Genomic DNA, 72,089 nt, shown 5'->3' on the forward strand with positions numbered 1-72,089 from the left:
TTTGCGGATGAAATTGTTTCAATTGCAACTAAAATTTCATGATATACTATGGTCCTAAACTAATTAATAAGCATTCTTGAAATGTTATTTTCACAGAATTTCAGCCAAAATTGACAGCTTTCCTGTATGGAAAAAATTGTACCAAAAGGGCAAGTTGAAGACTAATTTGTAACATAGTACACTAGATTACTAGTCCATAAAAAGTTGCTATTATTTATTTTGGTGCAAGAAAAAATCATTTGTTTAATTCTTTCTCTTTGGAAATAGGAGCACGTAGAAGTTCTGTATTGCCTATTTTTTTCTTAGAATGAATATTTATATCGAATCTTGTTCAATACGTTGACATATACATGTAAAAAGGAAGCTCTAGTTTAAATAAAATAGTGATTATATAGCTAGATTTGTTTTCACATAAAAGTCTCTCTATATTACTGACGACTTATTACAATTCTTTCACAAACCTCAATGGTAATAATTAGTATACTATATCTCTGCTCCTCATTGAGTAGACCTTGTTGACTTTTACAGTTCTCAAATTAGGGGTGTCAATGGTACCTTTTTTGCCGTTTACCCGACCCGTATCGTATTCGATAAGGCGGGTATGGGTAAGTTTTTTTTTTCGTTAGCTTATTGGGTATGGGTATGGGTAAGAATTTTTTTTCGTTAAATAAATGGGTAAGGGTATGGGTAATGACTATTTCATACCCGTTACCCTATAGGGTAATTATAAAATCCAAATATATATTCAATTCAATTTCCAACCCACTTAAATGTATACTCAATTCAATTTTCAACCCACTTAAATGTATATTCGTGTTTTTAAATTTTTATTCTTTATAAAAAATAATTTAGTTGGAATTGATTGCACATTTATTTTATTTTTTATTAGAAATGCAATTATATATGTGTTAAAATGAATGAGTTTTTGATGTTTAATTTGTAAAATATAATAAAACTAATTATTATACTAGTATTATCCGTTATACCCGCTACCGTTTCGTTACCCGATAATATTAACGGGTAAGGGTAGGGTAGGGTAAGATCAATTTTTAATGGGTATGGGTAGGGTATGGGTAGTGTCAATTTTAATGGGTATGGGTATGAAAATGTCTCCACCCGACCCGTACCGTACCCATTGACACCCCTATCTCAAATCCACAATAACATTTCTCACCTTAATTTTCAATCTACCTGGGTTCAATATCAGTAATTGAAACCTCATTTTGTGACATCGGGACAGACTTGCTTGAGGACCTGTCAGTGTTGCCAGCAATGTTATTAAACCCACATGAGAATGAACCAGCACATATACTGCTCTCTGTAATGTAAAATGTGGGCAAAGACGGAGTCTCGAGAGACATCGTTTTGCTACTAAGCATCACGACCGCATTTGACATAGCTGGTCTCTCAGCTGGGTTGTCCTGGACACACAACAATGCGATCAGTGTGCATCTCAACAATTCACTCCTCGGATATCGCTGACCTAAAGACGGATCTGCTACTTCTATAATGGTGCCATTGGTCCAGTGCTGCCATACCTATGTTATGGTAATTTCAATTTTTTTAGCATACAGTTTCTGTAGATTATAGAATAATAGATACAAAGGATCAGTGCTGCTACTTACAAAGCTCAAGAGACCTTTGGTCTCATTATTCTGAAAGGTATCACTGTTCTTCCTTCCAGTTATAATCTCTAAAACTAAAACACCATAACTGAAAACGTCTGATTTGATCGAGAAGTTGCCTCGCGTTGCATACTCTAGAACCATATATCCACTACAAGAAATTAAGTATGTATATCAACATCAGTTTATATATTTTGGTAGTTTTGGGAGATCATAATAAAGTTTAATGTCAAACTCAACAATTATCGGGGATGGTCACCAAACATCCATATGCATCAAATCAAAAGGATTCTTACGTTTATTTGAACTGCTATAATAAATTGTTCTATGACTCTTAAATTTGATACAAGTTTCACAAACAAAATCTTTTGAATCGGAATTCAAAAATAGCGCTTGAATGAATAATACCCTCGATCATGTCAACAGGTTGAGGTATGACTCTTGGGATTCAGCAATAATGGTCGACTCTTAGGTTTCAGCTTCTGACATTGTTCTACCAAGTATGGATAGCTCCTTAGAGTAGTATCTTCTTTATTCTTCAACTTCCTTCGTATCTCCTTAGAGCAGTATCTTCTGCACATATTCAACTTCCTTCGTATCTTCTTTAATTCCTTCTTTGAATTGATATGGATTCCAGCATATTTTGTTTGATTTCCAAATCTTCAGCTGCCAGGTGTGTTATCAACAATTGTTAATAGAGATATGGACTAATTATTTTGAACGCTGTAGTTCTTATATGGACAGAGGTACAAAAAATATACATCAGCGTACGAAAATCAAAATATATCACAAAGATGTATTATCTAGTTTTCTTCATGTATATGTCACATAAAATGAAAACAAATTATAGTAATACAATACTTATATTATTTTTATAGAGAATTAATTATGCTAATAATTCCTATATCCGATCGTTAGAACTAATTTTGTTCTTATACCAGTTCAATAAAAATTACACCATATATTTAGAACTTTTATGACAGTATTCACCATCAACTTAATCTTTTATAGATGCATCTTATAAACATCTAATTCATTCTTATGTTCTGTAGTGGATAGTTATTAGTGGTAGTTATTTTAGAGAACGTGTGGTACTAATTTAAATACTGTAGAACTTTGTAATTGAGTAAGAGTATGAAATAGGTTTGCTTCTATTCTGACAAACAACTCTCTGTTTCTAGAAATACTGGCACATCAGCACATAATTTTGTTTTTATCTGTTTTGGTTGATTGAACTGTCAATTAGTGCTATGTCCCAAGTTCATCCAAGATACTACACATAGAATTGGGATTCTGACAGCTCAATTTCAAAGGCAGCAGCTTGACATTGAGATGCTCAATTTGGTTAATTGGATTAAAAAGAGAGTAGAGAGAAAAGATACAGGGAAGTTGGAAGGAGAAGACAGAAAAGAAGGATAAGAGAAAAAAGAAAGCTAATGAATTTCTGATTAATCGCATAACTATTCTTTACAATTATGAGCCTATTAATAGCTGATTAGAAATAATAAAGAAATTACAAAACTGCCATTAGCCTAACCAGTAACAAAAACCTTTGTTATTTTACATCTGTTTGCTTCTATCAAAACCCAACACAGCATACAAGATTTGGCATCTCCTCAAATCAAGTTTATTTTGTTTACTAAAAAAAATCAAGTTTATTTTGTGGTCATTTTAAAAAATTCTCTAATGTAACTACACATACCCTTTGACATGCACTATTATTTAGAATCCAAAAGTGAGAAACAAAATGCTCATCCCTTGTTTCCATATATTGTCCTGATTAGTCGACACTCTTGCTGTAGAAGTACCTGACTCAGTAAACAATCCTTCCTAGTATCATTCCAGCCAAAACTATTGCTCCAAACCATTTGGTTGTTCTAAATCTGCAAAAAAATTGAAACACAAATTAACCTGCAGCTTAACATTGAATTTTATGGTAACTGAGACTGTTCAAAGTTTTGACAGTTTTGCACTCTGTAATGAGTGGTGATTTGTTTACTTATAAGATGGTTTGAAATAAAAAAAATGTTCTGCCTATTACTGTTTTTTCCCTTCTCCCTTTATTGGTGTCATTAATCTGAGATCTTAGTTTGATGATATTCAATTTTCAACACTTGCAGAGTGTTGAATTAATCTAAGACCTTGGAAAATTCCAAATTGTTATGATGCATTCTAAGTTAATCATTATAATTAAAATGGTTTGGTTCAGCCCTTTGATGAATATAAAAAGTTCTTCTGAAAGTGTTTTGAAGTAATATTTTTGGCCTAAACCCCAGAAAACAGGCAAAGGAACTTGTCATATTTTATAAGAATAAAGAAAAAATAGCTGATAATTTGGTACTTCATAAAACAATCAAAACCATCTGACAAGTCAACTGAGTATGTCTGCCATAATAGGTGTCCAAATGCAGGAATCATAGATAAGTAGAAGGGCCAACCTAACAAAAAGAAAAATAAAATGAGTTGAATTAAATTTGACAACAAAAGTTAACAAATTCAGTATGTACATGCACCACTCACTAAATTGATTGATTTTAAGAGATTCAATTTAACATTTTAAGCCAATGTTATATATCTTGCAATTAAGCTCACAAATATACCCATATGAGCATTGTAGCCAGCAAACATCAAGCTTCCAATGCAAATGGTTGCAAATCCAAGCAGCCAAGTTCTTGTCGAATCTCCAAACAACAATGCTATGGATTTAACTCCGGCTTCCGCGTCTTCATTTTTATCCTGTTTTTAATGAAAAAATAAAAGTAGCACTAGAATTATGATAGGAAATTTACCAATATTGTTATAGACATGTGTGAAATTAATTAGTAATTAATAAGTACTAGGTTTATCTATCATCTTGTTGACACAAGAATCCTAGTAAAATTATCGTAAATTAAGCTTGAAAATTCAACTTGTGGAGTGTGATATTCAAAAGTTAAATAAATAATTATACCTGATGTGCATATATTGTCTCATATACCATTGTCCAGCATATACCAGCAATGTGTACGGGGAGGAAAATGCGAACATCATTCAAATTTCCTTTTACGGCTGCCCAGCCGAGTGTAGCACCCCAGCTCTGGACTAGACCAAGAAAAGCTGGAGTCTGTAATATTTAACCCATCAAGTCATTAACAAAATCAGTTAATTGAAGTGATTCTATATATATTTTTATTAAGTTTGAAAAATTGAAAGAAACCAAATAATTGCACTAGTTCAAAACATACCCAGTATGTAACTCTCTTCATAAGAGGATAAGCAAGCCACAATACTTGTTCCACTGCTGCTAGCGCAATACTATTTTACCAATAGTAAAAAGATTTCAAAATAATTACTACGGGAAAGGAACAATTTGATGTGTCATTTAATATGATAAAATAATGTTACAATATTCCTTTCTTTATCATACCATAATTTGTTGAGTTGTAGAACAAGCGGTACAAGCAACGAGATAATGAATGCCCAAAACAACCACCCTTGAACTGGTGTGATCTCACCAGATACCAGTGGTCTAGTCTTGCAACGCTCTACCTGAGATATAGATTGAGAGAGACAATTATATCAATTGAAGGCTAATAACTATATACAAAACATAGTTGACCAGTAAACCTAGGAGTGTACTGCAATATCACAAATTGTGAAGAAAAGCACTGTGTTGCTATGTTTAGTGGATGACTTCTTCCTCAGGAGTCAGGAGTCAAGATAGCTAGGTTGAATTCCAGTGACTTTTATAAGGAAAAAATGAACAGGAGATTGGTTGTTGGGTTTTTATTATTTTAAAAAAATAATAAGTTGGTAATCTATACAACAGTAATGACAACTAAATACAACAATATGTTTTACGGAAAATGTACACTAGATAAATAAAACATACAGTTTTTTAAGATATATTAAACTTACCTTTCTGTCGTAGTTTATATCAGCGAGGTCATTTGAAACGCAACCGGAGGCAAATATAAGGAAAGACATCAAGTAATAGAGTCCGAATAATTTGAAATCAGGAAGCGTTCCAGGTTTTGTTGCCAGCATAATTGACCTGTCATTGGTAGTATATATGCACATTTTTATCAATAGAAAAGTACATAAATATAGATGCCACAGAAGATCAAAACTGATCATAAGAAAACTTTCAACAAAAGAAACAAAGAAGGGAACCAAAAAGAAAAGTCTTGACGTCTAAATAGTTTACATGTTGCAACTTTGCAAATACATAAATTTGCATTAATTTTCTAGCAATTCATATACTTATAATGTTCCTTAAATCATACATAACACCTAACCATCCATAATATTATCTTGCAATACAAATGTTTCATAAAATTAATGTATATAGCATAGTTGTAATTTTTATATCTACCAAAAAGCAGGCCAGGAATGCAGCCGAACCGCTAGCCCGTAAGTGTCTATGCGACCTAGTTTAACATATGGCCTGAGCATCTTCAGTACATTCCCATCCACCCATGATATTTCAGCACTGGCCTTGCAGACAAACGATTTGTCTCTTAGCAACGACGGAGACAAAGATAGACCCGGCTTAAGCACAGGAAGAAACTTTTGATGCAATGGCTTTGCATGCGTCCTACGAAGACTCGCATGGTTTTCAAAGTAGGCACGGTTAAAGTTACCACGTTGTCGTGTGTATGGAATGGTGACTGAGGTACTCAAGACTTGCATTTTTGAGATATAGAGAGAGAGATACAGAGACAGAGAGAGGCTACTGGTTGTAGTTTGAGATGGTAATTAACATGACAGTTGTACTTATAGATGCTGAAGAATTTTCTTTTTGGTTGTACTCTTTTTGAAAAATAATGGAAAACGCTGTTGGAGTTTGTAATTCCTTTTGATGTGACATATTCAAATTAAGCTGCGTGTAATGACACGGAAGAAGTAATAAATATTTGACCCTACCATGCGTTTTGTAAGCTAGGAAATTATAAAATTGACAACTCAACAAGTATATATCATAATTTACTAGTTAAACTATTTATTAATCTATAATTAATTGTAATCACTGCTACAGAACTGCAGTCTTCTATCGAATAAAAACTGAATCTGCTAACAAATTCCTCAGTACCGCTAGAGACCAACACGATAAAAAAAAACAAGAATTTTTGTAGCATTTCCATACCAATATTAACTAATCATCTTCTATTGGTATAAAACACATTACCGATAGAAAAATTATTCTTCGTCTAGGTAGTAATTTATGTACCGATAGAAGAAATTCGTTTCTCCTATTCATGTACCGATACAAGTTGATATTTTTTTTGGGAATTTTATTTTTAAATTAGCTAGCTCCCAATTTGCTAGCCATATTAATTATAAACAAGATTAGATATATAAAACAACATAAGAAAATTCAACAAGTAAATTTTACTATTTAACTATTTTACTATCAGAAAACATGCATACCCATCTTCATAAACAAAAGAAAAAGACATACACATCTCCATAAACAAAAGAAGAAGACTTACACATCTACATAAACAAAAACCAAGCATAAGGCTTATTTCTCATATTGGGACGGAGTTTGGATGTTGCTTCAATACTAGAGGATTGAGAGAGGCAAATTTGGCAAAAATCTACCTTCGTCAGCAACAGTAATTGAATTGCTAGTTGGTTTGGTATCGGTCAGTGGTGGATTTATGTAAATTTAATTGGACTTAATTGATCTTTATTTTTTTTTCAGTTTTTTTTTTTATTGATGCTGGATTTTCTATATAATTTGTAGTAAAATGCTGCGGCATACAGGTTATAAAAATTGAGTTTTATTCTTAGCTGGAATTTTGTTTATATAATTGATTATCACATTGTGTTTGACTTTCATAATTTGAAAATCTTGATTCATCTCTGTGATATCAGTTACAAAGTAGAACAGTAATAAGTTGATTCTAAAAATTATATTATTTTTTCTTTTATAATCCTTTTCTATTTTTTTTTAATTCTCTTGAATTTGAGACTTTGACTTCAACGTTTTATTTTTCAAAAAAATTAAACACCCACTTTAGCAAGCCGAATTTGACTTGACATGTTATTTTCACTTTGACTTTCTTTTTTTAGAATGTGAGACTTAGACGTCACATGTTATTTTCACTTTGACTTTCTTTTTTTAGAATGTGAGACTTAGACCTCACATATTATTTTCACTTTGACTTCTAATTTCTCGTGGGACCCACCGAGACTAACACCTTTCAATGTTTTGGACAAGTTCCTGTACCAAATCCTACCTCCAAAATCTGAATAATTAATAATAGCGCAAACATGAACCAATTTAGGACTTTCTTTGGACAAAAAAAAATAGCGAAATAGATTTAATAGTTAATAGAATAAAAAATTATTAATTAATTTAGTATTAGATAAAAATAAAATTTTGTTTAACTTATAATTACTAATACTCTGACTTATAATTTTCAATTCTTTAACTTTTAATTCTAATTATCAATATGAATTTAAGGATTTATTCTAATTTTAAACTGAAATTTAATCCTAATTAATTACAAATTAGAATTCTATAGAGATCAATAAAATTCTAAGAAGGAGCTAAGTTAGTCCGGACCTATAAATTTTCATAAAATTTCAAAATTCAAGAGCAATGTAACAAATTTATTTCTGAAAAAATTAGTTTCACGCATTCGTTCCGGTTCATGCCAACGTTAATACAACAGAAGAAATCCACTACAATTATTTTAGTCTTAAATTGACATAAAAAATAAGTTTCTAGCTTTTTTATGTTGAACCTTACATATATGCAATTACAAGGTATTTACATTTTATTTATATAACAAAAAGGCTAGTTAGGTATGATTTTTCCTAATGTATCTCTTCATCAGTCAACTTTTATTATTCGATTGTAAATGAATGTCTTTACATTGATCTTTTTTCATGGTCAACTATTGTGTGCAATTTTATACCGATGTGTTTACATTGAAATATGGTTTGACTGAAGAAAATAAGTGTTACTTCAAAATCATTTTGACTAGAAAACAATTCAAACAGATTGACCATTTTTTTGTGCTACGCTTAGCTAATATGCATGTGACTAGCAAGCAATTTAAACAGTGCTATGCTTTGCTAATCATTTTTTAGTAGAAAACAATTCAAATAACGTGAAGCTAATTAATATTGACAGATGCAATCCAATTGACTATTTGGCTTGAAAGCTCAAATAATTCAAATTACTCAAAATAGCTCAGAGAAACTAAATTTGACGAATTTAAAATCCATTATAACTAGAACTTGAGATCATCTAGAGATCCAAGAACAATCCGAAATTAATAAATGTTCTTGATTGTGACTAGGGGTGTTCATTGGGTCCTGTTTAATCGGCTTTAAACCGAACCAAATTAGATTGGACTATACGGTTCGGTTTTTTTTATTTAATAGATCGGTTCAGTTCATTTTCTAAAATCAATTTAATACTTCGGTTTGATTCGGTTTAAATATTTTTAAAACCAAATATACTGAACCGAACTGATTAACCCAAACACCAGTTGCGAATTCAAAATTTTCAAACCCAGCGGCTATGCGAACCCAGTCTTCTCTTTTCTCCCACTCTTTAGATCTTTTGATTTTTTTAATTCCAGTTGGGTCCCACCCTAGATCCCCACTTCCACTTTTGCTGTCTCTCCCTTCCCTTCTCCCCACTTCGTTTTCTTTTTTTGGTAAAAAGGTTTTTCCCCACTTCGTTTCTCTTTTAATTTATTACTTCTTCAAATCTCCTAAGAGCACAAATCGGCAAGTACCTTCTCATATACGATCGAATACAGAATCAACTGTTGTAATATATAGTTAAGTCAAAAATCTAGTACAGAAGCGCTGTGCTGCGTGGCCCAGTTGATTTGGGGATAACCGTTGAATTGTTGGAGTTTGAAAAGAGAAAAGAGAAAGGAGAAAGGGTCAGACGCAAAGGGCAGCCCGTATTAATTGAACCACCCTCTGACGATGGGCCCATCAACTTGGAGAACAGCGTGAAAAACAGCGTGAAAGCTTTAGTTCACAGTGAGGATGACAAAGGGGCCCAAGACAACAGAAACAGAGGGGACGATACGAGCATAACTGGAGAGGTCGATTCTGATCACAGTGTCAGGTTGTTTAAGGTTTGTTTCGCCATAACCGCTTCTTGAAGATTCGCTTTGCTGAGATGGAGGCCGTACAGTGATTAGAGCTTAATAAAGACTGTTTTTAGCTTAATCTTTATTGTTATAGCATTGCCTATGTAAGGCCTTTACTTCTGTTGATAATAGCTCATGAAAAACTTTACAGAAATTGGCAATTTTCTCATAGGAATTTTGTATCTCTTGTGAACTCAGTTCACTGTTATCAGTAAAATTGATTCTCGGTTCAATTGTGATTGCTTCGATTGTGTATTTCTGATTGATTGAGAGAGGGAGGTCACTGCACGCTGGGATGGGATCAGCACAGCTCTAACAAGCTAGGTAATCCATGGATGATTGTTTTTGAGTTCTTGACTTCTTGCTTGAGTAGTTGGAGTATTGGACGGAATCTAGATTGTGGTTTCTGTTAATTGAATTTTTATGTTCGGTATCAACAATGTATGCTTGAATCTTTACAATTTGATTTTGATTTGTAATCTTTTAATATACTTCGGTTTGAACCGAACAAACCGAAATAAAACTTTGGTTCTATTCGGTTCGGTTGATAGGCTAAAACGGTTCAGTTTGGTTCTATTTTTGAAACCGAAATAAAACCTTGGTTTGTCTAGTTTGGTTCGATTTCGACCGAACCGATCCGATGAACATATCTAATTGTGGCTTTTGAGCTTCGTTGCATGAATACGAGTACGGGTATCGTATCGGATATGATATGGATATAGCGATACAGTAATTTTCAAAAATGTAGGATATGATACGTCTTTTATATATATTATTTTTTTATTATTTAATCGTGATATTTAGATTAATCATAATCATACATAGTGACAAATGAATAGTTCCGGTTCGGTTCAGAGGGATAAAAAATTCGTGATTTAGGTATAATTCAGAAATGATTCGGTACAATAAACAAAAAAAGCCCCCAAAAAAAAATGAAAACGCTTAATGAATTATTTTTATGTATCTGACACAAATGTCTACATTGTTTGTTTATGAAGAATCTCTGTAGAGACTTGACTCAAACAAACAAAAATAAAAGAAAAATAACATTTTCATCTGACTCAGTGCAGACTCCCAGGCACGCACATGGGTAATTGAAAAGGCAGTGGCATTTGTTGTAATATTTGTTAAACGAAAAGGTTAGTTTTTCAAAAGAAAAAAGTGCGAGGGCGACGAATCTTTCGAATAAAACGCGATTTATACGGCGAATTCGTATAATTCACAAATAATTTGCGAATAAATCATTAAATAATGAAATCACTGTTTTATATCTCGTTGATTCGTAGGGTGCTCAGTTCCAAATTATTCGCGAATAACTCACGAATGTTGTTACTGTATAATCATAACTTGAACATAAAAATCTAAGGCTTAACCTCAAGTATATATTATATATGATAGATACTAGCATTTATCATATAAAATCATGTAGTACAGTGGCAAAGTCTTTTGGCATTCAACCAAGTAACGGGTGATCGAATAACGGGTGATCGAATCACGCTGAAGCCAAATTTAATAAGGTAACCATTGAGTCAAAGATAATTGAATATGCTTACATAAAATCTCTGGGCCTAAATAGAAGGGAATGGGCCGCACTCCTTAAATAATATCAAAATGCACGTATCCTGCTGTATCTTATGGTATGACGCACGTATCTCATTGTATTATGTCACCTAAGCCGATACGTATTGTAGCCGTATCCGATGCGTGTCGATTTCCGATATGTGTGCGTCATACCATGAGATATAGCAGGATACGTGCGTTTTGCTTCTGTCCGACACGCATATTTAATATTATTTAAGAGGTGCGGCCCATTCCCTTCTATTTAGGCCTAGAGATTTTATGTAAGCATATTCAATTATCTTTGACTCATCAGTGTCCGATACGGGTTCGAAGTCCACATAAGAGTATTGGAGTAACATAGCTGGAGACTAAACACCTCGTATCGTGGTCGTATCGGATGCGTGTCAGTGTCCAATACAGTACGAAGTCCACATTAGAGTATTGAGCTAACATAGCCGGAGACTAAACACCTCGGATATTTCCGTTGTTTCTTTTTGAGACACCCTAAAAGTTGATTTTGGTGAAACGAATCATTTAGTTCTTCCAACAAAACTCCTTTCACAAACTCAAAATATATTCGCACCACAAAAGAACTATATTTCGTTTAATGCGGAGCCGGAGGAAGCAAATGCGCGTGCCAGAACCTGGTCGAAACGAGCCCACCACGTGCTTATCCATATGCTTAGGCATTCGCCATTTGATGATAAACCCAAGTATTTTTGGGCCAAGCAAAAATGATACTTATCGGGTTTTAAAAGAGAATTTGATTTGGGTCTTTACGAATCTGGTATTTATTGTTGGAATTTTCTGGAAGAACAAAAACAGAGACAAAGAATTTCTGCTGAAATTCACTACTACATTACTTCTTTTCTGCATAACGTGATTACAAGATTTCAGAATTTAAAGTATTACAACATCTAAATTTAGAACCAACTACTCCCACTACAGACAGCTATATTTAGAACCCACTAATCCCAAAATAACGCTACTATAACTAGCCTATAACCAACCCACTACATGACAAACTAAATATAGAAACTACCCTTTCCTGCACACGTCTAAACAGAGAACGTGGCTGACTATAATTAACAACCTGGTTACAACTAATTCTTAACAGAAATAGACCTACAACTAAAAATGTAGCTTCTAGAAACTGCAGCTCTTATGCGCCTTGCTGACTTGGCTGCTGACTTGGATTACATTCAACATTTATTGGTATATGATGAGGTGCATTCTCGCCTTTCATATTTGCATGAAATAATGGGCTACATTTGGATTGAGTTGCTGACAAATTCTTCATAAATTATATCTCATTATCTTTTTCTCTAAATTCAGTCGTTGCTGGCAGTGACAAGTTATTTTTTAAAATTATTTCTCGGATGAAATTGTTTCAATCGCAACCAAGTTCATGAAAATAATCAAATATTAATATTTTTCATAAACTAATAAGCAGTATTAAAATGTTATTTTGACAGAATTTTTGTTAAAACGGACAGCTTACGTATATAAAAAGGTTACACCGTAATGGCAACTTGAAACTATTTTGTATTGAGTAGTGTAAATCTTGAAACCTATCATTAACATGGTACAAAAAACTTGTCTATTTACTATTTACAGGTTTAAAATATTAATTTTCGAACTGTGGGAGCCTATTGAAGTTTTGTACACATGTATAATCTATTTTTTCAGAGTTAAATTATACATAATTTAGTTTACAAACAAAATATTTCTTTGGTCTAGAAATTATAATTTAGAATCATATAAAATTTTGTTGATTATTTATTACAATTGAATTTAAAAAATTATAACAGAAATAACAGTTTACATCTTATCCTTATAAATGTTTCTAAAAAAACTAAATAACTCGGTTCAAATAATTGGTTTACATTTAATTGGATCCATTAAATTTATAATCCAATTTTGATAATATTGTTGCTCTTAAATATCTGAAAATTAAAATGATTGCTTAGTAAATTATATTTTCAATATGAATGTCTACTAAAAAAATAAAATATCAAAATTTAGTCGATTTGACAATTTAATAATTTAGATAATCTAAGATTTTGACAGTATTATTCTTGAATAGCTTTCTCCTCATTTTTCTGTTTAATGTCTGCCTACTATATATTTTAGTTGGTTAATATAAACTTGTAAATATTTCAAAGTCCACTTCTATTTTTTTTTTCTTCTTCTTAGTTTTGGTGTAAGTAGAAAAAGAATTGCAACTTCAGATATATAGAGGGTTGGGTGGGTGGAGGAGATTTGATAAGATCTATTGAGCATCAAATAACGATAATCGGAGTTAGTCTGATTGAATAGCAGTTTTTGCATCAAGAAATTTCTCAAATTCTTTCATTTTTTTGTAATTTATATATATATATATTCTTATTAATTTACTTGTTAAATTAAGAAAAGATTACTTTGTAAATTATTGATTTTCTCTTATATTTTACGGTGTATTGCTAACTCAAGAGTTATTGTGTTTTAAAAATCAAAAGTGTTTTAGAATTACTTGATAAATTTGACTATGTTGATAGATATAAAGAAAGCTTTACTAGTAATCTTCATTTTATAGATCAATCTGCTTTCACATAAAAACTTTCTTCTCTACTATTTACATGCAATTTACATTCCCGATTCATGCAACTAATGAGATTAGATAAATTTTTATTTTTGACTAGAAAGAAAATCATAATATAACATTGTTGACTTGTGCTGTAATCTACTTATCTGTTTGACTAGATTTGCAAACTATACATAAATTGCATTTTACAGTTTTTCTCTTGAGATATTGTATAGGTTCATAACAACAGAAGGTTCAATAATTATACATCAAGGATGAATTAATAAACTACTATACAACAACAAGGATGTAGTCATGAAGCACAAGTCATTGGACAGCAGAAGCATCATCTCAATATTATGATATTTAATCTATAAAATTGGTAAAATAAACTTGAGAATAAACTAAGTGAGGCCTACCGTTGCAACGGTTCCATGACCGTTATACGCAAAATCCGCTGTTATACACAAAAATCCACCGTTACGGTTCCCGTCAGTCCAAACCTATGTAAGTTGACCTACCGTTGTAACGGTCCATGAACCGTTGCAACGGTCGGGGCAAATTACCTTGTTTTTTATCAGTTGTCTATAAATAGAAGCAATACAAAGGTTTGGACTATCACTCTAGCTGCCTCCAACTTCAATATTTCAAATTTTCAGATCTAGAAAAAACCGTTCTTGCTTGTGCACTTAAACTTCGATACTCACAATCAATCTCAAACTTATTCAATCAATATAACAACTCATAGAGTGATCCTACGAGATCAATCATCTATCCTTTGAGACTTAGTTGCTATCTTTGTTATCCTTGAGACTTTAGTGCTCGTGAGTCGATTTTGTGCTCGGACCGTGTGACTTCCCAGAAGATTGCAAGGGCTCTCCGGTTCCACCTTATACTCATTTCTCATTGGGTAAAGAAAGGCGTGCTATCTCGAAGGTCGCAGGCCCCGGAGACGTAGGCGTTAGTGCCGAACTCCGTAATCAACTCTTGTGTCAAGTGACTCTAAACTCTATTCTTTATTTTATTATCTTATATTTTAGTTTAGGATCAAGTTATTCGAGATTCCGTCAAGAATAACTCTAAAAGTTAAGTAAAATAGAAGTATTTTTTTTCATTTTATAAACTTTATAATAATTATATAATATTGTTTTGAATTATCACATAAGTTTCTTACATATCACTATGATGTATAAACGTTTTCAATAAGCAATTTAGTAAGAAAAAGTTACAATATTTCTATCTAGATTTTTCAATAATTTCTTTAATCAACATAATATATTATTTTGTTAACTTAACTATATATTAAACTTATCAAATTGTTGGTATGGTCTCGTGTATGTTGACAATTATATGCAATACTCTGTTTTTATTTGAGAATGATCAAAGAAAAAAACACTACAACAAAGTAGACACTTTTTGCGAGAAAAAAAAATACATTTATGACGGTAGTCCGTCGTAAAAAGAAAAAGTTGAACAATGATGGTAGTCCGTCGCAAAAAATCATTTTTTTATCCTCGCGAAAAGTGTCTCATTCTTGTTGTGAAAATTGGATGAAATGAATCTTTTATTTTTTGGTTTGAAGACAAAAATAATTAGGGGTCAAAACTATCAAATTTAGGATTTAAATGTTTGCCCATAGAGATTTAAAGCTTGGATATGTGTACTGAAAATATAAGACAAATTGGATGATTTTTTTTATTAAACTAATTGGAGTGCGCGCTCGAGTATGATAACTCGAAGAGCTAGAACATTTCCCAAAAATTAAATTAAGGCCCATGTGAAACATTATTTCTAATAACCTTATTTAATGTGCACCCTTGTTGCAAGGGTATTAGTTATCGTATAAATAAAAGTCATTGCAATAATTTACACTCAATCAAATATTAGTGGTTGAGGAGCCACATGGTCTTTGATATCATATCGAAATAAATAATTTGATATTACATCACTATTAGTGGTTGAGAATTACTCTTTTTGAATTGAAAATGCAGTTGATTTAACCGAAAGCATCTTGGTAGTAATACATTAATTGTATGTATATTTTTCCTCTTAATTATGAAACATGAGCTACGGACGTTGCCATTAATTAGAAATGGGAAACAATCGATGAGATATTATGCGAATATTAACCTAATAATATATAACTCTGAACAAATGACTAAATAAAACAAAAACACCATATTAAGTTCAAGTAAAAAAAAAAAAAAGTAAATGATGGTCCTCATTTTCTTAAACTTCTCAAACAAAATTAAAAATATGGTTTGAGCATGCATGATTAATATTTTTATTGACTCTTTTTTTTTTAATATTGAGTCTCAATTTTAGAACGTTATAAAAATTGTAGTAAAATGCTAAGGTAAAATTCTTTTTTTTTATTGACTCAATTTTAGTTGGTTAATATTAACACTACAACAAAACGGATTTTTTGCGACCGTTATCAGCGACCGGAAAGGACGCCGGTCGAAGAAAATTATTTCCCCCCCCCAAAAAAAAGAAAAACCAATATTCTCCGGCGACCGGCATCAGCGACCGGTTATTGCGCCGGTCGCAGAAAGTATTTTTTTCCGAAAAAAAAAGGCGCCACGCAGCATCGCGCCTAAAACCCTTTCTCTTCTCTCTCGCTCTCTGTCTCTGTCGATCGATCGCTCCGCCTAAACCTAAACCCTAACCCTAAACTCGTGCCTCCTCTTCTTCTCACCCCGCTTCTCTCCCGTTAGTTAGGTGAAACAAGCGAAGGCCTCCTCTCCTCTTCTTCTTACGCCGGTTCTCTACTCTTCTTTCCGAGCAGCCGTGTCGTCCTGTGCCAGTCCGTTGCCTCTGCCTGCGCGAAGAAGAAAGATCAACTCGCTCGCCCCCCGCCGCTGCCTCAGGTACATTTCTCTTCTCTTTTCTTCTCCACCACTTATGTGTGCATGGAATTCATATGACCTAATTTACCTCAAATTTTGAGTGAGTTCTGATCCCAACCGCCCCATGATCTGCGGGAATTTTTTAGACTGATTGTGGTTATGAAGAAATTCATAGACGGAGGGAGCAAAACATGATCTGCGGGAATTTTTTATTTGTAGAAATTATAATAAAATAATATAGGTTATTAGACTGATTGTGGTTATTTGTAGAAATTCATAAACCCAAATGATGCAAATGAAATGTCCATTTTGATCAGCTTGGAGTAATCTACCTATCTGTAATTTTTATTTTACAGTTTGGTCCCTGTAAAATCATCAAAAGGCAGTGCGGACAGCACAGGTTATATGCACTGTTTTTTTCAGCATTTTCCAGATTCAAATGTCCAACTTTGAAAATTCATTAAAAATCGAAATAAAATCATAAAAATGTAAAACTTGTTTGAAGTTGTGTATTTTTGAGTCCTTTATTTGACTGTAATTTTAGATTTGCATTTGAGTCCCTATTTTGGTCCATATTTTCTGTTTTGTCAGTAGGGGTCAAATCAGCCCTTTTTGAAGGCTTTGCTTGTACCAGTGGTGCATGTACCACTAGTGGCTACTGAGTGCATGTACCCCTATTCCAACCTCATATTGATCTTACAGGTACAAAGGAGATAATTTGTGGTATAGACGAGCAAATTGTCTCTCTCTCGGGTCTGTCTCTCTCACGCCTCACCATCCTCTCTTTATAGGTAATTTTATATTTCTTCCATCTCTCTGATTTTTAGGAGATATGGTTTAAGTTGGTGAAAATATTGTCACACTTAATTGTTAACTATTAAGACATGGTTAGAATTGGTTAGATCGAATTGGTTTATGCTTTAACTTTTAAGCTGATTTCACTTGTACTTAAGCAGATTTTGTAGGTGACCTTAGGTCAGATTTTTAGGAGATGTAGCAGATTATTTTTAGGAGATGTAGCAGATTTTTTAGGTGACATTAGGTCAGATTTTCAAAGTACAAATTATTTTAGGTGAAACTAATTAATTTTTATCGTCTCAACTCTAGATATGGCACCGAGTCGAAAAGGGAAGGGAAAGGCACCAGCAAAAGAGGAAGAAGAGGCTAGTCAGAAAAATGGTCGCGGTCCAAATGCCTATATTGCACCGGCGGTAGATCCGACTTTGCGACCAGTGCTTCGAATAGGGGGTTACAAGTAATATTCATTTTTTTGTGTATTTTGTAATTATGCATTAATTATAGTGCTTGTAATAATTATTCCTATTTGCAGGACTTTTGATGCAGGGCATCCAGAGAAGACGAAGAAAGTCGCAAAGTTATCCAGGAAGAGATTTTAGTAAGTAAATCTTTCTGAAACAAAATCTCTAATAATTACTTTTTTTTTTAAGCTAACAAACGATATTAATTCTTAACTATACATTGCAGAAGCACTACCAGTTTCATCCGAATATACCTTTGACAGATCCATGGACTGTATTTAGAAAGATAGCTGATGTACGGCTTCAGGATATGCTGAATAAATGCAAGGCGGCAGCAAAAAAGTCATACGGAGAGTCAATGCTCGAGTGGAAGGAGCATGGGGCTGCTCCTCGCCCCTACGACGCCTGGATCCAGCCAGCGTACTGGCCCGGACTCGTCGATCATTGGTGCAGCGACGCCTTTGCTAGTCGGAGCCAGCGAAATGCAGAAAATAGGGCCAATGTTGAAGGTGCAGGCGCTTCGACGGGCTCTGTGAACATGCTTGTTCACAAACAGCGTCGTAAGTTGTTTTTCATTAAATTAATATATTTTCATTCTTATTGAATAAAATCGAACTAACCTTGATAATCCTTTTTTTAAATGAAATTGTCTTTCAAATTCTTAACAGGAGCAAACACAAGAGCGCGAACCCAGATGGAGCGATGAGCTGTTTCAGCCTACCCATACGAACAAGCAGACGGGGGAATACGTTAGTACTAAGGCTAAAAATGCACAGGTAATAGTACTTTCAAATCGTTGTATAAAATATCATGGTTCATATTGTACGTAACATTATTGTTATATTTTATAAAATTTGCAGCTAAAATATGAGAAAGCTATGAAGGACAAGTATGGAGAGGATAAAGAGAAATGGCCCAGATATGACGGCAATCTCTGGTTCACTACGGGCGTTGATGATCAGAATGCCCACGGTGATAACTACAGTCTCGGTGCTCTAGGTAAAATAAACATTCTTTGAAATTTGAAATTTATTTTTAGTTTTGTCAGATAATTCTAATTGTCTTACTTTTCATGTTTCAGGCACTTCGAGAGGCATGTTTCGCTCTGGTGGGTCTAGCAGTGCTCGGTCGCACTCGTCACAGTCATATTCTTCTATGCCGCCATCGACGCATCTCACAGAATAAGATGTTGAGAGGATATCTTCCCGGTTACTTGATAAGATGGAGGCTCGCATCGAGGCTCAGGTGGAGGCTCGGTTCAGAGCTTCTTCGGTACGAAATTTGATATTTCAGTATGTTTTTTTAATTGTGAACTCTAAACCCTAAATCATAATTACCTAAAACACTTTCTTAAAACCTCACAGGGAGGTTCGGGTACGCAGCCGTCCTCGATGCCCGCTCAGGATGATGAGGATGATGACGGTGATGATGACGAGGGGCATTACTCAGATGTCGCTGGCGATGGTACTACTTAGGTCTTTTTATATATTTATATCTTGTTAGATGATACTGTTTATTGTTTATGCTACTGTTTACTGCTTGAGTTACTCGGATATTTATGTTTGATGAGATGATATACAGTTTCTTGATCTTTATGTTATATGTGATTTGTATGCTTATGTTATATGCGATGTTTCTGTTGTATGCAATTCTTATGTTGTTTTTTTAATCGATTTTTATGTTTATGTTATGATGTATGTTATATGCGATGTTTATGTTGTATGCGATTGTTACGATGTTTCTGTTGGTACGTGTAGTACTAATTAATTAAATGGTGCAAATATAAATAACAAAAACAAATATTATAAACCTGAAATAAGGTATCTACGACCGGAATATTATATCAGCCACCGTTTTTCGAACGTTTTGTTGGTCGCAGAAATTCTTTTCTGACGTCAGCAAAAAACTTTCAGAGACCTTTTTTTTATTTTCAGCGACCCTTTTCTGACATCGCAGAAACTTTTTCATGACGTCAGCAAGAAAAACAGCGACGAAAAAAAATGGTCGCAGAAAAGTATCAGCGACCGGCTGACGTCTTTCAGAGACCGTTGACGTCAGCAGAAGAGTAACTGCGACGAGGCTTACAGCGACCGGAATGTTAGATCAGCGACCGTTCCCCCTATCTGAGACCGGCGACTCAACTTTCTGCGACCGGAATTCCGGTCGCAGAAAGTCCTTTTTGTTGTAGTGTAACTTGTAAATATTTCAAAGTCCACTTCTATTTTTTTTTCCTTCTTCTTAGTTTTGGTCTAAGTAGAAAAAGAATTGCAACTTCAGATATATAGAGGGTTGGGTGGGTGGAGGATATTTGATAAGATCTATTGAGAATCAAATAACGATAATCGGAGTTAGTCTGATTGAATAGCAGTTTTTGCATCAAGAAATTTCTCAAATTCTTTCATTTTTTTTTTGTAATTTTTATATATATTCTTGTTAATTTACTTGTTAAATTAAGAAAATATTACTTTGTAAATTATTGATTTTCTCTTATATTTTACGGTGTATTGCTAACTCAAGAGTTATTGTGTTTTAAAAATCAAAAGAGTTTTAGAATTACTTGATAAATTTGAGTATGTTGATAGATATAAAGAAAGCTTTACTAGTAATCTTCATTTTATAGCTCAATCTGCTTTCACATAAAAACTTTGTTCTCTACTATTTATATGCAATTTACATTCCCGATTGATGCAACTAATGAGATTAGATAAATTTTTATTTTTGACTAGAAAGAAAATCATAATATAACATTGTTGACTTGTGCCGTAATCTACTTATCTGTTTAACTAGATTTGCAAACTATACATAAATTGCATTTTACAGTTTTTCTCTTGAGATATTGTATAGGTTCATAACAACAGAAGGTTCAATAATTATAGATCAATGATGAATTAATAAACTATTATACAACATCAAGGATGTAGTCATGAAGCACAAGTCATTGGACAGCAGAAGCATCATCTCAATATTATGATATTTAATCTATAAAATTGGTAAAATAAACTTGAGAATGAACTAAGTGAGGCCTACCGTTGCAACGGTTCCATGGTCATTATACGCAAAATTCGCTGTTATACACAAAAATCCACCGTTAAGGTTCCCGTTAGTCAAAACCTATGTAAGTTGACCTACCGTTGTAACGGTCCATGAACCGTTGCAACGGTCGGGGCAAATTACCTTGTTTTTTATCAGTTGTCTATAAATAGAAGCAATACAAAGGTTTGGACTATCACTCTAGCTGCCTCCAACTTCAATATTTCAAATTTCCAGATCTAGAAAAAACCGTTCTTGCTTGTGCACTTAAACTTCGATACTCACAATCAATCTCAAACTTATTCAATCAATATAACAACTCTTAGAGTGATCCTACGAGATCAATCATCTATCCTTTGAGACTTAGTTGCTCACTTTGTTATCCTTGAGGCTTTAGTGCTCGTGAGTCGATTTTGTGCTCGGACCGTGTGACTTCCCAGAAAATTGCAAGGGCTCTCCGGTTCCACCTTATACTCATTTCTCATTGGGTAAAGAAAGGTGTACTATCTCGAAGGTCGCAGGCCCCGGAGACGTAGGCGTTAGTGCCGAACTCCGTAATCAACTCTTGTGTCAAGTGACTCTAAACTCTATTCTTTATTTTATTATCTTATATTTTAGTTTAGGATCAAGTTATTCGAGATTCCGTCAAGAATAACTCTAAAAGATAAGTAAAATAGAAGTATTTTTTTTCATTTTATAAACTTTATAATAATTATATAATATTGTTTTGAATTATCACATAAGTTTCTTACATATCACTATGATGTATAAACGTTTTCAATAAGCAATTTAGTAAGAAAAAGTTACAATATTTCTATCTAGATTTTTCAATAATTTCTTTAATCAACATAATATATTATTTTGTTAACTTAACTATATATTAAACTTATCAAATTGTTGGTATGGTCTCGTGTATGTTGACAATTATATGCAATACTCTGTTTTTATTTGAGAATGATCAAAGAAAAAAACACTACAACAAAGTAGACATTTTTTGCGAGAAAAAAAGCGCATTTATGACGGTTGTCCGTCGCAAAAAGAAAAAGTTGAACAATGAAAGTAGTCCGTCGCAAACAATCATTTTTTTATCCTCGCAAAAAGTGTCTCATTCTTGTTGTGAAAATTGGATGAAATGAATCTTTTATTTTTTGGTTTGAAGATAAATAGTTAGGGGTCAAAACTATCAAATTTAGGATTTAAATGTTTGCTCATAGAGATTTAAAAGCTTGGATATGTGTACTGAAAATATAAGTAAGACAAATTGGATGATTTTTTACACTCAATCAAATATTAGTGGTTGAGGAGCCACATGGTCTTTGATATCATATCGAAATAAATAATTTGATATTACATCACTATTAGTGGTTGAGAATTACTCTTTTTGAATTGAAAATGCAGTTGATTTAACCGAAAGCATCTTGGTAGTAATACATTAATTGTATGTATATTTTTCCTCTTAATTATGAAACATGAGCTACGTACTGACGTTGCCATTAATTAGAAATGGGAAACAATTGATGAGATATTATGCGAATATTAACCTAATAATATATAACTCTGAACAAATGACTAAATAAAACAAAAACACCATATTAAGTTCAAGTAAAAAAAAAGAGAAAAGTAAATGATGGTCCTCATTTTCTTAAACTTCTCAAACAAAATTAAAAATATGGTTTGAGCATGCATGATTAATATTTTTATTGACTCTTTTTTTTTAATATTGAGTCTCAATTTTAGAACGTTAATTATTGTAAAATAAATTTTCTTGATAAATAATTAACAAACTGTGTAGAATCAAAAACTTCAACTGAAGTTTTGAAACCCTAAATGACGCTTCATTGCTATTCTGATTGCATTGACTTGCTAGGTGCCCAGGGGCTTCGTCACCAGGCTTTCTGTTGAAAGTTTGGAAAATATGTATCGATGTTTTTTTTTAATGTTTTATTTAAAAAATATTGATGATGTGCGAATGTTTTCTACTCTTCTTAATTTCCACATAAGTTTATCATCGATGTTTCATTTGCAGAAATATATTTTCATTTCAAAAATATTGATGAAGCGTCGATACTGAAGAAATACTTAAAAAAAAAAATAGAATACCAAAGGTAGGAGATAGAGCCTACCACTAGTAATATCGGAGGCAAAATTCGAATTTAAAAAAAAAATGAGGTCATAGCTGATGCTTTTTTTTTTTTAGGATATGAATAAATTCGGGCCATTAAATCGTTTCAATGATTCTTTCAGACAAAAAACACATAATATATTTGAGAGAACAAATAAAATTTCTGAACATATGAATATTAAAACTAATTTAATTAATCAGAAGATAATTTGGTCCATTAAATCATCTAAAAAACTATATGACCGAAATTAATTATGCGCGTATAATATTAATCAGAAACTTTTAAATATGTAGAACATGGATTAAAGGCTGGTGCATTTTTCTTACATTCGTTATGCCTTCATTTTTTTTAAATAATAATTTAAAATTTTAAACATAAATGTCAAAAAAAAAAAACGTTAGATATGATTTATATCATTTTTCTATGCATAATTAAAATTATGGCATTTCAAATTAATTTTGATTATTATATATAGCTTGCAATTCACAAATATACAACTATGCATACAATTTTAGACATTGATTTTTCAATTTGTTGATTCATATAAAAGCATACTTTAAAAGTGATAATATATTATGTGTATGTAGAGAAAATAATAGAATCGATCTCTAATGATTTTATTTTGACATATATTTTAAAAAAATAGTTGTTATTAACAAATAAATATAAAGTAAAAAGTGGAGGCATAAAAATCTTAAATTAATACACTGCACATTAGGGGAGTAAACGGATTAGATATTATCCGATTTCGTCCGGATCCGAATCGAAAAAATTACCTAAATTATTTGATCCGTATTCATTTCTGGAACTATATGTATTTGTATCCGAAAAATTATAATGGATAAAGATATGGTAAGACTTTTAACTATTTGTATCTGACCGTTTACACTCTTAAACCACAACAAATTTTACTATATGTTCTTAAATTGATTTATTAAATTGCATATTATACCAATTATTTATTAAATTGCATATAGATATATATTTTGATGAATAATATAACACTATGGCATAATTAGTGACAAATATTTTAATAATATTATAGATATTTTGTGACCAACAAACTAATTATGAAAAATATCCATATCGGTCCAATATCTGATCTGTATGCGTAACGTTTAATATTTGGATCAACTATTTGGAGTTTGAAATCGCAAAATAACTTGCTATAACTTAGACTGAAATTATAATGTTAATTATGACATTAGTCGGACTCTATATTTAATTAAAAATGTCACTCCAAAATTAAAAATCATCCTAATACCACTCTAAACTTAGCTAATTTTTAATTTTGCTACTCCAAATAATTAATTACTAAAATACCCTTCCTTCCCCACCCCTTTCTTAAACATGTTAACAAGTTCATTTATTTCTTAGTATCAATTATTATTGCTCTAAGATCCATGATTTGGGGTTGAAATAGTAGCAAGTTTATTGTCACAACCCCACTGCCGGGCCGGGAGTCACGACAAGAGAGGCACCCTCACATCCATCCTTCGTTCCGTCAACCCACGTCGCAACAAAAATAAAAAAAAAGAAATAATACGAAGTTAACTACAAAGCTCAATAACCGGTTATTTAACGACGTGATTCTCTATAATTGGCTTAATTAAACAATCATTCGAGCAGACTGGATTAATCCACATAAATTTACATCAAACATGAATACATATTTAATCGGTGATATTACTTGGGTCTGGGTTATCAATAAAACAAGTCACACAATATCCGTATCATTTCATTTCTCACAATCATATCATTTCTCAATTTCTCACAACAAACAATCATATCATTTCACAAATTAAATTCGAACCTCAGACCTGCTATCCAGTTAAATATGAATCCTAATCCAAAATCCAATTCAACCAAACAAATTGAAAATACAGATTATAGAGAAATCCAGTTACTTGATAGCGATAAATTTAGAAGTACAAAACATATTACAACGACAGTACAAAATCAACGCGACGTAGTCGGAATTTCAATCGACATGACTTAATATCATTTTTTTTTTATCAAAACATTTGTTTTTCTTTTTTTCTTTTTCTTTCTCTCTTTATCTCATCCATTTTTATTTTACCTTTTTCTCATCCTCATCCGATAAAGTAATAAAAGACAATCCTTTGGAGTTTCCAACGGTGCATGGAAAAAGAAATGGCAACATATGCAAAAGCCACGTGAACTAGTGCCACCTCATTCTTCTTCTTTTTTTCAAAGTTTAAGATTTTTACATAACCTTAAAATTTTGCAATATTACAAATAACTCCAATATAAATTGTAAAAATATAATTAAAATTGTCGGATGTTACAAATTTTCTCCTTCGAAAAAATTTTGTCCTCAAAATTCAAACGGATCATATTCAAATAAACAAAACTTATCAAACAACAATCAAATCGAATTATTATATACTATTAAACAAAAATACATAATCAATTTAGATCAAATCAATATGGATAAATAGTAGAAACATATTATATGGATAAATTAGATAATAATCAAGTATCACGGATATTAGATATTATGAAATTGATAATCAAACGGTATATACTAAAAGAAATTTCATATCGATCTCATGAATCAGACATCAAAATTCAAATCAGATATAAATAACAAATGAAACTTGGACCCAAACACAGTCCGAGGAACGAATGCTCTGACATCAAAGTGGCCACGACCCTGCCGCCAGACCGTAGTCACGACAAGAAAGGCACTCTCACATACATCCTTCATCCTGTCAACTCACGTCGCAACAAAAATAACAAACAAAAACAATACAGAGTCAGCTATAAAGCTCAATAACCAGTTATTTAACGATTCGCTTCTTTATAACTGGCTTAATTAAACAACCATTCAAACAAACTGAATTAATCCATACAAATTCACATCAAAATATGAATACATATTTAATTGACGATAGCATCTGGTTCGGAATTATCAATAAAATAAGTCACACAATATTTGTATCATTTCATTTCATACAATCATATTATTTCATAATTTCTCAGAACACTCAATCATATCCTTTCACAAATCAAATTCGAACCTCATACCTACTGTCCCATTAATTATGCATCATAATTTAAAATCCAATTCAACCAAACAAATCAAAAACACATTATAGAGAAATTCAGTTACCTGATAGCCATAAATTCAGAAATCCAAAATTGATTACAACGACAGTACAGAATACGTAGACGGAATTTCAATCGACACTCAGTATCATATTTTTTTTATCAAAATATTTGTTTTTATTTTCTCTATTTCTTTCTCTTTTTGTCTCATATTTTTTAGTTTACCTTTTTTTCATCCTCATCCGATAAAGAAAAGACAATCCCTTTCAAGGAAGTTTCAAAATGGTGCATGGAAAAAAGAAATGGCAACATATGCAAAGGCCACGTGGAACTAGTGCCACTTCATTCTTTTTGGTTTTTTCAAAGTTCAAGATTTTTACATAAGTAGCCTTAAAATTTTGCAGTATCACAAATAACTCCAATATAAATTATAGAAATATAATTAAAATTGCCGGATGTTACATTTATACTCCCTGTAGATGTGTTATATATAATGCATTTGCTAATTCTGCCCAGCCGATGAAACGAAATGACTTCCATTTACATCTTGCTCTCTATCTTACTGCTGCTCTTCATCAAAGCCAAATCCACCATTGCAAAACACCGTCATAGACTCCCCCCTGGCCCATGGACCCTCCCCATTATAGGAAGCCTCCATCATCTTATTCGCTCCAGCATCCCTCATCGTGCACTCAGACACCTGTCAAAGCAGCACGGCCCCATCATGTTTCTTCAAATAGGCGAATTGCCAACCATCATAATTTCATCCAGAGAGGCAGCCCGTATGATCATTCAAACCCATGAGGCAACATTCCGAAATCGTCCTATCATGCTCACCACGAAAATTTTCACCTACGGGGGCAAGAACGTGGCGTTTTTACCATACGGTGAACAATGGAGAGCGATCCGTAGGATCCTCACTTCAGAGTTACTAAGTCCGACAAGGGTCCAATCCTTCAGGTCCATACATGAAGAGGAGGTGTTGGACTTGATCCAAGTAATTTCATCATTGTCATCCAGCAGACAAACTATTAATCTTACTGAAATAATACCTGTAATGTTGAATAAAGTGTCAGTAAGAGCCGTTACAGGAAGAATGTTCAACAGGGAAAATTTTGCTTTGTTGGTGAACGAATTGCAATTGTCTGGTGTGCTATCAGCAGGGTTCAGTATCGTAGACCTGTTCCCGTCATCCCGTGTCATGAGGCTGATCAGTGGGTATGTGCGCAAGGCTGAGGCGTGCCATAAGTCTATAAATCAACTACTAGACAGTATGATACAAGAACATCAACAAAGTGCAGTAATTGGAGAAGCGGAGAGTTTGCTTAGTGTACTTTTAAGACTTCACGCAGAGAACTCAATAAGCATGGACACTGCCAAAGCCATTCTCTTTGTAAGCCTTTATGGCATACTTGTTTCTTTCATTAGCATCCAGCTCTTTCTGCTAATTTGCAATCTAATATTTTGCTTTCCTGATTTATAGGATGCTTTAGGAGCCGGAACCCATACTTCAATTGCACTTTTGGAGTGGGTCATGAGTGAACTAGTTAGAAATCCAGAAGTTATGAAGAAGGCCCAGGATGAGGTGAGACGACACCTAGGCCATAAAAGCATAACCAAATTTGACCTTGCCAAGCTTGATTTCTTACATCTTGTTGTCAAAGAGACCTTGAGATTACATCCGGTGGTTCCGCTAATCCCACGATTATGTCAAGAAACATGTAATATATTCGGCCATGAAATTTCCAAGGGGACTACAGTGCTTGTAAATGTGTGGGCTATTGGTATACATCTTCTTTAAATCACTAATACTGTCTAACAAGTAAGATTAAAATATTTCTGAGTAAAGAAATTTATAGTATAGACTTCTCATCATTTGATTATGTTTGTACATTTACAGGAAGGGACTCAAAGTACTGGAAAGATGCAGAGGAGTTCAAGCCAGAGCGGTTTTTGGAGAAAAATAGTGACAATGCAGATTCGAAAGAAATTGATTTTGAGTTCTTTCCATTCGGTGCTGGACATAGGAATTGTCCTGGTAAATCCTATGCTTGGTCGATTGTTAAGCTGACACTGGCAAACCTTCTTTATCATTTCAATTGGGAACTTCCATGTGGGTTGAAGCCTGATGAACTGGACATGACCGAGGCTATTGGAGTAAGTATGAAAAGGAAGCATCCTCTTTTGTTGCGTGCAGTGCCTCATAATAGTGGCTAAATGTTAAAACTATGGATAAGATAATTAAATTGAATAAAGTAGACTAGGAACAGTAGAGTGCCAATGATACAATATGTTACCGTTAGAATTTTTTGTATAAATATAGAATAGGAGTTGTGTAAAGAGAGAGATTCAATACTATAAAACAGATAATCAATAAAAATAATACTTCAGCATAAACCTTTTCTCCTCAGAGCCTCATAAAATTTTACATGGTATCAGAGCTTTGAGCTTTGAGGTCGATTCTGATAACCAATTTCTGTGACCGACAAAACAAACAATAAGCAAAGAATACAGCACAACGAGCAAGATGGAGCAATGGGGGCAGCATTCAATCGAAGCTACCAACCCATCAAAGCAACCCTTGCCTTGAAAAGACCTAATCCAGAAATTGGTTTTGAATAAACGAGCAATGGGGGCTTTCAATAGTGGCTTTCTTAGTGCACAACGAGCAATGGGGGCTTTCTTAGTGCCAGATAAAAGACCTAATCCAGAAAAAAAAAAAAATATATATATATATATATATAGGAGAAAAGGCAAGGCAACCTGATAAACTTCCAAAGCTTTGATAACTCTGATAAAATACACAATAACCCGATAAAGCTCTAAGCTTTCAATTCCTACCAGCAAACCTGGTAATTATAAATTCCAACAAAATTCCAAGATCTTTTCTTATCAGATCTATACCAAAAAAAAAAAATATATATATATATAGAGAGAGAGAGAGGGGGGTTGGCTATTCTACTTCCATAAGCATATGAGAGCATATGCTTATAACTCGTTTTTATATTTTTTTAATGTCCAAATGGTTGATCTGAAGCGCTCAACGTGTTCTTCATATTAATGTGTTTGCAGACCAAATTTTATATTTTTTAGAATTTTTTACTATTTTTTCAGAATTTTTCAAAACAGGGTTTTTCATTTTTTTTTTTTTTCAGGGTTCTAAATAGCTATAGCTTTTCCGGACCATAAACGCTAAGCTATGAGATAAAATTGTGCTAACTCAGCTACGACCGCTATTACTGCTATATGAGACCCGCTATAGCTACCGCTATGCTACATTTTTTTTTTTTTGCAATTTATATGGACTTCTGTACTTCTATTATTATTTCTAATGCTACATGATCTTCTACGATAAGTATACTAAACCAAACTATATGCTTTTATTTTAATTTGTGATTTATTATATCATTCTATATCGAGAAATATTCAAATACTAATTCTTCATTTTGATTACTCTTTTTATAGCATTCATTTGTAAAATTATTATCGTTCGTTTCAATTGAAAGCTGATTTTGATTATTATTATAATTATAAAATGTTTAAATATGTATATTGACTTCATTTACTTTATAAAATTAATTGTTCTTTGTCTATTATAATATGTAATACCATGAAGTATAAACTATTAAATAATGTTACTTTTTAGATTTTTTTCCTTCTTATTTGCGTAATTGATAAAAATTATAGACTTAGATTAGTTGTCATTTAGTTGTTACATCAATTCTCTAATATTGATTTTGTTGATAATTAGTAGAAATATAGAATATAAAGTTTGAAATGGGAAAATCGCTATGTGTGATAGCTTCCGCTATAGCTACGCTATTTGCAATAGCTTTTTTTTTGTCTCCCCGCTATGCCGCTATAATCGCTATTTAGAACCTTGTTATTTTTTAATATTTTTTATGATTGTTTTGAAAAATTATGAAAAAAATAGTAAAATAAATTCAAAAAATATAAAATTTGGTCTCCAAGGACATATTAATATGGAGAACATGTTAAGCACTTCAAATCGACCATTTGAACATTGAAAACGCAAAAACGAGTTATAAACATATGCCCACATATGCTTATGAAAGTAACACACAAACAGAGAGACAGAGAATACATTTTGTCATCATATCTCCCGGTCTCACATTTCACAAGGCTGAAATCAGCCAACCAATAAAGCCCAAAATAAGTATCCTTCTTCTGATTTGTTCAGTACCAGGAAAAAGGGTAATACCCACAAGACAGAAATCTGATAACCCAATAACTCAAAATAAAATCAGATCGGTAATACAAATATCTGTATCATACAAAATTCATAATTTATTGGCTTTTGGAGTCCTCTACTTGTCTGTTTGACTAAATTTGCAAAACATACATAAATTACATTTTACAATTTTTCTTTTTGAGGCATTGTGCATGTTCATGACAACTGAATATTTAATAAATACACATCAAAAATGAATTAATGAACTGCAATATAACATCAATAATGTAGTCATGAAGCATAAGATATTGGACAGCAGAAGAATTAATTCAAGATTGAAGACAATAAATTTGTAAAATTAGTAAAATAAGCTTGAGACTGACCTAAGTGAGGCCTACCATTGCAACGGTCCAGTGACCATTGCAACGGAATAAAAAATAAATCATCAGCTGAGTTTGTGACGGTTTAAATCGATCAGAACCGTCACCTGACGGTCGGCATTCCAGAGGATTACTGTTGGCATGTATTACCGTTGCAACGATCATCTACCGCGTTGTCAACAGTACCCCACCATTGGCTGCAGTAATCCACCGTTGTTTGTTCATAATCCAAACTTGTTCAAAATAACCTACCATTGTAATGGTCCCTGTACCGTTGCAACGGTCAGTACCACTTAATTCATTTTTCTCAGCTCTCTATAAATAAAAGCTATACCAAGGTTTGGATTAGACTTCTAGCTGCCCCCAACTTCAATATTTCATATTTTCAGATCTAGAGAAAGTCGTTGTTGCTTGTGCACTTAAACTTCAATACTCACAATCAATCTCAAGCTTATTCAATTAATATACAACAACTCTTAGAGTGATCCTACGTGATCAAATCAACTACTACCTTGAGATAATGCTTCTATGCCTTTGGCTAGGTTCTTCATGACTCATCCTTGATAAGTATAGCAATTTGTCATTCATTCTTGATGTATGTTTTGCAATTTATATCCGTCTCAAACTTGCACAATATCTCAAGACAAGGAACTGTAAAATTCAACAAATATATGTTTTGCAAATCTAGTCAAATAGACAAGTAGATTATGGCACAGTCCAACACTTTATATGGCTTTTTAGAGGGAAGACTAAATTATTTAACTGCCAAGTTTCATAATTTTTGGGCTTTATTTCGGTATCAAATATTATGTACAATATAGGGACATTTTTAGGAAAAATATGCAGAAAAATACATTACTGTGTAGTTCAAAAGTGTGAGATTCAAAAATAAGTAATAAATAGGTGAAAAATCTTATAAATTAAAAATCAAATTCTAACTTTTATGTTTTTGAATGCTCTATTTGACTATTAAATTGGTTGATTTATCCTAAGGTGTTATGTTGGCATTGTCTCGTAAATATTGATATTTATATATGATACTCTTTTTTTTACTTGTTAATGTAATATTTTATTATTTAAATAAATATTCACTATATATGTTTGTATTTATTGATTTTCTTATATGTTTTGTCGCTAACTCAGGAATAATAAAGTGATGTTTTAAGAATCATAGAAGTTTTAGTTACTGGATAAATTTCAACATGATGATATATATAGGGTTTAGGGTTCAGTTTTATTTTCTTATTTAGACAGGTTATGTTTAGTATGTATCGTTTATTAATATATTAGTTATAAATACCTCATTTGTTTGGAATAAATTATTAATCGTGCATTATATATGCGATTGTGTTTTGCATTTCTGTTTTATGTCTTAGGAAGTATTGATTGTTAATTTAATAGTAATAAATACTGTAGGATACTGAAATATACATTTCATTAATAAATTATTCTTATGTAAGATTCAGTTGTAAATTAATTAAGGATATTGAACTGTCATTGTAGAAATAAATACCTCCATTAATTAGTAAGGATCATAATTTTTTTTTGTATATATCAAATTTAGTCTTGTAAATTTTTAATATCATTTTTTATATTTCTTGAACAAAACATTACAAATGAAAAAATAATGAATCTCAAACTTCAGTACAATCGCAATTAGAGTCTCAACCTGACCAATCTCAATTAGAAAAACTTTGTAGGGGACGTCAAGTTGGATACAAGTTCTCTAAGATTACATGTGCATCAAGTAAATTCTTTAAAATAAATTTAATAATAATGGTTTTGTATTAATTGTGTAACATTTCTTAATTATTGTTCTTCATTTTTCCATAGGTGATACTCCAAAGAAAACAAGAAAACTTCTGATTCTTATATTAAAAACCAATACATTGTCGACGTAGCAATGAGATGGTTTCATTTGAAAGTGTTGAAAAACCCAATAAAGACCATATTAGGGGATTAGCCTCAACCCCTTTTTCTTAATTTCTTTGCATTCCCTGTTATAACACAAGTCAGCAATGCGATCATTTATGAAATATTGTTAATGTGGGACAACAAATGTCATTTTAAGGTCGAGATTAGAAGTTGTTAAATTTCACTGCTGAAGAGGTGATGATAGTGATGTGTCTTAACAAAAATAAACGAATATTCATTATAAGAGAGACTTTATTGATTTTCTGTAATGTTTTATCGCTAACTCGAGAATAATAAAGTAATGTTTTAATTTTAGACTTACTAGATAAATTTCAACATACATACATACATACATATATATAGGATTTGGCTAATATACTATGGGTTGCATAGAGGTCTCCCGTGCTTAGGCTCAATATTCGAGTTTTCAAAATCCTAACAGTCGATCCAAACCATTCATATTGTTCTCCATATTAATATGTATTTGGAGACCAAATTTTATATTTTTTGGAAATGTTTTACTATTTTTTTAAATTTATTGAATATCGCTGTTTTTTATGGTCCAGATTTGTCTGAAAAACAATGATTTTCAATAAAAATATTAAAAATCAGAACTATACCGTTGGATCAGCAATTTTCAAAGTGGCTTAAAAAATATTAAAAAAAATAAAAAAAATGTAAAATTTGGTCTCCAAGCACATTTCAATATGGAGATGACATCTAACGGTTTGGATTGATCATTTGGACTTTAAAAATCGGAAAATGACTTGGTTGCACGGGAGGCATGGTGCAATCGATTGTATATTAGCCTATCTATATATATATATATATATATATATATATATATATATATATATATATATATATATATATAGGCAAAGGCTTCTATGGACATAAGGACATATTTGTAAAATGAACATATTTTTATTTTCAAAGTTCAAACAGTTGATCCGAACCGTTCATCTTGTTCTCCATATTAATATGTGCTTGGAGACCAAATTTTACATTTTTCTGAATTTTTTTACTATTTATTAAGATGGGTACAAATTCAATGGTCTGAATTTGATATTTTTTTTGTACCCATCTTAATAAATAGTAAAAAAATTCAGAAAAATGTAAAATTTGGTCTCCAAGCACATATTAATATGGAGAACAAGATGAACGGTTCGGATCGACTGTTTGAACTTTGAAAATAAAAAGGGTGTTCATTTTACAAATAGGTCCTTATGTCCAAAGAAGCATCACTCATATATATATATATATATGAGATGAGCTGCAGTGAGACATGGTGTAAAACACGTTTGTACTCCAGGCCGTAGTTTCATTTTGAAAGTCCAAACGACCGATCCGAACCGTTAGATGTGATCTCCATATTGAAATGTACTTGGAGACCAAATTGTACATTTTATGGAATTTTTTTACTATTTATTAAGCAATTTTGAAAATTGTTATTTTGCTGTGAACAGTAAAAAATTTCTGGATCGATCATCAAATCAGTGATTTTCAAAATTACTTAATAAATAGTAAATTATTATTTATATGATTCTAAATTGCTTAATTGTAATAAATAATCAACAAAATTTATATGATTCTAAATTATTATTTCTAGACCACAGAAAATTATTGTTTATAAACTAAATTCTATATAAATTAACTTTGAAAAAATAAACTATACATGTGTACAGAACTTCAATAGGAGTTATAAAATTGAAGAAATCAATTAGAAAAAAAAAATGTTTTTTTTAGCTCGTACCATTATTATACTATATTAATAATAAGTTTCAATATTTTTAATACCCAATATTTTAACTTTGCATATACGAAACCTGTCAGCTTTAACAGAATTATAACATTTTAAGAATGCATATTTGTTTATGACAAACATTAATATTTCCATGAACTTTTAGTTGCGATTGAAACCATTTCATCCAAGAAATAATTTAGAAAAATAATTTGTCAGAAACAATTGAATTTAGAGATAAATATAATAAGATACAATTTATGAGTAGATTCTAATAGTACGTCCCCGTCTTTTTTTCGCTCTTGGGTCAAGCCTCGCCGGATTTTCAAGATTTCTATTCTTGGCCTGCTTCTTTTCACCTGTGATCGGTATGGCTATATCTTCTGTGTTTGCTGAGATGGAGGTTTCCATGTTGCGGTTCTTGGACTGTGCACGCAAGATGCAAACACCAACTCATCAGCCGCTTGTCTCTCCGCCTGCGCCACTTGAAGTTCATGTGTCTCCATCAGGAGATCTCTTTCTCACCGGGGGTGTATTAGATCCTACCAATCCACAGCCCTCCAGTTCGTCATTCGCACATCCTCTCTCTTCTCTCGCTGGTGATGGCCCTGCTTCTCTCTCTCCGGGTCAAGCACAACGCGCCCTTTCGAATTCTTCAACCGACGCTTTCTCCACCTGGCAGCCTCACGTCAATTCACCTGGTCCCCGATCTTTTGCATCGGTTACGTCTATTCCCCAGCCTAATCCTTCTAAAGCTTCGTCTTCAGGTGTTACAGAGAATCCCTCCATTCCAGCGCCTTCTAGGGTTTTCCAGGCGACAAGCCGCCTTCGTCATAAACTTAATTCTTTTTCTTCCTTGGTGAAGAAAGGCTCTCTTGTGTGCTTTCGTTGCGGCGATCGTGGCCATTTGGCTACCTCTTGTCGTAATGCTCTAGTTTGCTTTGCTTGTAATCGTTTGGGTCACAGATCTCATACTTGCAAAGCCATTACCATGCTTCCTTCTTCTTCCCGACCACCTCTTACTCCCGAAATGAAAACCTTGGGAGGTTCTCTCCCTCTCATGAGATTTGGTTGTACACAGACTATTCGAGACTTTGAGGAAACTCTTCGCAAGGGAGTGGTGATTAAAGATCATTACCGTAAGGGTGCTCCTTTTATTCAGGAGCGCCTATCTGAGCGTTTTCCAGTTGATAACTTTATCTGGAAGGCCATTCCTTTGTCTGATGACTATTTCTTGCTCTACCCTCCGGATCAGACCTGGAGGTCTATTGCTTTGAAAGAAAGCAAGATTTTGCTTGGTTATATTCTCTTCCCCATGGAAGCTTTTGATCCATCAGTTTATGATGGTGGGTGGACTCCTCTCTCGTTCTGGGTAAAAATTTACGGTTTGCCTTCCGCTTTGTTACATGGCTCTGAGTTCAATCGCCTTATCAGTGAGATAGGGGGTTTTGTCTTGCAAGTTGACCCCTTATCTCGGGATCGTGAGAATATGAAATATTTGCGTCTTAAAATAGGAGTTTCTAGCAGATCTGACATTCCCCCTTGTCGGAAACTCCTATTCACTGGTTCTGATGGTGTCCCCAGGTATTACTGGGTTCAATTTGTGGTGGAGGGCGATGGTAAACAGTCTCCTGAGGTAAGACGTTCATACTGGCAAGAAAAATCCTTCTCTGCTCCTTCTTCTTCTTCTCACCTTCCTCCTCTCCCTCCCTTTCCTCATCCCTCTATTTGCCCCCCACCGCCTCCACCAGTCTTACCTCCCATACCACCCCCCAGTTACTTCACCTCTTGAGGTGCACCCTATCACTGGTTCACTAACCTCTTCTGCTCCCTCTACACAATTTGGGGATGATAACCGCTTTACTCCACTTAATTCCCTATCTGATACTCCTACTAATCCTAATGTTGTGGGTACTAGTATGGTGTTAGATTATGATCCATGGTCCGAGTCACATCCTTCTGATTTGCCATCGCCCCCACCTCCGACTGATCCGTGGGAGGTAGCAATTCAGCAGGAAAAGGACAAAGTGAAAGAAAGAAAATGTAAAGGCAAGTCTTTGGAGCCTCCTTCTTCTAATGAAGAAACGCGTAGCAGTTTGAGGGTTAAGCTGAACCAGATGGTAGGTGCAAAAGACGGTCAGGTTGCCGGGGGGGCAAAGACTCTGCTAAACCTGTTAAGGCCACTACAGCTATACAATTTCTCATAGACCAGTTTCCTTACTCTACTCTGACTGATTTAGATTTAATTAAATTATATGAAATTAGTGGCTTTCTTTTAGGCTCTAATGTAGATGAAAGTATTAAGATTGTTCAATCCTTGAGGGCTTTATCTAAGCCCAATTTTGTTACTGTTATTTCTGATTGCATGCCTTCTGGTTCTATTCCTAGTTCTGTTGTTATACAGAACCACTCTGATTCTGTGATTGGAAGTCAGGATTTGCCTCTGACTTCTAATCAAAATGGGGATCTAACTATTTCTAATGGTTAAGATTCTTAATTGGAATGCCAGGGGTCTGGGCCTGCCCGTTAAAAGCCGTTACTTAAGTGATTTAATTAAGGATAATCATATAGATATTGTTTGTATACAAGAGACTAAAAAAGAGGAATTTTCGGAACGTATGTTAAGATCTTTGAGCACCTATGTTACTCGTTGGATTGTTTTACCTTCTGCTGGTGCTTCAGGTGGTATTATTTTAGGTTATAATGAATCTTTGTTTACTGTTCATGCTACTTACGTTAAGGCTTATTCTGTCTCTCTACATTTGTGTAACAAATTAGATAATTTTGAATGGTGTCTAACAACTGTGTATGGGCCTTTATCAACAACTACTAGACGATCTTTTCTTTCGGAACTAAATGATATTGGTAATTTAGGAATCGATGCTTGGCTACTTATTGGTGATTTTAATATGATTAGGCGTAGATCTGAACGATCTGGCCAATCTTTTAATCATGTCATTAGTAATCGTTTTAACAATTTTATTAGAGATAATGCACTTATAGAACTTCCTTTATTAGATAAAAAATATACTTGGGCTAGATCTTTAAACTCTCCTTCTCAGGCTTTATTAGATAGAGCTTTATGTTCTCTCTCTTGGAATTCTCATTTTAATTTTGCAAAAGTAACCTCCTTGCCTAGAGCCTATTCTGATCATACTCCTCTTATCTTAGATACTCATTCTATTCAAATCTCACATTCAAACACTTTAAAGTTTGATAAAACTTGGCTGGCCATTGATGGTTTTTATGATATGGTAGTTAAATGGTGGTTGGAAAGTCCTATTACTAAGGATTTTGGAATTAGTTGGAAATATAAAATGCAACATTTAAGACAAAAACTACGATGATGGAGCTCTAATTTAAAAGGAGACCAGAAAAGAGCTAAGTCCCATTTGTTGACTCAAATAGGGTATTTTGAGCAACAATTAGAAGAAGATATCTTGACAGACTCTGATCTGTCTAACTGGAAAAACTGTCAGCATGAATTGCATCAATTATATTTAGCAGAGGAACAATTTTGGCAGCAAAGATCCAAACTAAAATGGCTTTTAGATGGGGAATTAAATACCAAATTTTTTCATATTGTTGCCACTACTAGAAAGAAAAAGAATACTATTACTAGCTTAGAGATAGATGGGGTGTCCTGTACAGATCCTAAAGTGCTGTTGCAACATGTTACCCATTTTTACAAAGGGCTTATGGGTTCCTCCACTCATAGAATCTTGCATCTGCAATCTAATTTATGGCATGCTGCTGAAAATCTGAATTCAATTCAGGCTGCTTTCTTAGAAGCTCCATTTACTTTAGATGAAATTCATAAAGTAGTGTTTACTTGTAATCCATCTAAGGCACCTGGTCCCGATGGGATGTCATTTCAATTTTATCAATCCTTTTGGGAATTGTTGAAACCTGATATTCTCCAACTGTTTCAAGCTTTTTATGACCATAATTTAGATGTTTCTAAATTTAACTTAGCCAGTATTTGCTTGATTCCTAAAAAAGACAATGCAGCTACAATTCGAAATTTTAGACCAATTAGTTTAATAAATTGTAGTTTTAAATTAATTACAAAACTTCTAGCAGATATGCTGGCTTGTGTAATGGATACTTTGATTGACTCTTCCCAAACAGCTTATGTTAAGGGGAGATTAATCTTGGATAATGTCGTATGTGCTCATGAAGTGCTTCATCAGGTTAAAATTAACAAACAGAAGGGAGTTCTTTTTAAATTAGATTTTGAAAAAGCCTTTGACCATGTTAATTGGAACTTTATGTTGGAAATTTTAGATTACAGAGGTTTTAGTTGTAAATTTATTACTTGGATTAAATTAATTTTAGAGGGTAGCAGAACCTGTGTGAATCTAAATGGTAATTTAGGTCCTTATTTTTCGTGTAAAAGAGGAGTGAGGCAAGGGGATCCTCTTTCCCCTTTCCTTTTTATTCTTGTTACTGATGCCTTAAATAAGATCCTATCCAAGGCAATGGCTGAGGGTTTTATTGAAGGACTTGGCAATTTTCCTAGTATGGGAAATGTTCTAAATCTCCATTTTGCAGATGACACTTTATTATTTTTAAAAGCAGACCCTCAGGTTTTGTCGCATGTTAAATGGTTATTAGTAGGCTTTGAAAATCTATCAGGTCTCAAAATTAATTTTGACAAAAGTGAAATGTATCCTCTCAATTTATCTGAGGAGGATACTACTGGTCTTGCCTCAATATTGGGTTGTAAGGTTGCCTCCTTACCTCTCACTTACTTAGGTGTGCCAATTAATACTTCTAATCTATCTGTTCTTGATTGGCAAATACTCATTGATAAAATAGAAAAACAATTACAGGGTTGGAAAGGTTCTTTACTGTCATTAGGAGGCAGAGTCACTTTGTTAAATTCTGTGATATCTGCCATACCTTTGTATTGGCTATCCATGTATAGGATGCCAGCTAGTATTAGACATAAGATAGATAAAATTAGACGAAAATTTCTATGGCATGGTGGTAACTCCACCAAAAGAAAATACTCTTTGGTAGCATGGAGAGTGGTTTGTAAAAGTAAAGATCAACGGGGTCTAGGTATTCTTGATTTAAAGTTAATGAATCAATCTCTTTTAGCTAAGTGGTGGATTCGATTTAATGATAACTCAGTTCATGGCAGATGGAAAGATATTCTTCAAAGGAAATATGGTTATAGAACATATATTTCCATCTGTTCACCATTTTGGAAATCAATCCTTAAAGATTGTATGGTCATCAATTTGGGGATTAATAAAGAAATTGGCAATGGTATTACCACGGCCTTTTGGGTAGATAGATGGCACTCTGAACATGCATTGCAGCATCTCTTTCCTAACATGTTTTCTATAGCTAATGATAGATTCATCTCTGTTGCAGAGGCTTTTGCCTCCTCTTATCTATCTTTGACTTTCAGAAGGCAGCTGACAGGAATTTATATGGAAGAATGGAAAGCTTTGCAACATATGTTTCTCCACTTTACTCTTTCTTCTAACTTAGAAGATAGATTAATTTGGAGATGGTCTCAAAATGATTCTTTTACAGTACAGTCTTTCTATAAATGGTTACAATTTGGAGGGTTTCCAAATTCTGAATACAAATATATATGGGCATCCCATATACCTCTGAAAATTAAAATATTCTTGTGGCTGTTAAAAAGGGATAAACTTCTCACCAAAACCAACCTAAGAGAGAAAGGTTGGCCTGGTGAGGTTACATGTGCATTCTGTTCTGCACCTGAGAGTGCAGATCATTTGTTTGTAGGATGTTCCTATGTTCAATGTATTTGGAACTGGATTGCTTCCTATAATAATTTTACTTTTACTGGTGTTACTTTAGAAGATCTTTGGTTAATTGAAGCAAGTATACCGTTGAAAGATAAACATACCTTACTTTTGCTGCTTGCCTCTGTCCTTTGGACAATTTGGTTAGAGAGAAATAGGGTTTGTTTTAATCCTACAGTCCCCTTACCGATTAAAACGATTGGTGCTAAGGTTATCTCCTTAACACACTTATGGTGCACTTATATTCCTAAAAATTCTTTACTTAAATTAAGTCTAATGATGCCATCTGATCTTAAGGACCTACCAGACCAAGTTCCGATGGCAGATTCAGACAGCCTGGACACTGCCCAAACAGTGGACCTGCTGCTGTCTCTGGCCGATGCACCTCGCAATACTCCTCGGGATGGTGGCAGTGGCAACCGCCTAAGTCCAATGTCTGGAGACGTTCACAATGAAGATGATGATGTAGATTGGGAGGCCCTGGAGTAGTTTTTATTCTCAGTTTATCAGCTTATAGGTTGTATGTTTTGATTAGTCGTTTTTCTGATTTCTTGTTTCTGGTTTGTATGCATGCGCTGTTTTTGTTTCATCTTAAACTGTTTTGTTTGTAAGACATTTTACTTCTTAACTTTGGTCTCCATTTTGGATACCATGTTACGAAGTATTTTGGGTTTCATATATGAAATCGGTGGTCATACCACTACTTTTCAAAAATATAATAAGATACAATTTAAAGACGAGCAAAATTTGATGCTATCAAAGGACCAAAAATACAAACCAATTCTCAAATTAGCAACCTAATCAAACGAGAAACCACAAAATGTTGAATACATTTTACCATTGTCCAATGAAAATATGAGAGGTGAGAATGGCTCAGCAGCACCTCATTATATCCCAATAAATACTAGATTCTTAAAGACCCAAATCAAATTCTCTTTTTGAAGTTCTGATTTTGAGAAGGCTGAATCTCTTCTCGGCCCATAAATCGATAAGTACCATCTTTGATCGGCCCAAAAGTACCTGGGCTTATCAGTTATCAAATGGTGAATGCATGAGCATATGGATAAGCACGTGGTGGGCCCACTTCTACCAGGTCTGGCACGCGCCGCTGCATTCGGACAGCGCCTTTAAATTTTGAGTTTGTGAAACGAGTTTGTGTGGAAGAATTATATGACTCGTTTCACGAGAGGTAACTATTAGTGCGTCTCAAAAAGAGCCAACGGGAGTATCCCAGGTAGTGAACTACTAACGGATCGGATCGGATCGGATCGGGTCAGGTCAGTTCGGTCACGACCCAATCGGTCCATGGCTACCACAGTTCGGGGGTCCAACGGGTGTACGAGCTAGCATGGTCCGAAATGCTACCGGCAGCACTGGGCTGAAATGCTATCGACAGCAATTTAGCCACACTATATATATATATATATAGTCGAACTAGGTTTTCTTAACTTCATCAAGCTCCTTGGTGAACTTAAGCCTAAAACTCATCAAATCAGCTTCAAATGATAAATCTGAACCGTTGAAACCCGCCTACCTTACGAGTGATACATCTACATTTAAGAATTTTAAACACTCAAATTAATTTAGTATAAAGTCAAGCGGTCAAAATTAGAAGTTTAATAAATTTATTTTAATGCATTTATTTTTTGAACGTTTTTTTGACCACTTGACTCTATGCAAAATTAATTTCAAAATTAAAATTTTTTATATGTAGACGCATCACTCGTAAAGTATGTGGGTTTCAACGGTTCAGATTTATCATTTAAAGCTGATTCGATGAGTTTTAGACTTGAGTTCACCAAGGGAATTTGTAAACTTAAGAACACCCTAGTTCTACTCTTTCTCTATCTCTATATATAGAGAGAGAGAGAGAGTAAGGCTACCATGCTTTGCAAATTAAAGTTGATGTTTTAATTTGCGCTCATATCTCTAATTTTAAAGTTCAAATAATCAATCTGAACTTCTCAACATGTTCTTCATATCGAAATATGCATAGAAACCAAATTTTACATTTTTTTTGAAATTTTTTTACTATTTTATTTTTTATTTTTCAATTGATATAGTTGAAGCTGAAAGTCATCGATTTGAACCGATAACATAAATGTATACATTTTTCAATTGATATAGTTGAAGCTGAAAGTCATCGGTTTGAACCAATAGAATGCATATATTCATTTTTCAATTAATAGAGTTGAAACTTAAAGTCATCGGTTTGAACTGATAATGAAATGTTTTGGTGAAGTAAAATGATGGAATGTATTCAATCACACCACTAACATGGGACCCACGAATATATCAACGCTTGGACTTGTACCATCTCGATGGAAAAGAAAATGGATTTCATATACAATGTATCGTAATGATCAGGGACAGGAGGCAACCGTCTCTTTCTGAATTTTAAAATTTAGTAGAAAAATATGAGTTTGATATCACTTCGTCTCTTTCTAAAAATTCTTTTGTCCTTCTCTGAAATTGAAAATCTCGTCAGACCAGTTCAAAAGTATTGTTAATGAAAAATTATATTATTTTTATATAAATTTTATAAAAATTTATGAGTCAAGAACAATTTTGTTATTTTTTAATATATAAAATGATATTATTTTGTTATTTTTATCATGTAAGAGTATGTTATTTATATTGTTTTTATGATGTTGATTGTTTTTTTATCTAGTATCTGATAGTTAATAAGTTTGAACCCTATAAGCTATTTGATTCTGATTTTTACTCCTCTTTGATAGAAATTATGTGTGCGCCCCTGGTAATGAAGCAGTAAAAGAATGCAATGTATTCAGTCACACCACTGACATGGACCCACGAAAATATCTAACACTTGGAACTTATCCCATGTCTTAATTACCCGGATCTCATATAGACCCACGAAAATATCAACGCTTGGACACACATAGGACCCACAAAAATAAATTCCAAATACAATGTATCAAATTGTATTTTTTTATAAATCATAATTAAGAATAATAATTTTATGAAACTAACATAATTAATTTCTTTTTGTTTGCAAAAACTATTAGATATTTCAGTTCATTAGTTTTTTTTTTTTTTTGAAACTGAAATGACATTTTAGTCTGTATTAGTTTTACATATTTTCAGAAAAACATATATAGTCATTGGTGTAACACCCATGGATCAAAATGCGATTTCGGTCCATTTTTTTTTTATTGGGACTGAAATATCATTTCGGTCCAAATAAACTTTTTTTTTTCTTTTTTTTTAAAGTTTGCTTATAAGGTTGTCTCGGATGGAAAAAAAATTAATACGGGACTAAAATGACATTTCAGTCCGAGACGTTTATCGATTTTCTGTGGCCACTAGTATGAAAAGCTATGAAATCAAATATGGATCAAATTGCTATTTCGGTCCAAAAAAAAAATAACGGACCAAAATGATATTTCAGTTCTTATGATTTTTGTAAAAAAAAAAAGTAATAATCATGTTGGTTTCATAAAATTATTATTTTTAGTTATGGTTTATAAAAAAAATTCTAATATATCGTAATGATCCGGATCTCATTTAGGAAATTATATTTCCGTAGAAATTAATAAAAATGATGAGAAAAAAATAGAAAGATTATATTATTTTTTTAGTAATAGAAAGATAGTAGGACTTTTACCGATTCTAAAAGTAAAAAAAAGTTTTAATTGGTAGAATTCTACCTATTCAAATCAGCTTTTCCATTTTGTCCTTTTAAAAAAAATATAAAATATTTAAAAAATTAGATCAAGTATCTTAAAATTTAAATATAATAGAAATATTCTATCTATTTAAAACAAGAAGAAGATTATGAGTATCTTTAAAATTGATATCAGATATAAATGACCGTACGTCCGGACGTGCTTTAATTTCTCTGGCTTATAAATATGGTTCGACTTTCTCTGTCTCAGCTCGCCTCTGTACCAAATACTGCCTACCAGATAACAATTCCTAGCAAAAATTCCGCTTTTGTTCTTTCTCTTCCTGTTGCAGACAACCAATTAAGCCACTATGTCTGGCAACAACAACCCGATGTCGACAAAGTCGCAGTGGCTGACGGCGGACTATATCTGTCGGGATACAAGGACGGTAAAGAAAACACGGGTCAGCATACAAGACGACACACATTTCCAGGAGGTCGATAACACGGTGGAGAAAACCGACCCCGAGCCTTGCTTGTTTGCTGCTGCTAATTTCAATTTTAGAGGTTGATCTAAGTTCTAACTTTTATCTAAATTGTCCAGCTATAAGCCAACTGCAGATTAGAGCTATAGAATGCACCAGAAGAAAAAAGAATAAATGTTGTTCATAGTTCTTTCTAATATCATATATAATGTGACATACTAATATAACTCGGTCTTATTGAACCAGGCACAAAATTCATCATTTAATATTAAAGTATAACTAAAAAAAAAAGCTAAACTACATGTCACCTAATCTCACCTCCTCTGACCTTGCTAACTGTTTTTTTTCTGACAGATGGGAATGCTGTTGAGAAGAAGGCTGGCTCGGCACCACAAAAGGTCACCCAATTTAGGGGCATCCGCAAGCGTCCTAGGGGAAAGTGGGCTGCTGAAATCCGTGACCCGCGAAAGGGTTCTCGCATCTGGCTCGGCACCTTCTCCACTGCTGAGAAAGCTGCTCGTGCATACGATGAAATGGCCATCAGGTGTGAATAGTTTACGAAATATATATTAATTAGAAGAAAATACATTACGAAATATTTTTTTAAAGAAAATAATTTGGAAATGAATGAGTTTTCTGAGAGAAGAAAGTAGCTTTGACAACAAAAAAAAAAAAAAGCCTTCTATGCCTTGATTTGAATCTAAGATGGAAGCTCTGAAATAACAAGAGTAAAATAGGGAAGTGCAAATTTGTGGTGCTCAAGTATTGATAATCTTTATGGTAAGAATGGAGAAGACAGAAGACACAATATAGACAAAAATTTGCACATGTATGGTACTAATTGTTTGTTAATTACAACAGGGTATCAGACTGTCAGTACAGTATGCGATAGTAGAGCAGTACCAGAAACATATAATAAATCTATAATATATCACCATTGTGTTTGTAGGATCCACGGCAAGAAGGCCAAGGTCAATTTTCCTTACAACCCAGCCCCACCAGTCATTTCCACCTCACCTCAGTATCCCAAGGCATGCCCCACCCCTCGGCCAGTGACCCATAAAAATAACTCCCCCGAGGTCGTCTATGTGGAAGAAAAGGTGTTTCCAACGGGAGATATGAATTCATACCCCTCTGACGAGTTCACCAACTCATTCAGGGGCTTGGAATTTGGATTTGCATCTAATATGGCTCCAGCAATGGGAAATGAATCTGTCCCCGCCATGTCTGACAACTTGTCTAATTTCTGTTCATATCATGATGGAGTCTCTGACGAGTTCAGTTGTGGATCTGATCGCGGGTTTTTTTGTGATGGGTTGTTGGATGGTGATCAGGTCCCGCAGGATTTGGTAGGAAATGATCTGTGGAACTTCTACGAGCTCATGCCAGTGGTTCTTGGCACTGGTATTCAGGGATGCTGAGTTCTGAGAACTAGCGATGTTGTAAATACCGGATCAGTGCAATGGGGCTGGACAGTCCTATGATGTACCAGAATATTTCTGTATATACCCAGACCGTCCAATCAGAATTCGGGCCAATCTGCCCCGAGTTGAATGCACGAGGTGCTTTAATATTCGTGCAGATTTTAATCGGTCGGTCTGGACTAAACAAAAATATTAGGTTATCTTAGGACATATCTCTGTCCTTTTCGAGTTATTATCCAAATAATTATGTCCCTGCTTCTATAATGATACCAATTAATTAAAGAATGCATCTAGTTTTTTATAATTTGGTTTTACATTTTTATTTCATTTCATAATTTTTATGTGCGCCAAAATCAGAAAATATCACTTCTAGCTAGTAGTAATTATCAGTCTATCAGCAAGTATAAGATGTTCTATTTTGTTTATGATACTTCTTATATGACCATAGTAATAAATTCGGGATTAAGAAATAATTCAACAAATCAAAGCTTAAAAATTAGGGGTTTAAACAGAACGGATTCGGAGCGGATAATGTTAATACCATATCCGTATCCGTCTTTTAATGAGCAGATACGGATACGGATAGTAAACGGATATTAAAATTTAAAACTAGATCCACCTTAAACAGATACTGATTCAAATATGGATACGAAACGAATAATTGTCTAATAATTGAGTTATATATGCATTTTAAGATACAAAAGAGTAATTTGTTGTTGTCTTAAAACAATTGTTAAAATCAATTTAGTTGAAACTAAAAGCATACTATATTTACGAGCTAAAGTCTTGAATAGAAAATAATGGAGAGTGAAGAAATAAAGGTAAAAAGAAAAGAAAATTGTATTATTGTAGCACCATCACTAGTTATATAGTTGGTACAGTTGTTTTGAGTGCACTCCAATTTGTTATTTATCCAGAATATATATTTCTAATTCTCCTATTTGGCAATATTTACCTCTTACAACAAAACTCCAATTGGACAAAGTGAAAAGAAGAGTTCCCTTCTGACAGGAAAAACATTAGGTAATTGTCTAATATGAATTATTGGCAATATTAGGTATGTGATCAAAAACTAATTGTAAAGGGGAAGTTTTATTATAGCTAGTTGGCCTAATATGAATTAGTGCTGCAGCCTGCAAAATAGCATGTCTCCAACAAGATATTGGAGGTTTTTATTTCATAAGTAATGGTCTTGCAATTAATTGTAATATCTTTATGAATGACTCTGCAAGTCCATTTGTGTGTATGAACATGAGCTACAGGATGTTCAACATCAATTCCAATAAACATATAATAATCATTGAATATCTGAAAAGTAAATTCATCAGCATTGTCTAAACGTATTTTCTTAATTGGATAATCAGAAAAATGTGCTCTTAATCGGATTAATTGAGCAAGTAATCTCGCAAACGCTAGGTTGCAAGTTGATAATAAACTTACATGTGACCATCTTATTGATGCATCAATTAAAACTATAAAATATCTAAATGGTCCATATAATGGGTGTATTGGTCCACAAATATCATCATGTATACGTTCTAAAAATATAAGAGATTCATTTTGTATTTCGCTGGTGATAGTCGAATAATCAACTTTCTTGAGAACACGTAGCACATGACAATTCATTAGATTGAAAAATCTTCTGGTTCTTTAATGAATGTCCACATTAATTCTCTATTATTTTTCGCATTATTATTAATTGATCCAGGATGGCCCAACTGGTCATGCCACACTATAAACATATTATTATTTGTAAACTTCTGGTTTACAATAACATGTACTTCAATTGTACTAATATATGTATAGTACAAGCCGGAGAAAAACATAGATAATTTTTCCAATATGCATTTTTTATCTAATATTAAGCTAGTAATATAAAGATATTCAATATATTCTTCATTAGTTGTCTCAATATGATATCCATTTTGGTGGATATCCTTAAAACTTAATAAATTATTTTGAGTTTTGAGACTTAGAAGAATATAATGCATCATTAATATAAATTTGTGCTCCTCCATGTAACAAGAAGGTTGCTCTTCCGGAGCCTTCAATCAATTTTGTACTACTGACAATAGTGCCAACATTGGCTTCTTACATTACTAAATAAGGGAAATATTTTTTTTATCTTTGAGGATGATATGAGTTGTTGCACTGTTAGCGAGACATATATCTTCATTATTAATATCATTGTTGACCAAATAAATATTCATTCTTCAATGAGAAAAATAAATAAATAACTTTTCAACAATAAAAACAATATCTTTAAATTTGTATTGGCCTTAAAAAAATGCAATAAATATCACTTCAACAATAATAAAGATTAATCTACTTTAAAAATAATTACTTCTAATTTTTAGTGATGCTTGATATATATATGTCAACAATATATTTTGGCATACGACAGGTACATTAACGTACGACGGGTACGTGACCAATGAGCTTTACCACCATAATGATAGCATGAATTCTCTTGTTTGCTATTATGTCACTTTTCTCATTCTTTTTGTTCATTATTTTTCACGTCTAGTGGTAATTCTTTTTGTTCATTATTTTTCCACTTCTGATAAAATGATGCGTCTTTTCTTTATTATCACGTCCAAATCTAAGAATTTGTCCATAAATAACTATCATATTATTTTTCCACTTTTGGTGGAATTATTATTTTGTTCAACTATAAGAAAACAAAAATTATACTCAACATATTTCTAGAAGTCTGACTATATTATTGAAAAAGTAATAATATGAATTATCATGTAAAATTTTCACATTTTATAAATTTTCTTAAAATTTCCTTTAGAAAAAAATATTGAACAAATTATATATCTTGAAATCTTCTACAAGAAGTTTTAATTATTAGAAGAAAAAATAATGTTCCATTCATTTAGGTCATGTTCAATATATAAAATACATATTTTATATATTCATGTAATTAAATGATAATCATTTATCAACATTTATAGAAATTCAATGTACTTTAATCTACATGACAATCTTCCTCGGTAATTAATGTTCCTCCTTAATTACCACGATTGTGAACTTATTTAGTGATTAAATGTTTCTCATCTTAGGAGTTCTATGATTCAAGACCAATAACATCTTCTTGAATACTTCCAAAGATATAACATATAAATCTCAAGGAACAAGAATAATAATATTCGTAATAAAATCATGAACAACACATAAATTATTATTAAAAGATAACTTTCAAAATACACATCCTTCACAATTGACAAAACTTATGATCACATGGCTTTAATAATTGAATTTTAAAATTGACCTTCGGATCAATTTATAAATTACTAAAATAATTTCGGACCAATTGATAAAATTGAGGATTTTTTTTCTTTTAACATATGGCTTCGGGCCATTACGTTATTAATATGGTTTTGGAACATTTCATTAACATAATTTATATTCAGATGGCTTTAGACCATTTAATTAACATAAGATATACTCAAATGGCATCGGACCATTTCATTAACATAATGTAAAAAGATAACATAAAACAGAACATTATCATAATATAATATAAAAGTAACATAATTAACATATTAAAAAAAATTACCTTCAATCTTCAACTAGTAGAACTATCGTGCTGATAATGTGTTATAAAGTAAAGATAAACAAACATAAACAAGATAGAGAGAATGTAAAGAATGACTATCTCTTATTCATATATTTCTCATGTATACAATACAATTACAATGCCTCTATTTATAGGCTACAAATTGTAAATGAAAAACCATTACAATAATCAATAAGAAAATAAATTTCAAATGGTAGTGGATATGAATTTCAATAGTAGTGGGGTAGTGGAGAAGTGGATGAGGATTAATATGAGAGTTACAAAATGAATGGACCATCCATTATATTCATAACATATCTATATATAGGTTTTTCTAAAAATGAAAAATGGCTCAGTTTAGATAATCGACATAAATCAATTCAATACACAATGCAACAAATTTTGAAAATATATTTAATTATAACATTGTTCTTGCTTTAAACTAACTGAAAACTAAGAATATATATATGAATAATGTTAACAATATTAATGCCTACGAAATAGAGTACAAAACTCAAAATTTTATTCTTACTTTTCTTAATCAAATTTGATATTTTAACAAAGACTTTGCCATTTTTGTAGCAAAAATTGAAATTTTTTTTATGAAAAATTATATATATTTTTTTTGCTTTGAATGCAAAAGACTCTATGCATTAATAATGCTCCTGCCAAATAATATCATAATAATGCAAAATTATAAAAAAATTATGTTTCACTCAAATCTAGAGTGCAAAAAATAATTTGAGAATAATAATATGAAAAAGTAATTAATTAAATTATAAAATAAATTATCATATTTTTCCAATGTTTTTGAATTGAAATTATATATTACATTCACATAAGTTCAATAATATATAACTAAATTCTATCTAGATTTTTTTCCAATAATTTCTACAATCAACATAATATATTATTATATTAACTTAAATATTGAATTTATCAAATTGATGATATTGTTTCATGTATGTTGATACTTACATTTATTTTTATGTGTTAATATTATGTTTCGTTTGTTTAAATAAATATCCACTAAATATATTAGTTTTTATGGATTTTTTTTCTTATATCTTATGATGTGTTGCTACTCAGGAGTCGTAAAATTATGTTTTAAAATATCATAGATTTTTTAGAGTTATTGAATTAAACTTCAATATTTAGATATATACATATAAAAATAATGATCTATGTTCACATAATAACTTTCTCTGCTACTTGCATGCAAATTAATTACATTTCTGATTCATATTCATACAATTGATGTGTTTCGATAATTTTGGTTGGCTAGAAAGAGAATTGTAATGTATAACAGGTTATTGCAATTAGGAGGGTATATTTCACATTTTCATTTGAACTAATGAATTTTCTCCCTAGAAACAGAGCTAAATTGTGATAATGATTGTCGATCGGTACTCAAATTAAAGTTGTATAATTAAAATCAAATGATCATAATTATCACCTTAATAGAAATTAAATTTATGATCCAAACACTCTAAGAGGAGGGTGCTATTTTGAGAACAACAATTAAATTATATTATAATAAAATTGCATATCTAAATTTATGATGTGAGGCTTGATTTTGATATCTAAATTTTGTAGATAAAATTGCCTTTTTCACATAGACAATCTTTTTACTATTTGCAACAAAATTCATCAATTTATTTTATTTGAAGTTACATATTATTTTTAATTTGTTCAATTCATGTCTGGTTTATCGTTTGCACAATTTTAATTTGTTTCCTCAGCCTTTTGTTTTGAACATATGAATTAATTAGATAATAAATAATCTAATGTATTTCTGTAAAAAATGATATAAAAATATAAAAGTCTTTTGTGTTGGGCATTCAACTCTCCAAATAACAGAGTCTTCGTATAAATAGAAAAAAAAAAATCAAGCCATTCTTGTATTCTCATTTAATAAATAAAAAAAATTCAGTATGAAGAGAAAAAAAATACATAAACTCAATAATAATCTAATTGATGCACTCAAAATAGGGCCACTATTCTACATTCTAGAGAAATAACAATGGATTTAAAGTATTGATATGTTTCAATAAATGAGGATAGAATTAATTAAAAAATATTTCGCTAATTAAATATTTTATAGAAATAACAAATTAACCTTTTTTCCTAATTTTTACTATTCCGTATTTAATTTAAAAAGTAATTATAAATATTAACTCTTTTATATTATTTAGATTGTCATTTTTCAAACTATATTATATACTTACTCAAATACCAAAAGTTCATACACAAATTCTATTAACAATTCAAAAGGCATCAAATTTGTATGCAAATTTAAATGAGCAACTAAAAATTCAAAATTAACATCTTGGTAGTCTCTACCAATTTTTTTTTTAAAAAAAAAACTAAAAGTTCAAAACCTCAGCTAATTGTGATCATATGTTGAGATATATCAGAGCATGCAATCTTAATTCCCTACAGAAAAATTGTTCACTTCATCGTATTTATTAAATCATTAAACGTAATAAAAAAAATATAGAAAGTGCAAATTTTAAGATGATTTGAAAGCATTGCAACTTGTAAAATTCTGTAAAATTGTAGAAGAGCATCATTACTCGTCCATCAAAATTACAGCCAAACAAAACCTAGACAAACGGGAGACTAAACACCTCGGATACTCCCATTGCCTCTTTTTGAGACGCACTAACAATAGACAACAGTGAAACAAGTCATTAACTTCTTTTAATCCAACACGTTTCAGAAAATCAAAAATATTCTCGCGACAGAAGAACTCAGTTTGGTTTAATGCGGCGCCGGAGGAAGCAAAGGCGTGTGGAGCAGAACCTGGTTTTGTTAAAAAAAAATAAAAGGAGCAGAACCTGGTGGAGGTGGGCCCAAGAGGAAATTAAAATATAAAATATGAAATTAATTACTTATAATAAAGTATTTATAGTTATATTTTCAAGAGGAAATTAAAATATAAAATGTTATATCAGAATCCCTGGGACTGCTGAGAGATCACTGTCCCTTCTGTAGTTCTGTTCTGTTGCCTCTGTACTGCTCTTTCTCTGTCTTCAATTTAATTTTTTCCTGTCTCAAATAATTCTTTCCTCAATAAACTTTTAAAACTTAAATTTATATATCAAAATAAAATAATTTGATATAATTTTCTCTAAAATTATGATATTTTAATTTTTACTTTGATTAATATCAAGAGCCTATAAAAATATACTGATATGAATAAATTATGGATATTGATTTTTCAACCTATTAATTCATATAAAATTAAAATAAAAAAGTAAAGAGTTGTTGAACGGTAGAAAATCACTTGATCTGAATGGTACAGAATTTTCAAATCAAGTGATTTTCTATCTATCTAAAAAAATAGTAAAAAAGTTCTAAAACATGTAGAATTTGATTTGCAAGTATATATTCATATGGGTATATATGAGTAAGGCTACCATGCTTTGCAAATTATAGTGAGTGATTTAATTTGCACTCATATCTCTAGTTTCAAAGTTCAAAACGTCGATCTGAATCATTTAAGTTGATATCCATATTAAATTGTGCTTGGAGACCAAATTTTATATTTTTTGGAAATTTTTTACTATTTTTTTAAAAATTTTCAAAATCAGTATTTTTTAGAAATATATATATATAGAGGGAGAGAGAGAGAGGCTAATATCAAAATGTTTGCACCACGCCTCCCGTGCATCCAAGTCATTTTCCGATTTTTAAAGTTCAAATGATCGATCCAAACCGTTAGATGTGATCTCCATATTAAAATGTTCTTGGACACCAAATTTTATATTTTTTTTGGAATTTTTTTACTATTTATTCAACCACTTTGAAAATCGTTAATCCAACAGTAGTTATTGTTTGATTAAGCTACTTATTTAACGACCGATTTCCATCTGTCTTCAATTTTTAATTGATATGGTTGGAGCTGAAAGTCATCGGTTTGAACCAATAGTATATATGTATATATTTTCCAAGGTTCTAAATATCATTTCTCGCGTCATAGCGGAAAGCCTAAAAAAAAAACTATAGCGAATAGCGTCGCTATAGCGAAAGCTATGCCACATAGCGCTTTTTTATTTTTATAAAAATTATATCATATATTTGTACTAAATATCAACATTAACTAAGTCTCATAGAACAATAAATAACATCAAATTGATTAAAAAATTATAATATTCATATTGAACCAATACAAAGTCCAAATTGCGACTCAAAATATCCATAATAATACTAATATCATATCGATCTTTTTCTATTCAAAATATATTCAGCATCATGACATAATCTATCTTTTTTCTATTTAAATTTCAAAATAACCTAGATATCATGGCATAATTAATTATCTTAATCTATTCAAAATATTCAAACTACCATATAGTAAGTATCATTTTGTTACTTCAAGAAATATCTTAATATATTCAATCTGAGCCTTTATTTAAAACCCATATAAATTGAAAATAAATAAAAAAACAACTCTTGTTGCATAGCGCGCTGTAGCTTCCTTTTTTGATTTCGTTTGATGGATCTCTCATTTAATAATTAATAGTTTATTATAAAGTTTAATACGTCAATTGCAAAAAAAAAAATCACGGTTAAAATTCAATCTGAGCCTTTATTTAAAACTCATATAAATTGAAAAGAAAAAAAAAAAAAAAAAACTCATGTTGCATAGTGCGCTATTTGCGCTATAGCGGACCGCTATTACCGTTATAGCGCCCGTAGCTCATATAGCGCGTTTTGATACCATAGCGTAGCGTTTAGAGTCCAAAAACGCTATATCGCCACTATAGCGACGCTATAGCACGCTATTTAGAACACTAATATTTTCTAAGGAGGCGACAAGTTATATATCACTTCAGAATCTATTGCGGATTGGGATCTGAACTGACAATGAAATGTTTTTGTAGCAGTCACATGAAGTAGGAAATAAATCTGCTAGGATTCTAACAAGAATTGTAGGACCTTCTTTTTCAAATCTAACCATTAATATTTTATAATGCACGAATTTTAAAAACAGTTAATTTTTATGCGCAAATCTCTAAATAAATGAGTATTTAGATTTGAAAAAGCAGGTTTCGTGCGATTCTAAGAAATCGTAGCAGAATTATTTCCCATGAAGTAAAATGATTCAATGTATTCAGTCACACCAGTGACATGGGACCCACGAATATATCAACACTTGGACTTATCCCATCTCGATCTCAATGGAAAAAAAATTGGATTCCATATACAATGTATCGTCATGATCCGGTTTAAGGATGCAATGTATTCAGTCACACCACTTGCATGGGATCCGCCAAAATATCAACACTTGAACTTATCCCATGTCTCACCTCTCAACAGTGGATTAAAGTCAGGTAAGGCACCGGCGCACCGGGTATATCTGAGAAGGGGTAAGGGTATTGGTCAGGCATGGGTATCACGAGTAGACGGGTATTTCAGACCGGATATCTCGGGTATTTTTTTTAAAAACCGTGTTCTATTCGTTCTATACCTGTGCCCGTTGTATCCTTGAGGGGCAGGACGGTCCGGTCCGGTCCATTTTTTTTTTTTTTTTTTCTGTTTTTTCTGTTTTTTTCTTCTTCTTTTTAAACGGGTGGGGAGAAAAATCAAATTTTGGATTTGAATTTGAATTAAAGTGGGTCGGGTATAAGGGTATGGGTACTGATAAGGGTAGACGGGTACCCGGGTAGGGTAAAGTCGGTTACGGATAAGGTCGGGTACGGGTATGAACGGTCCGGGTAGGGTCGGATATTTGCCAAAAAAACAGGGTCCGGTCCGGTTTTTGTCCCTACTCGCATATTCGTTTTCCCGACCCATACCCGGGCTCAGACACAAGTACCCCCGGACAGCAGGCACAGGCGGACAGGGAAGGGTATACCTGACTCGGGTATAATTAATACTCTACCTCTCAATCACCCAAATGTCATATTGAGTTATTGACCCACAAAAATAAATTCCAAATATAATGTATCGATTTTTTTTTTTTATAAATCATAATTAAAAAAATGATTTTATGAAACTAATGTAATTATTTTTTTTAAAACCATGAAAACGGAAATATCATTTCGGTTTGTTATTTTTTTATTTTTTTTAACTGAAATGACAATTCGGTCTATATTGATTTCACAGGTTTTCAGAAAAAACATGTGTAGTCATTGGTGTAACACCTATAGATCGAAATGTGAATTCAGTCCAATTTTTTTTTAGTTTGGACCGAAATAGTATTTCAGTCGGAATTAACTTTTTTTATTTTTTATTTTTTTATTTCAAAAGTTTGCTTATAAGGTTGTCTTGGATGGAAAAAAAAATTAATATGGGACTGAAATGACATTTCAGACCAGAGATGTTTATCTATTTTTTGTGACCACTAATATGAAAAGCTGAGAAATCAATACAGACCAAGTTGCTTTTTCAGTCCAAAAAAAAAAAAAATTGCCGACAGAAATGACATTTCAGTTTTTATGATTTTTGTAAAAAAAAACAAATAATCACGTTGGTTTCATAAAATTATTATTTTTAATTATCGTTTATAAAAAAAAGTTCTAAAATATCGTAATGATCCGGATCTCACATAGGAAATTATATTTTTGTAGAAATCAAAGCTTCTAAATAGCTAGCTATAGCGGTTTTGGACCTAGAAAGCTAAGCTACGGGGTAAAACTGCTCTAATCAAGCTATGGCCGCTATAACTGTAATAGCGGTCCGCTATGCTACACGGAGTTATGATTTTGCAATTTTAATGGGCCTTAATGTCCAGATGAGCTTTTTTTTAATTTATCAAGCTATATCAATACAATGGAACATGTGTGGGCTATACCGCTATATCAATTAAATTTTGTATCATGCATTAATATATGGTAGTGGTATATTTTGAATATAAAATATATCGATAGTTTTTGAATTAGAGATATTTTGAATGACAATTTGAACTTTGTATTGGTTCAATATGAATATTAGACCTTCTTAATTAATTTGATATTTTTTTTCTTGATGAAATATTTTTACTATTAGTAGAAATATAAAATATAATTTTTGAAATAAAAAAACGCTATTTATAATAGCTTTCGCTATAGCTCTGCTATTCGCTAAAGCTTTTTTTTTTGTCTCCCCGCTATACCGCTATAAACGCTATTTAGATCCTTGGTAGAAATTAATAAAAAGGATGAGACGGACAGTTTAAGATTCATGCTAACCGTTAATAGACGCTTCAGATTCAAACTCAAATTCTGATCTGTTATGTTAAAGGATATAAATTCATGCATTACGTCTCAATTATAACATTGTTAGTATTAGCGGTTAATACAAAAATTTAAATACATTATTTTTATGGCTTTAATTTTTAATATTCTTAGTATAGAAGTTCAAAAATTAAAATAAAAAAGCACCGCTATACATGATCATAGGCACAAATAGGAGTGTACAAAAAGCTCACGACTCAAAACTCAGTTCAGAATCAATTAGGATTCAAATCGTTAATAACTTGAGTTGAAACTGATTCAAGTCAAAACTAACTCGAGTTTATTGACTTGGTTGATTTAATTATGTGTCGAATTCAAATTACTCCCAAGTCGGTTCGGAATCAACTTCGATGGACTCACGCAAAACCCTAATCCATATATATATAATTTTTGCGTCCCCAAACTTTATATTTGTTTTTCTAGAATCTACTGTATTGATGCTTGAAACTAAAAGAAAAAAAAATCACTATTTCTTAAATGACTAAACATTATATATTTGATAATTATTCTCAATTCGAACTCAACTCGACTCATGAGCATGAGCAGCCCTAGACACAGAGAAAATCGTACATGTCAATAACTTAACCTACCTATTTTCACAACAAAATAGAAATATTGAAAAAAAAAATACATAATAGCGTAACACAACGAAATTGTGCTTTTTTTTTTTTTTTTCTATGTACAATAAAAGAATTTATAATGTCCAATGTTAGCTTACGAGTAAATTTATTAATTAACACCTCCCGCTAACTTTGACACATTTAATTAGTTTTCTTAAAATATATCTCTAATAAAATATTTTCTTTTTCAGTATATGCTCAGATAAAATAATTCGAGGATCTTTAAAATTGATATCAGATATAAACAAACGGTCCAGATCCGATTCTACAAGTCTGGTAAAACCGTGCTCCAAAAAAGGGGACAACTATTTCATTAAAGGATAAAGGAAAAGAAGAGAAAATCTGCACAATCATTGTTAGGACACGGAAGCGTATCATCTGCGGATTTTTTTCGTGCGGAGCTTTTAATCTGGTCCGTTCGTTTCGGATTGGACAGACCAGATTAAAAGTTCCGCAAATTTTAAGAATTTTCTTTTAAAAAATTCGAATAAAATCTGATCTGATCTGTCCGATCAAAAACGAACGGACCAGATTAAAAACTCCGCAGAGGATACGTTTCCGTTAGGACACGCCGTTTACCTGCTGAAAGGAACGTGAGTACTATAGCGGAAAGAATGCAGAGAAATACACTTTGCAAACTTACGAACTTTGTATCCTCCAAATCAGAATATAGATTTCACTGTAAGAGAATAATCGTTCTTCTCTTCTTTTTCTTTCTCTCCGTACTAGAGTTGTGGTCTTTCTCTTTCTCTCCGTACTAGAGTTGCGGGGCACAGCTTAAATGACCGTACGTCAGGACGTGCATATAAATATGTACCGACTTTCTCTAGGGGCTCATCTCGCCTCTGTATTCTGTACTCTCTACAGTCCAAATAGCAAATACTGCCTACTGATAGCAATTCCTAGCAAAAAAATTCCGCTTCTGTTCTTTCTCTACCTGTTGCGGACAACCAATTAAGCCACTATGTGTGGAGGTGCGATTATTGGCAACTTTAACCCGACGTCGACAAAGTTGCAGTGGCTGACGGCGGACTATATCTGTCGGGATTTTGATGCCGATTTCCAGGACTTCATCTATGACAAGGAGGTCGATAACATGGTGGAGAAAACCGACCCCGAGCCTTTCTTCAGTGATGCTGCTAATTTCAATTTTAGAGGTTGATCTTAGTTATAACTTTTTCAACAGTTAAAATCTTCAGAGGAAATTCTGTTCTGTGATAAAAATTTACCTCACTTGTAAGTTTTTCAGGTGTAAAATACATCAAATTACTTGTTGATTAGATGTCTCACATTATTCACATTCACATTTCTCAGTTCAATTAATTAATTATTAATGTTACTACTAGAAACTCGGTCTTATTGAACCAGGCACAAAATTCATCATTTAATATGAAAGTATTAAATGACCTCCTCTGACCTTGCTAACTGTTTATTTTCTGACAGATGGGAATGCTGTTGAGAAGAAGGCTGGCTCGGCACCACAAAAGCTCACCCAGTTTAAGGGCGTCCGCAAGCGTCCTAGGGGAAAGTGGGCTGCTGAAATCCGCAACCCGCAAAAGGGTTGTCGCATCTGGCTCGGCACCTTCTCCACTGCCGAGGAAGCTGCTCGTGCATACGATGAAATGGCCATCAGGTGTGAATCGATTACGAAATAAATATTAATTAGATGAAAATAATTTGGAAATGAATGAGTTTCTGAGTTAGATATCTGAGAAAAAAAAGAAGAAGAAGAAGATGTTTTCACCACCGAAGTAGGATTGGTATAATGATTTGTGTTAATTGGGACATAAGAGCCTCTTTTATTACACTCGATGCCTTGATTTGAATCTAAGATGGAAACTCTGAAATAACAAGAGTCAAATAGGGAAGTGCAAATAAATAAATAAATGAAACGGAGATTTTTTTGTGGTGCTCTAATATAGACAAAAATTTGCACATGTATAGTATTAATTGTTTGTTAATTACAACAGGGTATCAGACTATCAGTACAGTATGTGATTGTAGAGCAGTATCATAAACATATAATTAATAAATCTGTAATATATCACCATTGTGTTTGTAGGATCCACGGCAAGAAGGCCAAGATCAATTTTCCTGACAACCCAGCCCCACCAGTCATTCCCACCCCTCGGCCGGTGACCCATAAAAATAACTCCCCCGAGGTCATCTCTGTGGAAGAAAAGGTGTTTCCAATGGGAGATATGAATTCATACCCGTCTGACGAGTTCACCAACTCATTCAGGGGCTTGGAATTTGGATTTGCATCTAATATGGGTCTAGCAATGGGAAATGAAGCTGTCCCCGGCATGTCTGACAACTTCTCTAATTTGTGTTCAAATCTGGATGGAGTCTCTGACGAGTTCAGTTGTGGATCTGATCGCGGGTTTTTTTGTGATGGATTGTTGGATGGTGATGAGGTCACGCAGGATTTGGTAGGATATGATCTGTGGAACTTCTACGAGCTCATGCCAGTAGTTCTTGGCACTGGCATTGAGCAATGCTGAGTTCTGAGAACTAGCAATGTTGTAAATACAGGATCAATGCAATGGGGCTGGACCGTCCTATGATGTACCAGAATATTTCTGTATAGATCCGGACTGTCCAATCCGAATTCGGACCAATCTGGCCCGAGTTAAATGCACGAGGTGCTTTAATATTCGTGCAGATTTTAATCGGTCGGTCTAGACTAAACAAAAATATTAGGTTATCTTAGGACATATCTTTGTCCTTTATGCGTTTGGATGAGGCAAAGAATAGTGCTAACCCGAGTTAGCTACTATTCCGAACTACTATTTTATGTTTGGATGTGTTTGGGTTAGCAAAAAGTAACTATTATTTATTTATTTTTAGTGAATTAGCATGCTATTCTACTAACTCAACTAAAAGTTGAATTAGCTCACTATCTCAAATTTGGGTTAGCTCACTATTCTTACTAACCCAAGCCTTCATCCAAACACACCATATGGTACCAATTAATTAAAGAATGCATCCAGTTTTTTGATAATTTGTTTTACATTTTTCTCTCTGTTAAGTATTAAACTATCTTTTGTTACAAATGGAGAGTATAATAGTTTATCACACTATTTATTTCTTATTCTCTTACTCACACTTACAGACAGTATGCCACCATCTATTTATACTACTCAAATGGCGGTAAGAATCTTCTAGACAATACATGATACATTAGAGACTTCTAAATATAAAATATTACAATGATAATTTCTGGTATCCTCCTCATTTAAGTCGGTGGTATAGTTACTTCTTGAATGATCCAGAATATATGTGTAATCTATGGGCTTGGGCCATCCGAATTCTAATTGGAGCTGTTAATTTCAACACTTTCATTTCATAATTTTTATGTGCGCCAAAATCAGAAAATATCACTTGTAACTAGGAATTGTAATTATCAGGTTATCAGCAAGTATAAGATGTTCTATTTTGTTTATCATACTTCTTATATATATGACCATAGTAATAAATTCGGGATTAAGAAATAATTCAACAAATCAAAGCTTAAAAATTAGGAGTGTAAACGGAACGGATTCGGAGCGAATAATGCTAATACCATATCCGTATCCGTCCTTTAATGAGCGGATACGGATACGGATACGGATAGTAAACGGATATCAAAATTTAAAACTATATCTGCCTTAAATGGATACGGATTCAAATACGAATATGAAACGAATATTGAAATAATTTGAAAATAAATCATTTCTTTTACTACGGATGTTATATGAAAATATTGAAATTTTTTAAATTCAAATCTCAAAAATTGCAAAGTTTGCAAATAATATGAATATAAATTGTGAATTATTCGTACTAATAATTTAAGGTGATGCTGAAAAGTTTATTATATGTTTAAATTCAAGATCCGGCCACAATAGATTTTATTTTTTTTGTGAGAATTGAACCTATTGAATGTGTCTTTGTTATTCCAAAATAGTAACCATCGAACCGAAGTTTCTAGAACTTTGATTTTTGATTCGGTTACCGCCCGAAATTCTGATTTATTTATTTATTTGGGGGGGGGGGGGGGGGGGGGGGGGGGGGGTTGGACCGAATCTAGGTCTTTGTCCGTCCTTTTTTGTTTTATTTTTTAGGTTTAATATATATAAGAAATTGTAAAATTAAATAATTTCAGTAAAAATAATTATATTTATTTTTATTGATGTTTTTGTATTAGTATTGTTTACGATTCTTATATTATTTGTATATATGTGTGTATTGTTATTTTTTTTATTATTGTCGTTAATTTTGTTGACTTTCTAGTTATTTATTTTTCTCATATCATGTTTCGCCAAATGAATTAATTTGATGATAACTAATTTATTGACAAATCAGTGTTTGATCCCAATTTGAAAAATGCGTAAAGAACTACACGGTGCTTAGCCCAGAAGTCCAATGATTTAACTTATAAAATATTGTCTGATCACAAAAATTGAATTGAAATTAATTTCAAACCGAATCAGCCCTTTAAGGAAATGATGCCTCATATATAAATTACTGAAATATACATATAAACAAATAATATTAAAATTATTTATAATACTAATGGGAAAACAACAATAAAAAATAAACTAATTATTTTCACTGTAATTATTTATTTTTACAATTTCTTTCATAAATATTAAACCTAAAAAATAAAAACAAAAACAAAAAAAGTTGGACCCAACTATTGTTTTGGTTCAGGAGGTTAATTAATCGAATATTTTGTGAATCTGTATCACCCCAGGTACTTGAGGTGCAAGTCACAAATCTGGACTGTTCTTTTCATGTTGCACGAATATCAAAGCAGCCCCGTACAGTCCCAACTGGTTTCGAATTTAGTTTGGCTCAGCTGAAATTAATATGAACCGTTCATTTTTTTAAAAAAATTGTACCTGTACTTGAGGGACACATACTAATATTTTGTTTGGCCCACTCACTTTATGGATATTCTGTGTGTTGCTAGTTGTGTACAGGTGTAAAACTGGGGGACTGAACTAATGTTTCAATTATCCCATTATTTGATCTCAAAGTTAATTTAGAGATAAGTGAATACGATTTTTTTTAAATTTTAATCTAAGTTAATTTAACTAATGTGTTTACAAGATATTTTTGGTGAAAACTAGAATAACTTTAATCTAAACAAATACATATAGGAGGGATCAAGTTACAACAAGTTACAACAACCATTTTTTATATTTTTTCAAAGTCCAAATCGTCGATCCAAACCGTTAGATGTGATCTCTACAATAAAATATGCTTGGAGACCAAATTTTATATTTTTTGGATATTTTTACTATTTATTAAGAAGGATACAAAATTCAATGGTCTGAATTTGACTAGTTTTTGTACCCATCTTAATAAATAGTAAAAAAAATTAAAAAAAATGTAAAATTTGGTCTCCAAGCACATTTTATTGTAGAGATCACATCTAATGGTTTGGATCGACGATTTGGACTTTGAAAATGTAGAAAATTGTTGTTATAACTTGTTGTAACTCAAAAATTGTTGTAACTTGATGCCTCCTCATATATATATATATATATAGAGAGAGAGAGAGAGAGAGAGATAGGCTAATGTGCTTTCGGTAGCATATGGGCCGAAATACACACAGTCCAAATTTGAAATTTCAAACAACAAATCCAATCCGTTAGATGTTCAATCTATACTAATATGTGGTTAACCGTTAGATGTTCTATTTATAGAGAGTTGAGTAAAATGAAGTAATTTGATCTTAACCGTTATAATGGTTAACCAACTTACCTTGGGTTTAGCTGTCGTGAACCCTAACATGTGGTTAACCGTTGCCACGAATGCATAACGGTTGTTAACCGTGGCAATAGATGTTGGCTTTTGAAGTCCTCGACTTGTCCGTTTGACTAGATTTGCAAAACATACATAATTGCATTTTACAGTTTTCCTTCTTGAGACATTGTGCAGGTTCATGACAACTGGAGATTCAATAAATACACATCGATGATGAATTAATGAACTGCAATATAACATCGAGGATGTGGTCATGAAGCACAAGATATTGGATAGCAAAAACATTACTCAAGATTAAGGACAATCAATATGTAAAATTGGTAAAATAAGGTTGAGACTAAATCGTTGCAACGGAATAAATAAATTCGTAGAATGTGTTGTGTCAGAATAAATTGATAATAATCGACATAGAACGGTAGACAAGACAAAGACTTTCATTATGGAGACCGTTATAACGGTCCTCTACAATTGCAATCCAAACCAGTTCAAATTACCCTATCGTTGTAACGGTCCCTGTACTGTTTCAACATTCAGCACCAGATACTTCATTTTTATCAGCTCTCTATAAATAGAAGCTATACCAAGGTTTGGATTGACACTCTAGCCATCCCCAACTTCAATATTTTATATTTTCAGACCTAGAGAAAGTCATTGTTGCTTGTGCACTTAAACTTCAATACTCACAATCAATCTCAAGCTTATTCAATCAATTCAACAACTCCTAGAGTGATCCTGCGTGATCAAATCAATTACTACTTCAAGCCTTGTGCTCACCTAGCAATCCTTGAGTCCTCGCGAATCAGATTGTCTTCTTTTGAGCCTTTAGTGCTCGTGTTCGAGCCGTGTGACTTCCCAGAAAATTGCAAGGGCTCACAGGTTTCACCTTGTAATCCTTTCTCATTGGGTAAAGAAAGGCAAGCCATCTCGAAGGTCGTGGACCCCGGAAACGTAGGCGTTAGTGCCGAACTCTGTAAATAACTCTCGTGTCAATTGTCTCTAAACTCTACTATTTACTTTATTTCTTTTACATTTTTAGTTTAGAACAAAGTTATTCTAAGTTTCTGCCAATAATAACTTTACGACACACTAGAACTTTATAACTTCGATTAAAAGTTTAAAAAGACCTATTCACCCCCCCTCCTCTAAGTGCCTTTGGAACCAACAATAGACGCATAACGCTAGTTCTCTAAAAATTTGGGGGTGACATCCAGTTTTATCTGTTGTGCAATGGTAGAAATTTATTTGTTCTGTTGCACAATAGTTGAGGGTTCTTATTTTATCCGTTGGAATGGTTCATGAACCGTTACAATGGCTGACCTTACTTAGCACATTCTCAAGCATATTTTACTAATTTTACAGATTAATAATTATAATCGTGTACGGGTGATGCTTGTGTGTCCAATACTAAGTACTTCATGACTGCATCCTTGATAAATAATTGTTTATTCATCCTTGATGTGTATATTGCAATCTCTATAGTCATGAACCTGCACAATATCTCAAGACAAGAAATTTGTAAAATTCAACAAATATATGTTTTACAAATCTAGTCAAACAAACAAGTAGATTATGGTATAATCCAATAACCTCCCCCTTTAGACGATTTGCAAAACATATATATCAAGTGAGTGCATAAATTGGTTATTCCCACAAAATTTGAAAATTTTGAAATTGTTTGTTTTTTTTCTTTTTCTTGTGTTGTGTGTGTGGTGTTATATAATACTAATATAGCATGAACTTGTAATATCTCTCCCCATTTTTGAAAATAGTCAAAAGTGACGAAATATCACATAATTATGCTCAAAAGAAGAGAGGGTTCCAGCTCAATTCATGTACTCCCCTTTAATTTTATAAAATTGTAAATTAAGGCATAAAAATAAAGTAAATAAAATATTGCAATTAAAGCACGCATATTTGCACTAAATTAGAATTTTGAATTTTATAAATTACAAGATATGTTAATTTGACTCTTGTAGTCATGAAAATGTTGAAATTATAGTGTTAATTATAAATATTAATATTTAGACATTATTTGATCATTTTATTATTCTTAATAAGAAAATATTCAATTATTATTTATGATAAAATAAATTGGGTTCCGCAAAATTTTGAAATTAGTGTATTAATTTTTATGTTATTGAAATTTGACAATGAATTAATTCACATGATGTTCCCTAATAAGACACAATTTTCTAATAAGTGTAAATATATAAATTAATATTAAGTCCTAGGATACATCATGCAAAAAAGGAAATAATAGAAACTGATCTAAAAACAAGAACAAAAAACTTATAGCAATCAAAAATTCAAATTTGCAAATCCTAATACTCTCTTCGTCATGTTTTGAAATATGGTACGGGCTAGTGACACATCCAACTGTAAGTCATCTTGTGTACGGGGGATTTCATTGGTACCTCTGATTAATGCCATACTAACATAAATTTTGTCATTTTTTCTCTCCATCGATAATTTCAAACAATACAAAAATAATTTGATGCATTTCTAATTAATTTTGGTCTATTAATAATACAACTATATTAAATATAATATATTACCATTTTTGAACACAATCGGTAAAAAAAATAGTACAATCTAGGATAAATTCGAAAAATACAATTCTAATTTGGTGCATTTCTACTCAATTTTGATCTAATAATAATACAACTATATTAAATATAATACATTACTATTTCTGGACACTATTCGAATTATTTAATACAATTTAATATAATTCTAGTTTGTTTTGCTAACCTAATACCCAACTAACTAATTTAAAAACAATAACAAAAAAAATACCTTTTTACCGCTACCTTCCGCTACTTCTGCCTGCTGAGAGAATTGTGAGTGAAAAATTCAGTGCACGCGCCCTTTATTCACCACAATCTGCCCCCCTATCGAGATCCATGCGTGTCCTCAAGTCTGCATGGGTGGTAGGAAATGATAAAGATGAGATGGGGGTAGTCAATTAATTTTGATTTTCTTGAAGGGTAACGTAAAAAATTCGGGGTAATTAAAGCTAGGGGTGAAAACGGATCCGGAGTATCCGCTTCGAATTCGATCCGTATCCGGATGAACTTTGAATTCGAATCCGTTTGATTCGGATAATTACGAATTCGAATCCGAATATATATAGGATATGAGAGAAAGTTTCAGATGCAGATACCGATAATTTCCAACCTACCTAAACGGAGCGGATATCCGAGTAATCCGAATACCCATCGATTTAATTCAAATGAATAATTACGAATTCAGATCCCGATATATATGGAATATGAGAGTTTTGGATTCGAATACAGATAATTTCCAACCTACCTAAACGGAGCGGATATCTGTTTCGAATTTGATCCATATCCGGATGAAATCTGAATTCGAATATCTGAGTAATTCGAATACCCATCGATTTAATTCAAACGGATAATTACTCAAACGGATAATTACGAATTCGAATCCGGATATATATATATATATATATATATATATATATGGAATTACTCGAATACCCATCGATTTAATTCAAACGGATAATTACGAATTCAAATCCGGATATATATATATATATATATGGAATACCCATCGATTTAATTCAAACGGATATATATGGAATATGAGAGAGTTTTGGATTTGGATACAGCAGATATCCGAATACTCGGAATACCCATCGATTTAAAATCCACTACGCAGCAAACCCTTGTATCATTGATTGCTCTCTCATCCTGAATCGTAACAATTTTAAATAAGGCGGCGGATTATATATAATGAATTCAACCTGTCATCAACATCTCTTGTGGGACTAAGCAATCTTGAAATCCGGACATCAACAATTGTTTGGGCCAACACTAACTCTATACCTATTAATGTTACTGTATATGAATATATCTCTTTCTTGGCCCTTCTTTTTGTTTTATCTGATTTAATGTAATCAATAATTGATAGAATCTTGTAAAAGAAGTAAAGTAAAATTATATTAATTTATTTTTATATTTATTTTTTAAAGTTTATGTGACTCAATTATCCGATAATTATTCATTTGACATCCGTATTCGTAGATTATCCGCTCTGTATCTGTATCCGTTTAAGACAAATTTAATTTTAAATTTTGATATCTGTTAACTATCCGTATTCGCATCTGTATCCGCTCGCTGAAAAGCAAATACGGATATAATATTACCACCATTATCTGCTCCGAATCCGCTCCGTTTTCACCCCTAGATAAAGCGCATTATAAGGCGCACCTTGTTTTTGGGCTGAACAAAGCCCAACGACATCTTATACGTAGAGTGTACAGACTATGGTTGTATATGTATAATTAATACTGCTATGGTATTTCGTGGATTTTTTATGACCATGTATTTCATAATTGATCTGTTAAATTAATGTCTTGCGAACATACTAGATGCTTCTAGATTTCGTGTGGAAGATGGGTTAAAAAATTAAAAATACAAGAGGAAAATAAAATTTGAATTTTGTTTTGTTCGTGTTTTGTTCTGTGAGAATATTTAATTATTTTTAATTGTAAATAATTAAACATGACAAATTGAGAAAATCAGTGGGAAAGGAAGAAAAACAGACCGTCTGCGTTATATATACATATATATATATATATATATATATATATATATATATATAGAGTTAGGCTGGGGTGCTATGGATAGCATAGTGGCCTCTCGTGCTACGGCTCAATATTCGAGTTTTCAAAATCCAAACGGTCGATCCGAACCGTTCATTGTTTAATCCATATTGAAATGTGCTTGGAGACCAAATTTTTCATTTTTTGGAATTTTTTTGCTATTTATTAAGATGGTTTGAAATCGCTGTTTTCCAGTGGTGCAGAATTTTAATAAAAACAACGATTTTGAAACCATCTTAATAAATAGCAAAAAAATTCCAAAAAATGTAAAATTTGGTCTCCAAGCACATTTCAATATGGATTAAACAATGAACGATTCGGATCGACCGTTTGGATTTTGAAAACTTGAATATTGAGCCGTAGCACGGGAGGCCACTATGTTATCCATAGCACCCCAGCCTAACTCTATATATATATATATATATATATATATATATATATATCTATATGTATATATAACGCAAACGGTCTGTTTTCAAAACAGTAAAAATCAGAAGCTACCGTTGGATCAGCGATTTTCAAAATGGCTTAATAAATAGTAAAAAATTTCAGAAAAATGTAAAATTTGGTCTCCAAGCAGATATTAATATGGAGAAGAAGATGAACGGTTCAGATCGACTTTTTGGATTTTGAAATTTCAAATTTCCACCGGAAGCATTTCGGCCCATATGCTAGAGGAAGCGCGTTAGCCTATATATATATATATCTATATACATACATATAGATATATACATATAGATACATATATATAGAGTACGGCTAACGCGCTTCCTCTAGCATATGGGCCGAAATGCTTCCGGTAGAAATTTGAAATTTCAAAATCCAAAAAGTCGATCTGAACCGTTCATCTTCTTCTCCATATTAATATCTGCTTGGAGACCAAATTTTACATTTTTCTGAATTTTTTTACTATTTATTAAGACATTTTGAAAATCGCTGATCCAACGGTAGCTTCTGATTTTTACTGTTTGGTAAGCCACCGTTGGATCAGCAATTTTCAAAGTGGCTTAATAAATAGTAAAAAATTTCAGAAAAATGTAAAATTTGGTCTCCAAGCAGATATTAATATGGAGAAGAAGATGAACGGTTCAGATCGACTTTTTGGATTTTGAAATTTCAAATTTCCACCGGAAGCATTTCGGCCCATATGCTAGAGGAAGCGCGTTAGCCGTACTCCATATATATATATATATACATATAGATACATATATATATATATATATATATATATATATTATCACATATATATACATATAGATACATATATATATATGAGGAGGGTTCAAATGCCTCCATTTTTTGTGCCTCCATCATGCCTCCATTTTTTAAAACTTTAATAACTCAAAATTTAAAACTTAAAAGTCAAAATAAAACCGTTAGATGTGATCTATGTTATTTTCTCTATGTGCTCATAAAAAATTATCACATTTCAATTTTGTTTTAATGTGAATCAATAAGTTCAAAAATCAACATATAGAAATCATCCACATTAATGCATTTTTTACAAGCTCTTGATGACAATCAAAATAAAATTGAAATGTCATAATTTTTTACACGTGCATAAATGAAATGACGTAGATCATATCTAACGGTTTTACTTTGACTTTTAAGTTTTAAATTTTGAGTTATTAAAGTTTGAAAAAATGGAGGCATAGTGGAGGCACAAAAAATGGAGGCATTTGAATCCTCCTCTATATATATATATATATATATATATAGAGTACGGCTAACGCGCTTCCTCTAGCATATGGGCCGAAATGCTTCTGGTGAAAATTGAAATTTTAAAATCCAAAAAGTCGATCTGAACCGTTCATCTTCTTCTCCATATTAATATCTGCTTGGAGACCAAATTTTACATTTTTCTGAAATTTTTTACTATTTATTAAGCCATTTTGAAAATCGCTGATCCAACGGTAGCTTCTGATTTTTACTGTTTGGTAAGCCACCGTTGGATCAGCAATTTTCAAAGTGGCTTAATAAATAGTAAAAAAATTCAGAAAAATGTAAAATTTGGTCTCCAAGCAGATATTAATATGGAGAAGGAGATGAACGGTTCAGATCGTCTTTTTGGATTTTGAAATTTCCAATTTCTACCGGAAGCATTTCGGCCCATATGCTAGAGGAAGCGCGTTAGCCGTACTCATATATATATATATATACATATAGATACATATATATATATAGAGTAAAGCTAGCGTGTGACATGCTCACCAAGAAAGTTTGGTGAGCATAACTCCAAAAGTATATCGGATCGACGTCAAATGTCAAATCCAAACCGTTGAAATCCATGTACGTCATGAGTGATGCATATATATGCAAAATTTTGAAAGTTTCGAGTTTATTTGCTACACGGTCAAGTGGTCAAAGAAATGAACATTTTATTATAAGTTATTTTATATATTCAATTTTTATTTTTCTTTGACCACTTGACCGTGTAGCAAATAAACTCGAAACTTTCAAAATTTTGCATATATATGCATCACTCATGAAGTATATGGATTTCAACGGTTTGGATTTGACATTTGATGTCGATCCGATATACTTTTGGAGTTATGCTCACCAAACTTTCTTGGTGAGCATGTCACACGCTAGCTTTACTCTCTATATATATATATATACATATAGATACATATATATATATATAGATATACATATATATAGAGTACGGCTAACGCGCTTCCTCTAGCATATGGGCCGAAATGCTTCCGATGGAAAGTTGAAATTTCAAAATCCAAAAAGTCGATCTGAACCGTTCATCTTCTTCTCCATATTAATATCTGCTTGGAGACCAAATTTTACATTTTTCTGAAATTTTTTACTATTTATTAAGCCATTTTGAAAATCGCTGATCCAACGGTAGCTTCTGATTTTTACTGTTTGGTAAGCCACCGTTGGATCAGCGATTTTCAAACTGGCTTAATAAATAGTAAACAATTTCAGAAAAATGTAAAATTTGGTCTCCAAGCAGATATTAATATGGAGAAGGAGATGAACGGTTCAGATCGACTTTTTGGATTTTGAAATTTCAAATTTCCACCGGAAGCATTTCCGCCCATATGCTAGAGGAAGCGCGTTAGCCGTACTCCATATATATATATATATATATATATATATATATATATATATATACATAGAGTAATGCTACGCTACTTCGCGAATTAAAAGAGCTATTTTAATTCGCGCTCATATCTCTAGTTTTGAAAGCCAAATAGCTGATCTAAACCGTTAGATGTTTAATCTATATTAAAATGTGCTTGGAGACCAAATTTTACATTTTTTGGAATTTTTTTACTATTTATTAAGATAGTTTGAAAATCGCTGTTTTTTAATGGTGCAGAATTTTAATAAAAACAGCAATTTTCAAACCATCTTAATAAATAGTAAAAAAATTCCAAAAAATGTAAAATTTGGTCTCCAAGCACATTTTAATATAGATTAAACATCTAACGGTTTGGATCGCCTATTTGGCCTTCAAAACTAGAGATATGAGTGCGAATTAAAATAGCTCTTTTAATTCGCGAAGTAGCGTAGCATTACTCTATATACATATACATATATATATATATATATAGAGTTAGGCTGGGGTGCTATGGATAGCATAGTGGCCTCTATGCTACGGCTCAATATTTGAGTTTTCAAAATTCAAACGGTCGATCCGAACCGTTCATCTTATTCTCCATATTAATATCTGCTTGGAGACCAAATTTTACATTTTTCTGAATTTTTTTACTATTTATTAAGTATTTTACAAAATTGTTGATCCAACGGTGGCTGCACAAAACAGTAAAACCGTTGGATTAGCGATTTTCAAAGTGGCTTAATAAATAATAAAAAAATTCAGAAAATTATAAAATTTGGTCTCCAAGCAGATATTAATATGGAGAATAAGATGAACGGTTCGGATCGACCGTTTGAATTTTGAAAACTCGAATATTGAGCCGTAGCATAGAGGCCACTATGCTATCCATAGCACCCCAGCCTAACTCTATATATATATATGAGTAAGGCTGCTCTACTTTGCAAAGCAAACAGCCATATCTGCTTTGCATTGTCATCCCTTCGATTTCCTTCTAGATTCGTGCAAAGCCCATCCGATCTGATTCTGAATTTGCGCTGAAAAAATAAATGGAGGGTCCATTTAAAATTTGAAACGCTCTTGTCTTCCTCCCGTCTCCTCTCTCCCTTTCTCTCTCTCGCGTGATTGACTCCCAGGGGCGCGATTCACTCCGACCAAGTGGCGGCGGCGACCACATTCCCCAATCGGCTCTCCTCTCCTTCTGTGACAGCTAGCAACGACCTAGGATTTCGGCGACAGCGCCACCTAGGGTTTCAGCGACAGCGCCACCTAGAGTACGAACCCCGCATTCTACACCGGTTACTCAAGCTCGCTTGCAGGTTACCATATTTATCATCTCTTAGGTTTTGCTTAATCATGCCTTTCTATCGGAAATTGAATTCACTTTGACTACTTCACTTTTTGTTTATCTTTTTTTTTTTCTCATTTTTTCTTCACTACCAAGGAGAAAACTTCCTGATGGCAAGATTTAATGTGGAGCTA

At 32.5% G+C, this 72,089-nt stretch overlaps 3 protein-coding genes and 1 pseudogene across 5 annotated transcripts; 3 read left to right on the forward strand and 1 right to left on the reverse strand.

Annotated features, from left to right (window-relative positions):
- Positions 1 to 3,160: 3,160 nt before the first annotated feature.
- On the reverse strand, positions 3,161 to 6,328 carry LOC144545728 (4-hydroxybenzoate geranyltransferase 2-like). Its single transcript, XM_078294276.1, has 8 exons — positions 5,980 to 6,328; positions 5,523 to 5,658; positions 5,032 to 5,153; positions 4,850 to 4,919; positions 4,576 to 4,728; positions 4,226 to 4,361; positions 3,967 to 4,063; positions 3,161 to 3,508 (listed from the first exon to the last, which is right to left on the reverse strand). Exons 1-8 carry the CDS (start codon positions 6,294 to 6,296, stop codon positions 3,439 to 3,441), a joined length of 1,101 nt encoding a protein of 366 aa, XP_078150402.1. The 5' UTR covers positions 6,297 to 6,328; the 3' UTR covers positions 3,161 to 3,438.
- A 20,379-nt stretch (positions 6,329 to 26,707) lies between these two features.
- On the forward strand, positions 26,708 to 28,406 carry LOC144545472 (desmethyl-deoxy-podophyllotoxin synthase pseudogene; annotated as a pseudogene). Its single transcript, XR_013508533.1, has 3 exons — positions 26,708 to 27,582; positions 27,673 to 27,973; positions 28,090 to 28,406. The product of XR_013508533.1 is annotated as a desmethyl-deoxy-podophyllotoxin synthase pseudogene (transcript).
- Positions 28,407 to 44,094: 15,688 nt separating this feature from the next.
- On the forward strand, positions 44,095 to 59,763 carry LOC144545436 (ethylene-responsive transcription factor RAP2-2-like). 2 transcript variants are annotated; one of them, XM_078294012.1, is made up of 4 exons: positions 44,095 to 44,177; positions 58,088 to 58,307; positions 58,594 to 58,783; positions 59,213 to 59,763. In XM_078294012.1, exons 2-4 carry the CDS (start codon positions 58,115 to 58,117, stop codon positions 59,652 to 59,654), a joined length of 825 nt encoding a protein of 274 aa, XP_078150138.1. In that variant the 5' UTR covers positions 44,095 to 44,177; positions 58,088 to 58,114; the 3' UTR covers positions 59,655 to 59,763. The 2 variants fall into 2 exon arrangements, with proteins under 2 accessions (XP_078150138.1, XP_078150137.1); XM_078294011.1 differs by lacking the exon at positions 44,095 to 44,177 and having other exon boundaries at positions 58,066 to 58,307.
- On the forward strand, positions 44,108 to 45,873 carry LOC144545435 (ethylene-responsive transcription factor RAP2-12-like). Its single transcript, XM_078294010.1, has 3 exons — positions 44,108 to 44,400; positions 44,673 to 44,862; positions 45,268 to 45,873. The coding sequence occupies exons 1-3, from the start codon at positions 44,205 to 44,207 to the stop codon at positions 45,737 to 45,739; spliced, it is 858 nt and encodes a 285-aa protein (XP_078150136.1). The 5' UTR covers positions 44,108 to 44,204; the 3' UTR covers positions 45,740 to 45,873.
- Positions 59,764 to 72,089: the final 12,326 nt, after the last annotated feature.

The sequence above is a fragment of the Carex rostrata genome, chromosome 28, assembly GCF_964058835.1.
Source record: "Carex rostrata chromosome 28, lpCarRost1.2, whole genome shotgun sequence".
Classification (NCBI taxonomy): Eukaryota; Viridiplantae; Streptophyta; class Magnoliopsida; order Poales; family Cyperaceae; genus Carex; species Carex rostrata.

What these genes read in the sequence shown, in the direction of transcription:
- LOC144545436 (XM_078294012.1), top strand. Translation starts at nt 58,115, where the DNA reads ATGTGTGGAGGTGCGATTATTGGCAACTTTAACCCGACGTCGACAAAG. An exon ending in TGCTAATTTCAATTTTAGAG is followed by an intron (nt 58,308 to 58,593) that starts GTTGATCTTAGT and finishes ATTTTCTGACAG; the next exon opens with ATGGGAATGCTGTTGAGAAG. An exon ending in TACGATGAAATGGCCATCAG is followed by an intron (nt 58,784 to 59,212) that starts GTGTGAATCGAT and finishes TTGTGTTTGTAG; the next exon opens with GATCCACGGCAAGAAGGCCA.
- LOC144545728 (XM_078294276.1), bottom strand. Translation starts at nt 6,296, where the DNA reads ATGCAAGTCTTGAGTACCTCAGTCACCATTCCATACACACGACAACGT. An exon ending in ATATAAACTACGACAGAAAG is followed by an intron (nt 5,154 to 5,522) that starts GTAAGTTTAATA and finishes TCTATATCTCAG; the next exon opens with GTAGAGCGTTGCAAGACTAG. An exon ending in GGTTTTGATTGTTTTATGAA is followed by an intron (nt 3,509 to 3,966) that starts GTACCAAATTAT and finishes ATTTTTTTGCAG; the next exon opens with ATTTAGAACAACCAAATGGT.
- LOC144545435 (XM_078294010.1), top strand. Translation starts at nt 44,205, where the DNA reads ATGTCTGGCAACAACAACCCGATGTCGACAAAGTCGCAGTGGCTGACG. An exon ending in TGCTAATTTCAATTTTAGAG is followed by an intron (nt 44,401 to 44,672) that starts GTTGATCTAAGT and finishes TTTTTCTGACAG; the next exon opens with ATGGGAATGCTGTTGAGAAG. An exon ending in TACGATGAAATGGCCATCAG is followed by an intron (nt 44,863 to 45,267) that starts GTGTGAATAGTT and finishes TTGTGTTTGTAG; the next exon opens with GATCCACGGCAAGAAGGCCA.